The sequence below is a fragment of the Erythrolamprus reginae genome, chromosome 1 (genome assembly GCF_031021105.1).
Source record: "Erythrolamprus reginae isolate rEryReg1 chromosome 1, rEryReg1.hap1, whole genome shotgun sequence".
NCBI classification, from domain to species: Eukaryota; Metazoa; Chordata; class Lepidosauria; order Squamata; family Dipsadidae; genus Erythrolamprus; species Erythrolamprus reginae.
Genome location: NC_091950.1, coordinates 405,296,991 through 405,369,079, shown reverse-complemented (window position 1 = coordinate 405,369,079; position 72,089 = coordinate 405,296,991). Strand labels below are relative to the sequence as shown.

At 41.7% G+C, this 72,089-nt stretch overlaps 1 protein-coding gene across 1 annotated transcript; it reads right to left on the bottom strand.

Annotated features, from left to right (window-relative positions):
* Positions 1–20,418: 20,418 nt before the first annotated feature.
* Positions 20,419–64,914, bottom strand: SPNS3 (SPNS lysolipid transporter 3, sphingosine-1-phosphate (putative)). Its single transcript, XM_070735217.1, has 12 exons — positions 64,384–64,914; positions 56,697–56,762; positions 54,643–54,779; positions 51,860–52,011; positions 48,476–48,542; positions 47,098–47,234; positions 43,858–44,010; positions 40,799–40,988; positions 38,920–38,985; positions 36,405–36,503; positions 32,265–32,457; positions 20,419–20,903 (listed from the first exon to the last, which is right to left on the bottom strand). Exons 1-12 carry the CDS (start codon positions 64,568–64,570, stop codon positions 20,806–20,808), a joined length of 1,545 nt encoding a protein of 514 aa, XP_070591318.1. The 5' UTR covers positions 64,571–64,914; the 3' UTR covers positions 20,419–20,805.
* Positions 64,915–72,089: the final 7,175 nt, after the last annotated feature.

Below are 72,089 nucleotides of genomic sequence, written 5' to 3'. Positions count from 1 at the left end.
GTATACATGTGATTCTGGGCAGCTGACCACATGGAGTTGAGAATGGGGGTTGAGTTATACCTTCTCTCAGGCTTTGCACTTGAGCTTCCTGTTTCTGTGCAAGAACATTTATTTATTTATTTATTTATTTTGATTTGATTTGATTTGATTTGATTTGATTTGATTTGATTTGATTTGATTTGATTTGTATGCCGCCCCTCTCCGGACATGTATTTTATTGGCTGTTGCCCAACTCCCGTGGTGCCATGGAAGTGTTATGTAGGGGTCATAGCTGGCTCTATAGGCAAAGTACAAATCCCAGGTATCGGAGCTACGTTTGGTTGAAAATTCTGAGTAGGATGCAATAATTCCTGTTGTGGCTTTTGGCTCTTGAGTGAGGGCTAATCTGCCTCTGTTCAGACTTTGCTGAATAAAGTGCTTATCAAATCCATTACTTTGGGAGGAACTGATTACTAATTCTGCATTTGTAAAGTTGTCCCAGCTAAGTATCTGCTTGTGGAGCAGAGAGCTGGGGCCCTGGGGCCCTTAATATTTTTTTCTTTCTTTCTTAAGGGAAATATTTTAACCTGCCTTTTAAAAATATTCTTCAAAATATTTCATTATTCTAGGAGAGGGGTGGGTTTTAACTCTTTCCCCCTAGGCCTTTACAATTTTATTTATGGTGTGTCTGTATGTATGTTTGGTTTTACAATAGGGGTTTTTAACTGTTTATATTGGATTGTCATATGCTGTTTACTACTGTTGTTAGCCGCCCCGAGTCTGCGGTGAGGGGCAGCATACAAATCCAATAAAATAAAATAAAATAAAATAAACCACTCTTCCACAGGGCCTTCCCTATTATTCTCACAGCTTTATCTTTAGATTACAAAATAATTTCCTTCTTTCCATAGTCTACCTTTCTCATCACCAAACCCACAAATCACAGCTTCATTTCTTTTCTTTATCTAGCAAAAATCCCATCAGCGGTTTCCAATCACTAATAACATAATTATTGTTCTTTCTCTAATCAGACAAATCCATTTTGGCATCTCCACCAATTCTGTCATTTTCACAAGCCATTATTATTATTATTATTATTATTATTATTATTAATTAGATTTGTAATCCGCCCCTCTCCGTAGACTCGTAGAAGCCATCCTTCTATTGTGGGTATTTCAGTGTGTTTCCATTTTTTGTGTATACGGTATAATAGTGCAATTTTATAGCAATTGTATATATAAAAACACTCATCTATAACTTGTTATAATTGTCTATCCATTAGTTCCGAGAAAAGCTCCATTTCAACCACTGAACGGCCGCACTTACCTTTCCCTATTGAATCTGTCCTGGAGGCCGGCGCAGGCGACACACCCCCACGCGGGAATTTGTTTTTGTGCCTGCATGGAAACAAAGAAACTGCAGAAAATTGCCAAAATCACGCACGAGGACACTCTCACATGTGAGATTTTGGCGATTTTTGGCTATTCCTTTGCTTCTGCGCATGCGCAGAAGAATGGCCGAAAATCGGCAAAATCTGGCACGTGCAAGTGTCCTCGCGTGAGATTTTGGGAATTTTGGGCAATATCTTTGCTTCCGTGCATGCACAGAAGGAAATTATTTTTATTTATTTATTTATATTTATTTATTTATTTTTTATTTATTTATTCTTTGTCCAATATACAATACATATGGAAGAGAATAGACATTAAGTAATATATATGACGATAGAAAGTAAAAAGAAGAGAAGTAGATGGGAGGGAGAGAATATATATGATGTAACAGATAAGGAGAGAATATATATGATATATATATATAATATATATATAGAGAGAGAGAGCTAAGGAGAGAATATATATGATATATATAATATATACATATAGAGAGAGAGAGAGCTAAGGAGAGAATATATATGATATATGAGATAAGGGAAGACAATTGGACAGGAGACGATAGGGACATCAGTGCACTTATAATCTTGTGCGGGAGCACGCAGGGGCGTGGCAGGGGTGCACAGATATGCACACATTGCCATTTCCAATACCGGATCAGCAATTCTAGGCATACCGGATGCAGCCCAATACTGATTTCAACTGAATATAATCTTTAAAATCCTTGGTATCATTGTATATATTTTCTGCTGTTTTGCAAGTCCACCAGACATGATAAAATGACCTCGTCTTTTCCCCCCCACCAATGTTCTAAAATAATCTCATGGGGCCCATCTGCGGCTGACAGATATTCTTTTTAGTAAAAATGATGCTGCAGGCTGATAATTTGCTTTGAAACATGGCAGCTTCGTGTATTTTAAATTAATTTTAAAACAAAAGTTTAAAATGAGATGGAAAAAGGTGAGGGAACAACAGCACACTTAGGTATTGTGTTGGCTTTTGTATTTATTTTACTTAATAATGCAGGCATTTTGATATTTATGATGTATTATTACAAATATTTTATTCTAGTACAGTGTTTCTCAACCTAAGTGAGTTTAAAATATGCGGACTTCAAACTCCCAGAATTCCCCAGCCAGCTCTACTGCTTGAGGAATTCTGGGAGTTGAAGTCCATATATCTTAAAACGGCTAAGGTTGAGAAATAGTGCTCTAGAGGCTCCTTTCTTTATATTTTACAATATATTTCTTTATTCTTTATTTCTTTATATTTTACAATATGTTTTATAATGTATTGTATTGCAGTCTGCTGCAATATTATTTTTATCCTATACTTATGCAGTAGTTACAAACACATAATCTGTGATAAAACGAGATCAGAGTGGTATATTTGGCAATGGTATATTTAAATTCAGAGTCATATTCGTTATACAGTGGTACCTCTACCTAAGAACGCTTCTACTTACGAACCTTTCTAGATAAGAACCGGGTGTTCAAGATTTTTTTGCCTCTTCTTAAGAACCATTTTCTACTTAAGAACCCAAGCCTGGAAAAATTTCCCAGGAAATTTGAGAGCACCACGAAGGACCGGCCAGTTTCCTGCCATTCCCCCTTTAATCCCAGCTATCTCAGGCTTTTCTGGGCTGCCAGAGGAGCCTTTCAGTGGCGCTTAAGGAGGCTTTGGCATTTTCCTTTCTCTGGGCACTAGGAGAGGGAATAAACCTCTGTCAGCATCCAGAGAAAAGAAATGCTCCATTTGCTCTGGACAACCCAGAGTGAATGGAGCGTTTTCCTTTCTCTGGGCTCTTGGAGAGGGAATAAACCTCTTCCAGCATCCAGAGAAAAGAAATGCTCCATTTGCTCTGGACAGCCCAGAGAGAATGGAGTGTTTTCTTTTCTCTGGGCTCTTGGAGAGGGAATAAACCCCTGCCAGTGTCCAGAGAAAAGAAATGCTCCATTTGCTCTGGACAGCCCAGAGAGAATGGAGTGTTTTCTTTTCTCTGGGCTCTTGGAGAGGGAATAAACCCCTGCCAGTGTCCAGAGAAAAGAAATGCTCCATTTGCTCTGGGCAGCCCAGAGTGAATGGAGCGTTTTCTTTTCTCTGGGCTCTTGGAGAGGGAATAAACAACTTCACTGTGGTGACTCCCTCGCGTTGCCTCCCATACACCCAGCGTGAGGTTGCCTCCCGGAGCATCTGGGCAAAAGGCAAAAGGGGACACTCTGCCCCAGCCAGATCAACTCGGCTTCAGCCAAACCGAGGAGTCGAAGGAAGGAAGGAAAGGCACCGGCTACAAAGTGAGCGAGCGAGAGGAGAGGGGAGCACTTCAGCATGGGAAGGAAGAGGAAGCAGGTAGAAGCAGCAGCAGCAGCTGCCTTCCGGTCAAAGGAGCAGGAAGTTCCACCCTCTCACCCGCCTGGATTTCTCTCTCTGGTGCAATGTATGAGAGGCAGCCTTGCTCCAGGTGTATCGGAGGCACGTGCTCCTCCTCGCCGCCTCAGTCCCTCTTTTTTTTTTTTGAAGCCTTAAAGTTTTGGATTTTTTTGATTCCCCTCCCCTCCCCTTTTTCCTTCAGCAGCGACTGTCCTCCTCATCTTCTTCTTCCTCCTCCTCCCACCCATATTCTGAGCTTTTATTTCTTTCCTAATGGGTTTGCATGCATTATTTGCTTTAACATTGATTCCTATGGGAAAAATTGCTTCTACTTACAAACTTTTCTACTTAAGAACCTGGTCACAGAATGAATTATGTTCTTAAGTAGAGGTGCCACTGTATTACAGACCTCTATCCCTTTCTTGGATTTCAGATTTTATTAACTGTAAGCAAATTGGAGTTGTGCTCTGTCACTTCTCCAATGTGGATGCTACAAACGTCAACTTTTAGAATACTCTCTGCGACGAAAATGTGAAAAATAAACTCCAATCACTCTTTTAATAGTAAACAAATGCAAAGTAGAGCTAAGGAAATAAAAGAATATAAATTAGTAAATATTTGAACCCCCCGCAATTGGTGGTGGTGGTGGTGGGATTGTCAGTCGGGTGATGGGCACATGCACTGTGCACCGTTTTATGTTTGTTTTATGTTAATTTCAATGTGCAAAACCAATAAAAATATATTTTTTTAAAAACTTATAGAATTCTCAGCAATGACCATGCTGGGAACTGAAGTCTAGACCAGTATTGGGTTCCTACCTGGACGGGAGGGAGGGGGGGCAGGTGTTCCGGTAGGTGTGCAGCTCCAGGTGACCGGCAGGCAGGCGGGGTGACCAAGCGAGATTTGGCTTCTGACACAAGTGTGCGCGTCCCCTCATGAGATTTTGCTTCCTGTACATGTGCAGAACACTGGAGGTGTAGAGCAGCGCAGGGAGTGCACCAGTAGCATCAGGAGCCGGTAAACCTTCACTGCTCTAGACCAGTGTTTCCCAACCTTGGCAACTTGAAGATATTTGGACTTCAACTCCCAGAATTCCCCAGCCAGCAAATGCTGGCTGGGGAATTCTGGGAGCTGAAGTCCAAATATCTTCAAGTTGCCATAGAAACATAGAAACATAGAAGACTGATGGCAGAAAAAGACCTCATGGTCCATCTAGTCTGCCCTTACACTATTTCCTGTATTTTATCTTAGGATGGATATATGTTTATCCCAGGCATCTTTAAATTCAGTTACTGTGGATTTACCAACCACGTCTGCTGGAAGTTTGTTCCAAGGATCTACTACTCTTTCAGTAAAATAAGATTTTCTCATGTTGCTTTTGATCTTTCCCCCAACTAACTTCAGATTGTGTCCCCTTGTTCTTGTGTTCACTTTCCTATTAAAAACACTTCCCTCCTGAACCTTATTTAACCCTTTAACATATTTAAATGTTTCGATCATGTCCCCCCTTTTCCTTCTGTCTTCCAGACTATACAGATTGAGTTCATTAAGTCTTTCCTGATACGTTTTATACTTAAGACCTTCCACCATTCTTGTAGCCTGTCTTTGGACCCGTTCAATTTTGTCAATATCTTTTTGTAGGTGAGGTCTCCAGAACTGAACACAGTATTCCTAATGTGATCTCACCAGCACTCTATATAGCGGGATCACAATCTCCCTCTTCCTGCTTGTTATACCTCTAGCTATGCAGCCAAGCATCCTACTTGCTTTTCCTACCGCCCAACCACACTGCTCACCCATTTTGAGACTGTCAGAAATCACTACCCCTAAATCCTTCTCTTCTGAAGTTTTTGCTAACACAGAACTGCCAATGCAATACCCAGATTGAGGATTCCTTTTCCCCAAGTGCACTATTTTACATTTGGAAACATTAAACTGCAGTTTCCATTCCATCCAAGGTTGGGAAACACTGCTCTAGACGTCTGGAGTAGTCTCAGGTTTGTAAAAATGGCTATAAAATACCATCTTCAGATATGAAAATGTTGACATAGAAAAGAGATAAGAAAACCTTATTTTATTTGGAAAGGAGGAGAAGTGGAAAAAAACGTATTCACTTTGGAATCACAAAGTACCAGCAATCTGATGCAATGAATTAAATTGCTAATTAGGGGCTTTCAAAAGATGGAGAGAAATATTAAGAACTGCCAAAAATATTTATGGATTCAATTGTTCAGTTTACTCTCTAGGATTAAAAATGGTAAATTATAGATAATTATGCAGACATACAGACTTGTAACGTAGAAATGTTTAAAGATCTAAAGTCAGGCATGACCAATTCGTCCTAGCAACTTTTGCTAATGGAACGGGGTGACTTGCCACAGCCAACGTGTGGCCAACTCAATTCGCCACAGCCATGGCTAACTTGCCACAATTCAACTAGCAACAGGACAATTTCACATGCTCGGAATAGACAAATCCCTCTCTCGCCAAAGGTCAATGACCCATCGGCTACTCTCAACCTGGTTTGGCCAGCCTGTCGAAGCTGTTGTGGTTGGTGTGGTTGCTGCGCATGCTACAGCTACTAGGAGCCCCAGGTGAGAGCTGAGTGACAGATGGAAATCAAAGGTGAATGAGCTGCCATAAAAGCTGCCCTAAATGAGCTGCTGTAAAAGGGCACGATATGCCTCTACACCAGAGGTGCTACCCCTCTCTGAGCAACCCATATTAAATAAGTAAATAAGTAAATAAGTAAATAAGTAAATAAGTAAATAAGTAAATAAGTAAATAAGTAAATAAGTAAATAAGTAAATAAGTAAATAAGTAAATAAGTAAATAAGTAAATAAGTAAATAAGTAAATAAGTAAATAAGTAAATAAGTAAATAAGTAAATAAGTAAATAAGTAAATAAGTAAATAAGTAAATAAGTAAATAAGTAAATAAGTAAATAAGTAAATAAGTAAATACATACATACATACATACATACATACATACACAAACAAACAAATAAACAAACTAACAAACAAATAAATACATACATAATAAATTAAATAATAAAACAAACAAAAATATAAACATATAAACATATCTCAAGGACCGCCTTCTGCTGCACGAATCCCAGCAACCAGTTAGGTCCCACAGAGTGGGCCTTCTCCGGGTCCCGTCAACTAAACAATGTTGTTTGGCGGGACCCAGGGGAAGAGCCTTCTCTGTGGCGGCCCCGGCCCTTTGGAACCAACTCCCCCCAGAGATTAGAATTGCCCCCACCCTCCTCGCCTTTCGTAAACTTCTTAAAACCCACCTCTGCCGTCAGGCATGGGGGAACTGAGATATTCTTTCCCCCTAGGCCTTTACAATTTTATGCATGGTATGTCTGTATGTATGTTTGGTTTTTATAATAAGGTTTTTTTTTAGTTATTTTAGTATTGGATTGGATTGTTACATGCTGTTTTTATCGTTGTTGTTAGCCGCCCCGAGTCTACAGAGAGGGGCGGCATACAAATCCAATAAATAAATATAAACATATAAACATATAAACATATAAACATATAAACATATAAACATATAAACATATAAACATATAAACATATAAACATATAAACATATAAACATATAAACATATAAACATATAAACATATAAACATATAAACATATAAACATATAAACATATAAACATATAAACATATAAACATATAAACATATAAACATATAAACAAACATATAAACATATAAACAAACATATAAACATATAAACATATAAACAAACATATAAACAAACATATAAACATATAAACATAATAATATAAAAATATAAAAATAATATAAAAATATAAAAATAAAACACAACGTATGTTTTATGGTAGCAAACTAATTCAGAATCCACTACTGCTCTGCCCATTAAGCCCACTATCGGGGCTCCTGCCCCTCTTATCAGATTGTTTCCTAAGCAGCAACTCTTCCCTTCTTTTCCCCAAAGTCAGCCAGGTATACCATGTTACAACCCTGCTGTTCCCTCCCTTTATCTCTGGCATCACCTGGTTTACCAAGGGCTTGGATAAATTAGTTTTTCCAACGAATTAGTTCCCAGGCTCTTTTCGTCTACGGCGGATTTAAGATACCGCACAGTGGCCCTGAGGACCATGCAACATAAGAAGGGGAAATGAAGAGAAGGAGATCTAGGCCACAATAATTTAAGAGTCGCTTTTTAAACCAAGAACCCGAGGCAAGTCAGGAATTAACTAAGTGCCAGGGGCGCTGGGCTATATTGTTATGGTTAGCTTCCACATGGAGAGGGCAAAATGATAACGTGTCAGAGGGCTTACTCGTTCTCTTGGATAGATGCGTTCTGCCAAGCTCACATATTGCTGAATGGGAGAATATAGCTGTGCTTTGTGTTGAATGGGAAATGGACTCAGGATTGTTACCATGAGACCAATTCATCAACATGCCTTCATTATAGGTCGGCCTGCAAAATAATCTGTACTGTCCTCGATTTAGACCCTAATTAGAGCTGGAAATTCCATTGCTAAGCAAGACAGTGGTTAAATGAGTTCTCCCTGGTTTTCAATGTTTTGCCACGGCAGTGACCGTATTTTTCGGAGTATAATGGGTGAACAATGCAGTCAGGCAGTAGGGAAAGCAAGTAGGATGCTTGCCTGCATAGCTAGAGGTATAACAAGCAGAAAGAGGGAGATTATGATCCCGCTATATAGAGTGCTGGTGGGACCACATTTGGAATACTGTGTTCAGTTCTGGAGACCTCACCTACAAAAAGATATTGACAAAATTGAACGGGTCCAAAGACGGCTATAAGAATGGTGGAAGGTCTTAAGCATAAAACGTATCAGGAAAGACTTAATGAACTCAATCTGTATAGTCTGGAGGACAAAAGGAAAAGGGGGGACACGATCGAAACATTTAAATATGTTAAAGGGTTAAATAATGTCCAGGAGGGAAGTGTTTTTAATAGGAAAGTGAACACAAGAACAAGGGGACACAATCTGAAGTTAGTTGGGGGAAAGATCAAAAGCAACATGAGAAAATATTATTTTACTGAAAGAGTAGTAGATCCTTGGAACAAACTTCCAGCAGACGTGGTTGATAAATCCACAGTAACTGAATTTAAACATGCCTGGGATAAACATAGATCCATCCTAAGATAAAATACAGAAAATAGTATAAGCGGAGACTAGATGGACCATGAGGTCTTTTTCCGCCGTCAGTCTTCTATGTTTCTATAAGACTCACAGGAGTATAAATCGCAATAACTGAGTTTACAATACAAACCAGATAGGAATGTGTGAGGCTGGACTCCTATTACCCTAAGCCCATGATGGCGATCTATAGTATGTGTGCCACAGGTGGTGCATGAAGCCATATCTGAGGCCATGCGAGGCTTTGCCCCATGTTAGCTGCAGTGCGCATGGCCAGATGATTTTTGGCCTTCCAGAGGGCGGGGGAGGTGGTTTCCTCTCTCCGCAGGCTTCAGGAAAGCCTCCAGAGCCTGTAGATGTTGAAAAATGGACCCAACAGGCCAGGAGTGTGTTCAAACTTACCTCGCTGCTAATTCGCTCTCTCCCACACTGCGTGGGCACACTGCCCATATGCATGTATGCACAGTAACAAAAAAAAAATTAAACCCCAAAGCTGAAAAAAAAAGATGACGACCGCAATCACAGTGCTGGAATTCATGCTGAAAAGGGGTGGGGGAAATTCAATAAAAATATTTTTTTAATAAATTGAATTTTTTTTTACAAAATGATAGAGGCGCCCATGGACCAGCAATGACCAATCCAGTTCGGTGATGTCATTGTTATGTCACCAGCGGGTCATTACTGTTTGGATGGATGGGTGGGATGGATGGATGGATGGATATTATTATTGTTGTTGTTGTTGTTGTTATTATTATTATTATTATTTATTAGATTTGTATGCCGCCCCTCTCCGCAGACTCGGGACGGCTCACAAAAGTGATAAAAACAATACATAATGACAAAACTAATAATTAGAATCTAAAATAGCAATTATACTTATAAAAAATCTAAAAGAGAAACCCCAGTAAATAAAAGCATACATACAATCATATTGTGCACAGAAACTACATAGGCAAGGGGAAAGTGTCTCAGTTCCCCCAAGCTTGACGACAGAGATGGGTTTTCAAGAGTTTACGAAAGGCCAGGAGGGTGGGGGCAGACCTAATCTCCGGGGGGAGCTGATTCCAGAAGGTCGGAGCCACCACAGAGAAGGCTCTCCCCCTGGGTCCCGCCAGACGGCATTGTTTAGTCGACGGGACCCGGAGAAGACCAACTCTGTGGGACCTAACTGGTCGCTGGGATTTGTGCGGCAGAAGGCGGTCTGGTAGATAGATAGATAGATAGATAGATAGATAGATAGATAGATAGATAGATAGATAGATAGACAGACAGACAGACAGATAGATAGATAGATAGATAGATAGATGATGTAGGTAGGTAGGTAGGTAGGTAGATAGATAGATAGATAGATATAGATGGATAGATAGATGGATGGATAGATAGATAGATAGATAGATAGATAGATAGATAGATAGATATTAGATACCATGGTTTAACACAGTTTGTAAACTCTGCCTTTACGATCCTACTGAAAATTGGAACTCAGCACAGTTCTCTTTAGAATAGGCCTTGTTGTCTAAGGCCGGTGCACAAACAGTTTACCATTTTTCTTCTTTTTTTTCTTTTTCATCTCATTTCTCAGTATACATTTTTCTTCTCACCCCCCAAAAAACCCGTACAGCCATTTGAATCGGCAAAGGCTCTCTGTTTCCGCTGAAGTGACCTGTTTGGGTTATTTGGGGAAAAGGAACACTTGTGTAATTGAAATCTTCACTGTTCCGGCACAACTATTAACCAATTCCGCAGGGAGCTCCCTTAATTAACCCTTCTGTAGTATTTAATTCACTGGAGACTTCTCAAAGGCTTCTTAATTAGGTCTTTAAAAATAAGGCAGAGATGTGGAGGCTGTTCTTGGAGAGTAAGTGCCAGGTTTGTTCTGCAGAGGAGCGTGGGCCTCCTTCCTCCGTCCCCAGATTCTTTGTGCCCTATTGCTCCTGCGGTCTTTTCCCATTTCACTTCTGCAAAAGAAGAACAACAACAACGCTGGGGAACTTTGAAACGCAGAGCAGTTTGACTAGGAAAGGGCAGCTGGGTGAGTCAGAATTTTAATAAAACTAGCGACAACAAATTAGAACTGGCATATCCAGAGCGCCGGATGCACCTATGGGTCGAAATAGAAAGGTTAATTTAATGCAATGGTTCTGAAATTACAATCTGAACAGAAAAGGTATCAGAGGGTCATGCACACTTATGGGGGTGCAGCATCCTTCCCCCCCCCCCCACTATGGGAGGGTGGATTTTAAACCCCCCAGAACTGTAACCTGGAGGTCCTCCTAGATCCACAGCTGAGACTAGAACAACATATTACACCAACACTCCGCAGTCTGCATTGGTTGCCGATCAGTTTCCGGTCACAATTCAAAGTGTTGGTTATGACCTATAAAGCCCTTCATGGCATCGGACCAGAATATCTACGAGACCGCCTTCTGCCGCACGAATCCCAGTGGCCGGTTAGGTCCCACAGAGTTGGCCTTCTCCAGGTCCCGTCGACTTAACAATGTCGGCTGGCGGGACCCAGGGAAAGAGCCTTCTCTGTGGCGGCCCCGACCCTCTGGAACCAGCTCCCCCCAGAGATTAGGACTGCCCCCAGCCTCCTTGCCTTTCGTAAACTTCTTAAAACCCACCTCTGCCATCAGGCATGGGGGAACTGGGACATCTCCCCTTGCCTGTGCAGTTTTATGTATGGTATGTTTGTGTGTATGCTTTTTATATAATGGGGGTTTTAGGCTTTTAATGTAAAATTGTTATTTTAGACTTTAATGTTAGATTTGCCATTATATATTGTTTTATCACTGCTGTGAGCTGCCCCGAGTCTGTGGAGAGGGGTGGAATACAAATCTAATAAATAATAATAATAATAATAATAATAATAATAATAATAATAGCAACAACAATAACAACAACAACAGCAACAACATCCCTTGGCAGTGGCTAGGGGGACCTTTGCACAAGTCTGCCTAATGCACTAATTATGGCCCTATTTGGATAGAGAGTTCCTTCTCACAGTCAATCATGCCCTTGTCATCTCATGGCTCAATTATTGCAAAGCTATCCTAGTAATGGGCAGCCAAATTTTTTACTGCCACACTGTGGGTGGGTGTCTTATTTTGTGGGTGTGGCTTGATGGTCATGTGAGTAGGAGTGGCTTGCTGGTCATGTGGGTAGGAGTGGCTTGCGGGGCATGTGACCAGGTGGGAGTGGCTTGAATGATCATCATCGTTCAAGTGAACTATTAAGTCCTTGACTTACAACCTCACTAGCGCCGCTCGCTGGGGTGACAATTTGCTTCACGTTTCCAACACTCTATTTCCTGAGTCGCCCCCCCCCCCCCACCTCAGGCTGGGTAACTAGGCGAACAGGTGCCGATCAGCTGTTGAGAAAAGATGGGGGAGGAAAAGGACCTCCCGCAACTCCTGCCCGCGCTGGTCTCCCTGCCGCTCTCCGAGGAGGAGGAGGAGGATGGGAAGGGGGGATTTTAAAATATCGGAAAGCCGAGGGAGAGTCACAAGGTTATTATTGCTGCATGATGCCTTTTCATCTCAGTTGCAGGCGGAGTGAGGGCTTTGCAAGGGGAAAAATAGGAGGGGGGAAAAAAGAGAGACTGGTAATCCAGGAAGTGACTGCCACCGGTCAGCTGGAGCTGCGCACGCAGCTTCATTTCTGCCAGTGGAACTGTGTTCCACCCCGTCCTGCCTGCTGCCCACCCCTGGGCTATCCTTAAAGAATGTTCGAAGTAGAAGTCATCTTTATATTTATAATAAGTAAAAAAATTTAAAAAATAAACTAACTTTATCATTATCTATAAAATACTTAGACATATCAATTGTAAGATAATAAGAAAAAACACATCTAAAACATTTAAAAATATATAGAAAATTTAAAATTTTGACTTGAAATAGTTTATTTATTTTTATTTTTTTACTTATTATAAATAGAAAGATGACTTCTACATTGAGAGGAGCAATTGTTGCTCCACTAAATGTTACATGTAATGTATGTTTTGTCTGTCTTTGCAATTTAATAATATATATATATACCGTATATACTCGAGTATAAGTCGGGGGTTTTTAGCCCAAAAATGGGCTGAAAAACCCGACCTCGACTTATACTCGGGTGACTGACGGGTCACCACAAGAGGGCGCAAGCGGCTTAGGGAAAGACAGCCATCTTTCAGCTTGAAAGAAGCGGCAACTGCCTGGTTAAGAAAGGAGAATCCACCCCCTAGCCAAACGGCTTTTTTACTGTTTAGCGCAGCGTTCGAGCGCTAAACAGTAAAAAAGCCGTTTGGCTAGGGGGTGGATTCTCCCTTCTTAACCAGGCAGTTGCCGCTTCTTTCTGTTTAGCGCAGCGTTCGAGCGCTAAACAGAAAGAAGCGGCAACTGCCCGGTTAAGAAGGGAGAATCCACCCACTAGCCAAACGGCTTTTTTCCTGTTTAGCGCTCGAACGCTACGCTAAACAGTAAAAAAGCCGTTTGGCTAGTGGGTGGATTCTCCCTTCTTAACCGGGCAGTTGCAGCTTCTTTCTGTTTAGCGCAGCGTTCGAGCGCTAAACAGAAAGAAGCTTGCTGGTTAAGAAGGGAGAATCCGCCGCTTCTTTCTGTTTAGCGTAGCGTTCGAGCGCTAAACAGAAAGAAGATGCAACTGCCCGGTTAAGAAGGGAGAATCCACCCACTAGCCAAACGACTTTTTTCCTGTTTAGCGTTCGAACGCTGCGCTAAACAGTAAATAAGCCGTTTGGCTAGTGGGTGGATTCTCCCTTCTTAACCGGGCAGTTGCAGCTTCTTTCTGTTTAGCGCGGCATTCGAGTGGTTGGCTCTTGCGTGCAAGCAAAGGAACCTGCCAACCACTCGAACGCCGCGCTAAACAAGAAAAAAGCCGTTTCGCTGGGGGGGGATTCTTGCTTCTTAAACCGGGAGCAGTTGCCCCCTCTCCCAAAGCGATGTCCCAAAGCGGTCTCCGGGAAGCGACCGAGGGAAAGGCAATCGTCTGCCTTTCCTTCAGCCCGAAAGAGGAGGCAAATGCCCCGCCTTCCCCCAGCCGGTTAACTTGAAGCGCTCGGTTAACCGGCTGGGGGAAGGCAGGGCATTTGCCTCCTCTTTTGAGCTGAAGGAAAGGCAGACGACTGCCTTTCCCTCGGTCGCTTCCCGGAGACCGCTTTGGAACGTTGCTTTGCTTGCGCCTGCCCCTTCTACAGCGGAGAGAGGCGGCAAATGGCCAGCCCTTCCCCCACCCGCTTAGTTGAGCCCTTCGGGAAGGTGCCGCCTGTCTTCGCTGTAGGAAAGGCAGGCACATCCGAAGCGCGTGGGGAAGTGGCTGTGGGAGGCAACGACATTTCTAAGCCGGTGAGGTGTGGTGGAGGGGTGGCGAGAAGATAGAAGCAAGAATCCACCTCCCCCCCAGCTTTTTCCCCCTCTCCCCGCAAGAAAAGGAGCCAGCCAAACACTCCAATGCCGCGCTAGAGGGGGGGAAAGCCGATGAGGTGTGTGGGGGGGGTGGGGTGGATTCTTGCTTCTGTCTTCTCAACACCCCCTCACCCCACCTCTCGGGAAGAGAGCAACAGGAAAGGACGTGGTTTTCTTCTGCCGGGTCGAGGACAAAGCGGGTGTTGAGGGCGGCGGGCGAGCAACATTTCAGCGGGGAGAAAACCCCAAGCTGAGAGTGCCTTTTAAAATCACTCTCCTCTCAGCCTCGGCAAGCTGCCGAGAAGTGGGGTTTTCGGAGTGGGGAGGCAAAAACGCTCAGAATGTCACCACCGAGGCATTTCTCCAAGGGGCAGGGGTCCCTAAACTTTCCTTTAACCCCAGCGGACACAAAGATGGGAATGTGTGGTCCTCGCCAGCCACCCATCTGCGGGGGCTGCCTCACGCCAAGGCAGAATTAAATTCAACAACCAAAATATTATATTTTTAAAAAATATACTTTTTTGACAGTTTGTTTGCCTTTTAAGACATCTCTCTGGCTGTGCCTAATGTCAACAATAAAAAGTTTTGCCAGGTGAATTTTTTTTTTTGCCAGATTAGCTATGGATCTCACTGAAGAAATTTTAAAGAATACTCAAAATGATTCTTCATTTGCTTTGTAACCTTAAATAAAAAAACAATACAGTATTGACTCTGTAATTTACCCGGGGAGGGGACAGGAGGGGGGCGCAGACAGACAGGAAAGGAAGACAGACAGACAGACAGAGACCTATGACCACAATTGAGCTCAAAATTTGTTGTTAAGCAAAAGCATTGTTAAGTGAAAATCACCACATTTTACTCAATCCATGACATTTCCTAGCTCTAACAGTGATGTGCAAGCTAGGGAAGTACCGGTACATCTGAAGACATGTGTAATGTTCTAGTTATGGTTAACTGTGTGGCAGAAAGTGGACTCTGGGTTTGTTTTCCTATTACAGTAAGTGAGGTTGAATGTACCATATATAATTTTACAAGAGCTCTCTCTCTTTCTCTCTCTGTATATACACATACAGTTTATATAGTAGATAATGTACAGTATATTTTTGTGTGCCTGTGTGTAATATTTATTTACACATATGGCATATATACATAGAATTAAGTATATTTTGGCTGTTCAGTAATTGTAAATATAGAGGGAAATTGTATCTCTTTGAGGCAAGGAGAGGTCAAGTATCCTAACCCTAACCCAAACCAGCAGGAGCAGGGGATTGAGGTAAGTACCTAGGTACTTGCATTTTTTTTGCCTATACCTGCCTTGGGGGATATATACCTGTTTACCCTCTTTTAAACTTACAGAGCTAGTTTACTGGCTTTCTTTGAAATAAATATTCTAAAATATTTAATCTACTGATGCCTCAATTGATGTAATTTTATTGGTTTCCATTTTTATAAGTTACCAGTAGCCGCTGCAATTTCCACCCTCGACTTATACGGGGGTTTATAAATTTTCCCAGTTTTTGTGGCAAAAGTAGGCACCTCGACTTATAGTCGGAACGACTTATACTCGAGTATATACGGTATATAAAAAAAGAATGTTCGGAGACTTCAACTAATCCAGAATGCAGCCGCGTACACACTCTGTGAGCTGCGCTGGCTTCCAATTGGTCTCCAAAGGCAATTTAAGGTGTTGGTTTATCACCTATAAAGCCCTAGATGGCTTAGGACCAGATTACTTACGGGACGTCTTCTGCCTCACACTTCCCAGCGACCATTAGATCCCATAGAGTCCCATCAGTCAGGTCTCGTCAGCCAGTGTCAGCTGGCAGGACCATGGGGAAAAGCCTTCTCTGTAGGGGTTCTGGCCCTCTGGAACCAACTTCCCCAGAGATCCACACTGCCCCCACCCTCCTGGCCTTCCGAAAGGTCTTAAAAACATGGCTTTGCCACCAGGCTTTGCCACGACAATATACAGCTCCAGCCTGAAGGGATGAATGACTGATGGATGAATGTATTTAATTTGGGGATTTTACTGATTGTACATTATTTTTTAACCGCCCTGAGTTCATTTTGGAGAAGAGCGGCTTATAAATGCAATAAATAAATCCTTATAAATCCCACCAGGCTTGGGGCCATTAGACCCTAGCCCCCTGGCCAACGAGTATAGTATGTCATGGTGTGTGAATTATATGAACTATTATATGAACTTTTCAATAGGAGATTGTTTCATGGCTCTTCAGTGTAAAGATGTTTCAGGATAACTTAGCACTGGACATATACTGTCAATAGTAAGAATCCCCATAAGAAGACCAAAGTCCTTCACCATTGCATGTCAAAAGCATCTTCTATCCATCTTCATGGAGTGCAACAATAATGCATCTGGATGGCTCTTGTTTTTCAGTATTGCCTTATGGACCACAAGATATAAAACAGATTTATGGAGCCCTAAGTCTGAACATAAAACCTGTGAGTCATCAGTCTGCAAACGCTGGAAAGATAAAACCGTAGTCTGTTCTATGGCTAGATTTCTAGTGCACCATTTTCCCGTTGATTTATTTATCGTAAATATTTTTATCCTACCATTCTTCTAGAGTAAGTCTGGATGATATAAATAGTTCTGTGCATCGCCGTTGTTCCTAGATTCCAAGATGCAAAAATGGTGTTCAAAAATAAATTTTAAAACTGAATACAATATAATTAAAAGGATAAGTCTACGAGACCGCCTTCTGCCGCACGAATCCCAGCGACCGGTTAGGTCCCACAGAGTGGGCCTTCTCCAGGTCCCGTCAACAAAACAATGTCGTTTGGTGGGCCCCAGGGGAAGAGCCTTCTCTGTGGCGGCCCCGGCCCTCTGAAACCAACTCCCCCTGGAGATTAGAATTGCCCCCACCCTCCTCGCCTTTCGTAAGCTCCTTAAAACCCGTCAGGCATGGGGGGACTGAGATATTCTTTCCCCCTAGGCCTTTACAATTTATGCATGGTATGTTTGTTTGTATGTATGTTTGGTTTTATAAATAAGGGTTTTAAAATTGTTTTAGTATTAGTTTTAGTATTGGATTTACATGATGTTTTGTACTATTGTTGTTAGCTGCCCCGAGTCTACGGAGAGGGGCGGCATACAAATCCAATAAATAAATTAATAAATAAGTCGTCAGCCATTAAAATATTTTCATTCAGAATAACAAACATTAGTGAACTTGCTTCTACAGACCTAAAGAAACATTAGATAATGATGTGATTCTGAAGAGAGTTTGAGATGAAAAATAATCCTTACCTGTAGTATCAAGGATGAAAGTCTACAGGTAAGTCCCCTGCATCCTGGACATAAACTGTTTCACCATCTACCCTCAAAATGTCGCTATAGAGCTCTATACACTGTTGTGATTCAGCCTGAGGCTCCTCAGGGACCAGCTGGATCTCTGCCGGATCCATGCCCAGAGGAGGAGGACAGTGAACAGGAGGGGGAGGACTAGGCAGACGGGGGAGAGGAACGTCAGGAAGAGGAGGAGGGAGATCAGCCTGAGACCCCCCGGGGGGGGGGCTCTCCCCAGCTAGTAGCCTGGAGTCATTGGATGAAGACGCACAGGCTATAATAGACATGAGGCAGCGACGAGCAGCTCAAAGACGGGGCCAATTAGAAAGGTATTTCCATCCCTGAATTGGCAACACCTGGGTTTGGGTGTGGTTCTCCTCAGCAGGGTTGAAAAGGCAGGCCCGCCCTTACAGTCTTGTGGAGAGTTATCAATTGGGAGTCCTGTGACCTTGCTTCGATCCTCGGCGTCTCTGATCTTGGCTTGTGGCCTAGAAGTCTGGAAGAATTGGGGGAGGCGTGGGTTTTATTATCTCCAGCGTTGTTTTTGCCAGCAAGAATCCTGTTTTATTGCTTGGCCTTCGTGAAACCTCTGTGAAGCTTCATAGTGTTCCTGTCTGTAAGAACAGTTTTTGTTACCTGTGTTTGCTTTGAATTATATAAACTGCCTTTGCTTTTTACCAGTGTATCTGGCTACTCTTTTTGGTTGGTGTTGGCGTCTGGGGGGACCCAGACAGAACACTATAGAGCTCTACACACCAAGACAACTGGACACAAGAACAGTTTTTTCCTGAATGCCATCACTATGAAGACTGCACCACTATTACTACTAGTTTTTTCCTCATCATTCCTATCACCCATCTCCTCCCACTTATGACTGTACGACTGTAGCTTGTTGCTTGTATCCTTAAGATTTTTATTAATATTGTTTCCTGATTGCTTATTTGACCCCTATGACAATCATTAAGTGTTGTACCCCATGATTGTTGACCAATGCATATTTTCTTTTATGTACACTGAGAGCATATGCACCAAAGACAAGTTTCATGTGTGTCCAATCACACTTGGCCAATAAATAATTCTATTTTATTCTATTTTACTTGATATGCAGCCATTTGTCTAGCCACTGTTCAAAGTCACAGTGGCACATTTGTGGCTGTTGCAGCATCATGTGGTCAAAATTTGGGCACTTGGCAACCAGCATGTATTTATGACAATTGCAGCCTCCCGGGGTCATGTCATCACCATTCGTCACCTTCCCAGCCAGCTTGCAACAAAGTCATTGGCAAAGTCAATGTGGGAAGCTAGATCTGCTTAATGATCACATTATCCATTGAACAGATGTAGTGATCAACAATCATGGCCCCAAACCCCCCTTGCTTTCCATTGAGGACCTGTATACTGCACAAGAGGGCTGTGAAAATATTCACCGACCCCTCACATCCTGGACATAAATTGTTTCAACTCCTACCCTCAAAATGACGCTACAGAGCACCCCACACCAAGACAACTAGACTCAAGAACAGTTTTTCCCCAGAACACTATCACTCTGCTAAACAAATAATGCTCTCACTACTGTCAAACTATTCAGTAAGGCTGCATTACTACTACTATTAGTTTTCTCATCGTTCCTATCATCCATCTCCTCCCACTTATGACTGTATGACTGTAACATGTTGCTTGCATCCTTAAGATTTTTATTAATATTGATTGTTTCCTGATTGCTTATTTGTACTCTATGACAATCATTAAGTGTTGTACCTCATGAATCTTGACAAATGTATCTTTTCTTTTATGTACACTGTTGTGGTTAGCTCTGGCCCAGCTCCTGCCCCAAGGACTGTGGATGTGGGGGAGACATCCACATGCTGCAGGCCTGTTTTGCCCCCCCGATGGAATCTGCTGATGAAGGCTCCTCTGACCAAGAAGACATGAGTGACAGGGAGGAGGAAAGTGTGGCAGACAGCTCAGAAGGAGATCAATTATCTAGCTCCTCCTTGGATTCAGAACAAGAGTTAATGATACAGCCACGTATGCGGAGAGCGATGCATAGGCAACAACAACTGAGAGATTATTATCAAAGAAAATGAGGCCACATGTGGTTGGGTGGGGCTGTGGTAATTAGTGAGGCTGCTATAAATAGCAGCCTGTGGGTTTGGCCATTGTGGAGGATTATCTGATCGTTGTGTTTCGTGACTGCTTTACTGACTTTGACTTTTTGTGTGCTGATTTTTCCCCGCTTTGAAACTAAACCAGAGCAAAGTGTTTCACTTTGTGAAAGAAGGACTGTGAATTGCGTCACAGCTGCAAGCTAAGCATCACAGAACTGATAAGGGACTTGTACAAATTACCAGTTTGGTTGGAGACGAGTGCTCTTTGCTATACCAAAAGAGGGCTTAGTTTAAGTGAATTTTCATTATAAAGAACATTGTTTTGAATTTTCAAACGTATGTGTGTCTGAAATTTGTACCTGTGAATTTTTGGGAGGAGTCTACCAGAGAGCCCGACAGAACATACATTGAGGGCATATGCACTAAAGACAAATTCCTTGTGTGTCCAATCACACGGCCAATAAAGAATTCTATTCTATTCTATTCTATTCTATGAAATTGAGCATGACTCACTTAATAAAACCCTTGTTTAGTAATGGAAATTCTGGTCCCAGTTATAGTCAAGGTGATAAATAAAGGACCACCTGAGTGTATTACATTTCTTTCCCTTTTTTTGGTGCAATAAGGAGGAAACATTTTGTTTGCAAAGATTGGGGGTGGGCCTGAGATGTAAGCCCAAAGGATCCATCAAAAAATACACAAACATGTTCTCCACAGAGCTACAGTCCCAGCAGGAGGAACAACCATTTTACTATATTCCAAATTTAAACAGAGGACAAACCGCATCTCATTGTTTCTGTTGAATCCCACCTTCGTTGCCAAATGGCCCTGATAGCTTGAACTTAATCAGGCAGAAGCCAGGGTGGTTAAGCCAGGATTCAACAGTTTCAACTGGTTCACAATGATTATGCTGCATATGCAGAAAGAGCCTTTGCTAGACAGATTTGCCTTCTGCCCTGACTAGATTCCATGGCAGGCTCTTACGGCGATTTTGACACCAGGAAAATGGAGTACATTTTCAATGCCAACTTAAGACGTTCAATCCTGGATGCGTTGCTGCTGTCGCCATCCATGTAACATGGGGGAATGTGTTGATTTTAGGACTTTTCTTGCTTTGCAAAAACGGAAAAGGGACTAGAGGTAGAAATGTCAGGTTGCGATTCTCCTTGAAAGTCGTAGCTTTTGTTCTCAATGCCTGAAACAAGAGTTTCCAAGAAGAGTCAAAAATAAGCGAAAAACAAATAAAAGACTTAAGCTGGTTGGTAAATCCACAGTAACCGAATTTAAATATGCTTGGGATAAATATATATCCATCCTAAGATAAAATACAGGAAATAGTATAAGGGCAGACTAGATGGACCATGAGGTCTTTTTCTGCCGTCAATCTTCTATGTTTCTTTTTTTAATTTTTTAAAAAAATAATTTTATTGAATACATAAATATTAAAAAAGACATCAAATATTTTATCATGTGAATACATCTAAAATTGCATTTATGTCTTATAGTACAAAACAACACATATCATATCACCTAACATATTTCTTCTATGTTTCTATGTTTCTAAGTTGCCATTTCTTTACATGTCCGATTGTCTCAAAAGTAGTCCAAATTTCATGGGGCCCAAAACCTCTTTATAAATGAATTTCTGTTGACTGCCATTGGAGCATGCCCAATATACAAAATGGTTGCCACAGTAGAAGTGGCTGGTTACAGAAGCCAACATACCAAAGAACAAAGGAGGAAAGGTGTTTATTATCACTGCTCAAGAACCAGTTTGGTCTAGTGCAGTGGTTCTCAACATTTCTAATGCCACGACCCCTTAATACAATTCCTCATGTTGTGGTGACTCCCAACCATAAATCTAGTGCCAATTCTCCCAACAGAACTTTAAGCTGATTGGCAGGAAGGTCAGAGGGACACCCCCACTGTAAACGCCCGATTGGTTGGATTGTAAAAATATGTTCCAAGGCGCCAAAATAGAAGCTTTAGTTCCTAACACCATGGGAAATTTGTTTTTTCCCATGGTCTTAGGTGAGCCCTGTGAAATGGTCGTTTGACCCCCAAAGGGGTCCCAACCCCCAGGTTGAGAACCACTGGTACAGTGATTAGACTAGAAAGCAGGCAGTTGTGAGTTCAAGTCTCGCCTTAGCCATGAAAGCCAGCTGGGTGATTTAGGGCCCGCCCCCCTCTCTCTTAACCCAACTTATCTCACAGTGTTGTTGTGGGGAAAATAGGAGGAAGGAAGGTGCATGGGATATGTTTGTGCCTTGAGTTTTTTGAAAAAAATAATAAAGATGGAATACTGCAGCTGCGAGAGCAATCATGGGCTTTCCCAAATATGCCCATGTTACACCAACACTCCGAGTCTGCATTGGTTGCCGATCAGTTTCCGGTCACAATTCAAAGTGTCGGTCATCACCTATAAAGCCCTTCATGGCACCGGGCCAGATTATCTCAGGGACCGCCTTCTGCTGCACGAATCCCAGCTCTTCTCCAGGTCCCGTCAACTAAACAATGTCGCTTGGCGGGACCCAGGGGAAGAGCCTTCTCTGTGGTGGCCCTGGCCCTCTGGAACCAACTCCCCCCAGAGATTAGAATTGCCCCCACCCTCCTTGCCTTTTGTAAGCTACTTGAAACCCACCTCTGCCGTCAGGCATGGGGGAATTGAGATCCTCTTTCCCCCTAGGTCTTTACAATTCTATGCATGGTATGTATGTATGTCCGGTTTTTATATTAATGGGTTTTTAATCGTTTTTAGTATTAGATTACTATTGTATACTGTTTTATTGTTGCTGTTAGCCTCTCCGAGTCTCCGGAGAGGGGCGGCATACAAATCCAATAAATAAGTAAGTAAGTAAGTAAGTAAGTAAGTAAGTAAGTAAGTAAGTAAGCAAGCAAGCAAATAAATAAATACAAACAAACAAACAAACAAACAAACAAACAAACAAACAAACAAATAGCCCACAACCTACTTTGGTTGTGTATCTTTGTGGGAAGGTGGCAAATAACCTCACACATTTAATAACATCTCACAAAAGATATGGGTTATATTTTCTGGGTGACGTCACCATGATTTATAACAGATGTCTATAAGTTCACTTTAGTCTTTTCCTTAAGTCAAGTACACACATTGACAAAAATAACTGGACAGTATCCACTCACCATATTTATTTTCTAACAATACTTACAGTAGTTATGTAAACTCCAAGGCCATTCTGAGACATTTAAGATGGTTTAGGGAAGGTGGTGGCCTGCAGCTTGCCATGTAATTTGATTTAATAGTGTTGGTTATGACCTATAAAGCCCTTCATGGCACCGGACCAGAATATCTCCGGGACTGCCTTCTGCCGCACGAATCCCAGCGACCGGTTCGGTCCCACAGAGTTGCCCTTCTCCGGGTCCCGTCGACTAAACAATGTCGTCTGGCGGGACCCAGGGGAAGAGCCTTCTCTGTGGCGGCCCCGACCCTCTGGAACCAGCTCCCCCCTGAGATTAGGATTGCCCCCACCCTCCTTGCCTTTCGCAAACTCCTTAAAACCCACCTCTGCCGTCAGGCATGGTGGAACTGAAACATCTCCCCCTTGCCCATGTTGTTTTGGTGTTAGATTGATTGTATGCATGTTTTAATATTCTGGGGTTGTTTTTATGAATTTTTAGCTTAAAATTGTAATTGGATTGGTGGGTATTGGATTTGTTATTATGTATTGTTTTTATCTTGTTGTGAGCCGCCCCGAGTTTTCGGAGAGGGGCGGCATATAAATCCAATAAATCTAATCTAATCTAATCTAATTTAAAGTTAAAATAGGCTTTAATTTATTATATTTTTAAAACAGAAGCAAAGTGGAAAGAGGCAGGCAGGGGGATAGTATGTACCAATATAGACATGTGTGAGCACATGGCTGCCTCGTGGGTGTCACAATAGAGATCCCGGGGGTTATTTATTTTTAAACTGTTTCTGGTTCTAATATTGTGCTAAACTAACGTTCTCTATCATTTCCATTTAATAAAAGATTTGCACTCCCTCAAAATGGGGAGGGTTGGGTTTTTTTGCAGCTAATTTCTTTGAAGTGGTGTTGGAGGGCAGATTGACTTTTCCTTCTTTTAAACGAGGCAAGCAAAGATTTTGAAATGAATGGGATTTAATACTTTCCTACTGGAAATACCGACAATTACGGCCCTTGGCAGGTCCTCCTGCCCTGTTTCCTGAGTGACAAGGCCCATGGGAAACTATATAGCCTTAGACTCAGGGGTCTCGTTGTCTGGGAAACCTGCTGAATTGCCGCACGAAGGAAGGCTTAAGACTCCTTGCCCATTTCATAAAAATAAAAAGAGCTGTAAGAAAATAAGTCTCCATCCACAGCCTATTTATTTATCTATTTATTTGTTTGTTTGTCTGTTTGTCTGTTTGTTTTGTCACGTACGTATTGGTAGTATACAAGTAGGCTATGCTTGGCTGCATAGCTAGAGGTATAACAAGCAGGAAAAGGGAGATTTTGATCCCCTTATATAGAGCGCTAGTGAGACCACATTTGGAATACTGTGTTCAGTTCTGGAGACCTCCCCTACAAAAAGATATTGACAAAATTGAACGGGTCCAAAGACGGGCTACAAGAATGGTGGAAGATCTTAAGCATAAAACGTATCAGGAAAGACTTCATGAACTCAATCTGTATAGTCTGGAGGACAGAAGGAAAAGGGGGGACATGATCGAAACATTTAAATATCTTAAAGGGTTAAATAAGGTCCAGGAGGGAAGTGTTTTTAATAGGAAAGTGAACACAAGAACAAGGGGACACAATCTGAAGTTAGTTGGGGGAAAGATCAAAAGCAACATGAGAAAATATTATTTTACTGAAAGAGTAGTAGATCCTTGGAACAAACTTCCAGCAGATGTGGTTGGTAAATCCACAGTAACTGAATTTAAACATGCCTGGGATACACATATATCCATCCTAAGATAAAATACAGGAAGTAGTATAAGGGCAGACTAGATGGACCATGAGGTCTTTTTCTGCCGTCAGTCTTCTATGTTTCTATGCTTCTATACAAAGCTATAATAATATTTATATACATGATACTAGTAAGAAAGAAACATTAGGACAGGGGACGGAAGGCACACTGGTGCCCTTATGCACGCCCCTTAATGACCTCTTAGAAATTGGGAGAGATCAACAGTGGGTAATAGTAAGGGTAAAGTTTTGGGGGTTAGGTGATGATGCTACAGAGTCTGGTAGTGAGTTCCATGCATCAACTACTCGGTTACTAAAGTTGTATTTCCTGCAGTCGAGTTTAGAGCGGTTTACTTTAAGTTTGTATCTGTTGGGTGCTCGTGTGTTGTTGTGGTTGAAGCTGAAGTTGTCATTGACAGGAAGAACATTGTAACAGATGATTTTATGGGCTATGCTTAGGTCATATATATAAACACACACATATATAAATGTAGCCTCCGGTACATTTGCTTGTTTGTGATGTATGGTTTTTAAATGATGGGTTTTTAGATACTTTCTTTTAAATATTAGATTTGTTACATTTCAGATTGTTATTATTGTTGTTGTGAGCCGCCCCGAGTCGGTGGAGAGGGGTGGCATACAAATCTAATAAATTATTATTATTATTATTATTATTATTATTATTATTATTGTTGTTGTTGTTGTTGTTGTTGCACAGAAAAATCGGAACTGGAAAATTGGGTCTCTCTTTTGCCAGAAGACACAATGCTGTTTATTGCTTGGACGAAAGACCATTTCAGACAAACAAAATTGTTTTTCAACAATAGATTGCAAACAGAAGGGATTCCCTAAGCCAGTGTTGGTGAACGTTTTCAGCACCGAGTGCTGAAATGAGAGCATGCATGCACAGGGGGGTAGGAAATCACAAAAATCAGACTGGAAATAAAAGTATAAAAGGAGCAAACCAAGGATATATGTTCATGATATTTTGGATAGAAATATATAACTATGGATGTCTTTGTAATATATGTATGGATGTTTGTGTAAGTTTGGTGAAAAAAATAAAAATTATATATACAGTAGTACCTCTGCTTACGAACTTAATTCGTTCCGTGACCAGGTTCTTAAGTAGAAAAGTTTGTAAGAAGAATCAATTTTTCCCAAAGGAATCAATGTAAAAGCAAATAATGTGTGCGATTGGAGAAACCACAGGGAGGGTGGAGGCCCTGTTTCCTCCCAGGAGATTCCTAGAGAGGCCCTACAGAGGCTTCTCCCTGCCCTTTCCAGCACTGTTTCCTCTCAGGAGATTCCTAGAGAGGCCCCACAGATGCTTCTCCCCATCTTTTCCAGCCCTGTTTCCTCCGAGGAGATTCTTAGAGAGGCCCCACAGAGGTTTCTCCCTGCAATTTCTGGCCCTGTTTCCTCCCAGGAGAATCCGAGAGAGGCCCCACGGAGGCTTCTTCACGCTTTTCCCGGCCCTGTTTCCTCCCAGGAGATTCTTAGAGAGGCCCCATGGAGGCTTCTCCCTGCCTTTTCCAGTTACAATTTCAGAGGCTCAGGTTTGTAAGTGGATAATGGTTCTTGAGAAGAGGCAAAAAAATCTTGAACATCTGGTTCCTATCCAGAAAAGTTTGTAAGTAGAGGCGTTCTTAGGTAGAGGTACCACTGTATAATAAAAGATTTCAGTTCCCCAAAATAATCTGGAAGGTATCGAGATCACGGCTAAGATAAAATCCATGGAATAGTAAAATGTTAAGTCTATGGTTCCCAGCACTTTTATCCCTCTTCCAGTATCTCAGACTTTATGATAGCCTTATAGTGTTTTATGAGAACTGGTTCTCAAGTTGATAAGAAGTCTAATATCTGCTTCCAAAGCAATTAGCATGTAGTTTTTTTTCTCTGCTCCAAAAAAAGAGGCAACCCTTCTGTTTTTTACTTGGAAAATTGAAAGAAAATCAGAAGGCTCCCTTAATTTACCTCCCTTCTCAACTGAAATTAGAGTGCGCATCTTTCTCAGTTTTACCCAGGGATGCTGAGAAGTGAATTATAATCAACCTTCTGTGCAACAGAGTTATAATATGATCTTTCTCGGCCCAGATTTTAGGACAGAAATCTTGGAACGTAGGATAAAAGTCTTTGGAGTACAAGAGGTTCTGATTGTAGCCTTTCTCTGAAAAGCTCTGCGGATAATGTCATCGACCCTACGAGCTCCAATCCACCACATCAACAACATTTTAAATGCCACAAGATAATTTATTGCATTCACTGCAGCAGCTGAATGCAGTCAGCCCTCCAGGAAAAAAAAAACTGTGTTCAGAAAAGACAGAATCAGGTTATTGAGCTGACCTGTTTTCTGGACTCCCACAATACATTAAACAATAACTCAGCCATAATGGCAGTTTGCACAGTGCACTGAGCTCCCAGCCCAGCTCAAAATTAAATGCATCTTGTAAAAATTGTGTCCGTTGTGTCTATATCTATCTTGATTTAATTGTTGGTGAAAACAACCTAATAACGAGAAGTTTTGATGCTGCCTCTCCTTCTGAATGCCCAATAAGAGAGCAACTTAGAGCATCAAATTATTTTGCAACTTGATTTATATGTTGTTTTAATTACCCTGATTTTACTCCTGCAAACTGCAAAGTAGCTAAACCACCTCATTATTAATTGGATTTATATGCCGCCCCTCTCCGAGAAGGCGGAGCGGTTTACAACATATAAAAGGAAAACAATACAATACAAGTGTCCTAAATCCAATTAATTTCAGCTAACTAATCTAATCTAAAAGCTCCAGTTACATTAAATGTCAGCCATTCCCACTCAAACAACAAACATACACAGCATTCATCGGCCAGGGGGCTAGGGTCAAATTATCCCAAGCCTGGAAGCACAGATAGATCTTTAAACTTTTACGGAAGGCAAGGAGGATGGAGGCATTGCGAATCTCTGGGGGAAGCTGATTCCAGAGGGCTGGAGCCCCCATAGAGAACGCTCTTCTCCTAGGTCCCACCAGACGACATTGTCTAGCTGACGGGACCTGGAGAAGGCTGCCGCTGTGGGACCTAACCAGTCGCTAGAGACAATTTGATATAGACAGACACATAGATGAGAGAGAGAGAGAGACATAGATATACACACAGATGATAGATAGATAGATAGATAGATAGAGAGAGAGAGAGAGAGAGAGAGGTACAGTATGTAGGTTGGAATGTAGGTAGGTAGGTAGATGGAGACATATAGATGATAGAGACAGATATAGACTATAGTTAATTGTTTCCATAGATGATACAGACACATAGATAGACACATAGATGATAGAAAGATAATAGATAGATAGATAGATAGATAGATAGATAGATAGATAGATAGAAAGATAATAGATAGATAGATAGATAGATAGATAGATAGATAGATAGATAGATAGATAGATTGATTGATTAGATGGATAGATAGATAGATAGATAGATAGATAGATAGATAGATAATAGATAGATTAGATAGATAGATAGATAGATAGATAGGATAGATAGATAGATAGATAGATAGATGATAGATAGATAGATAGATAGATAGATAGATAGAAAGAAAGATAATAGATAGATAGATAGATAGATAGATAGATAGATAGATAGATAGATAGATAGATTAGATGGATAGATAGATAGATAGATAGATAGATAGATAGATAGATAGATAGATAGATAGATAGATAATAGATAGATTAGATAGATAGATAGATAGATAGATAGATAGATAATAGATAGATAAATAGATAGATAAATAAATAGATAATAGATAGATAGATAGATAGATAGATAGATAGATAGATAGATAGATAGATAGATAGATAGATGATAGTTGCTGATGATAAGGGGCAAACTAATAATGAAAATAATGTTCTTCGGGTAATGTACACAAATGCTCGAAGCTTGAGCAACAAGCTCTGTGAGTTAATGGCCATAATATCTAGAGATAATTTGGATCTGGTTGCCATAACTGAGACATGGTTTAGGGATTCTAATGAATGGGAAATATCCATACCAGGATATACACTGTATAGGAAGGATAGAATAGAGAGAAGGGGAGGTGGAGTAGCCATTTATGTTAAAGAAAGTCTAAAAACAATACTAATTCAAAATACATGTAAAGATCTGGAGACCCTCTGGATTTGCATGCAAAATAAAGACGGTTCTGTCATTAGAATTGGGGTGATCTATAGGCCTCCAGGGCAATCTGAGGAACATGACAACAAGATGGTGGATGAGATTACCCTAATGGCAGTAAAGGGAGATATTGTGGTTATGGGTGATTTCAACATGCCTGATGTTGACTGGAATATCCCCAGTGCCCTTACATGCAAAAGTAAGAATATAGTAGAGGCCTTTACAGGAGCAGCTATGGCACAGCTAGTTAAGACACCAACTAGAGGGGAGAATATTCTAGATTTAGTTTTTACCAATGGGAATCGGGTTTCAGAGGTCAAGGTGGGAGAAAATTTAGGTTGCAGTGACCATCTATGTTTGTGGTTTGATGTAAAAACTGATGGTGAGCAATCCTATACTGCAACCAAAGTATTGGATTTCAGAAAAACAAATTTTAATGCAATGGGGGAATATTTAAATAATGAATTAAAGGGGAGGGATAAAATGGCAGGAGCAAGCACCCAGTGGACTGTATTAAAAAAGGCCATCTTAAAAGCCACAAGACTTTATGTAAAGCAAGTAACTAAAGGTAAAAGGAAGAAGAAACCGCTATGGTTTAGCAATGATGTAAGGGCTATAGTCAATGAAAAAAAGGCTGCCTATAGGAGGTATAAAGAGTCTGGAAGTATAGCTGATAGAGAGGTGTATAAAATGAGACAGAAGGAGGCGAAACAGATAATATATGCTGCTAAAGCCTCAAAAGAGGAAGAAATAGCAAAATCTGTAAAGAAGGGGGATAAAACCTTCTTCAGATATATTAGTGATAGGAAGAAGAAAAACTGCAGCATCACAAAGCTTAGTACCGGGAATAATACATACATTGATGGGAATAAGGAGATCGCTGACCATTTCAATAGCTACTTCTGTTCAGTTTTCTCAAAAGACACCTTACAAAATAATAATAATACTATAGAGGGATATAGCATTGCTTCCAGCTGTACGGATTCAGCTCCAGTGATCTTAGAAGCCGATGTCTTAGAAGAACTTGAAAGATTAAAGATAAATAAGGCAATGGGTCCAGATGGCATCCACCCCAGAGTTCTTAAAGAACTCAGATCTATCATTGCTACCCCCCTGACTGATTTGTTTAACAAATCACTGTTAACAGGAGATGTTCCTGAGGATTGGAGAATGGCCAGTGTTGTGCCTATCCACAAGAAGGGCAGTAGAGAAGAAGCTGGTAACTACAGGCCAGTTAGCTTGACATCAGTTGTAGTTAAAATGATGGAGACTCTACTCAAAAAGAGGATAAATCAGCATCTAAAAAACAATAACTTATTGGACCCAAATCAGCATGGCTTTACTGAAGGCAAATCGTGTCAGACTAATCTCATTGAGTTCTTTGACTATGTCACAAAGGTGTTGGATCAAGGTGGTGCCGTGGATATTGCCTATCTGGACTTCAGCAAAGCCTTTGATACGGTTCCACATAAAGAGCTGATAGATAAATTAGTGAAGATTGGACTTAATCCCTGGATAGTTCAGTGGATTTCAAGCTGGCTGAAGCATAGACATCAGAGAGTTATTGTTAATGGCGAGTATTCTGAGCAGAGTCAGGTTACAAGCGGTGTGCCACAAGGGTCTGTTCTGGGTCCTATTCTTTTTAATATGTTTGTGAGTGACATAGGGGAAGGTTTGCCTATTTGCCGATGACTCTAAAGTGTGCAATAGGGTTGATATTCCTGGAGGGGTCTGTAATATGGTAAATGATTTAGCGTTACTAGATAAATGGTCAAAGCAATGGAAACTGCAGTTTAATGTTTCCAAATGTAAAATAATGCACTTGGGGAAAAGGAATCCTAAATCTGAGTATTGCATTGGCAGTTCTGTGTTAGCAAAAACTTCAGAAGAGAAGGATTTAGGGGTAGTGATTTCTGACAGTCTCAAAATGGGTGAACAGTGTGGTCGGGCGGTAGGAAAGGCAAGTAGGATGCTTGGCTGCATAGCTAGGGGTATAACAAGCAGGAAGAGGGAGATTGTGATCCCCTTATATAGAGCGCTGGTGAGACCACATTTGGAGTACTGTGTTCAGTTCTGGAGACCTCACCTACAAAAAGATATTGACAAAATTGAACGGGTCCAAAGACGGGCTACAAGAATGGTGGAAGGTCTTAAGCATAAAACGTATCAGGAAAGACTTAATGAACTCAATCTGTATAGTCTGGAAGACAGAAGGAAAAGGGGGGACATGATCGAAACATTTAAATATGTTAAAGGGTTAAATAGGGTTCAGGAGGGAAGTGTTTTTAACAGGAAAGTGAACACAAGAACAAGGGGACACAATCTGAAGTTAGTTGGGGGAAAGATCAAAGGCAACATGAGAAAATATTATTTTACTGAAAGAGTAGTAGATCCTTGGAACAAACTTCCAGCAGACGTGGTTGGGAAATCCACAGTAACTGAATTTAAACATGCCTGGGATAAACATATATCCATCCTAAGATAAAATACAGGAAATAGTAAAAGGGCAGACTAGATGGACCAAGAGGTCTTTTTCTGCCGTCAGTCTTCTATGTTTCTATGTTTCTAGATAGATTAGATGGATAGATAGATAGATAGATAGATAGATAGATAGATAGATAGATAGATAGATAGATAATAGATAGATAATAGATAGATAAATAGATAGATAGATAGGATAGATAGATAGATAGAAAGATAATAGATAGATAGATAGGCAGGCAGGCAGGCAGGCAGGCAGATAAATAAATAGAGTGAGTGAGTGAGTGAGGGAGTGAGTGAGTGAGTGAGTGAGTGAGTGAAGGGCTACCAAACTTTTTACTTCCACACTGTGGGTGTGGCTTATGCAGGATGCCCTACAGTTTATTTCAACATCTTTCAGTGGGTGCTCTAGGGTGGAGCTTCATTTTCGCTATCCCACTGTGTGTGTCCCCACATCCGGGCAGCAGCCCACCCCTGGATGGATGGATAGATAGATAGTGTTGTGGATAGATAGATAGATAGATAGATAGATAGATAGATAGATAGATAGATAGATAGATAGATAGACAGACAGACAGACAGACAGACAGACAGACAGACAGACAGACAGACAGAGACAGTTAAATATAGATAGACACATATATGAGAGAGAGAGAGAGAGAAATTGAGATTATATAGACAGATACATGATAGAGACAAATATAGGCAGACACATAGATGACAGAGACATACAGAGAGAGATAGACACATAGATGATAGACAGACAGACAGGTAGGTAAGTAGGGAGAGAGAGAGAGAGAGATGAGAGGGAGAGAGGGATGGAGGAGGTAGGGGGGAGAGAGAGAGAGATGGATGATATCAGTCTTGGTGCAAAGTAGTGTTTAAGTTATTTTTCTGTGGTATTCCTGGGGAGCCCCATTTATATCATGTTCTCATTCTAAGAATTAAAAGAAGAACACTGACCTTGCCCTGGGGTGGTTGGTGGTGTTGGTGTGGCAGCTTTCCTCGTATCTTCTTCAATATAAACAGCAGTCAGGAGGAAACAGCCTCCTCCAAGGACACCAACGAAAACGCAAACCACAAAACTGTATTTCAGACTGTGGAAATTCCAGAGAGTGGAATTATCTCTTTGTTGCACCTTGATTGTGTTTGCAATCTGTAGGTTGAAAGGATTTATGTCACCATCAGGTACAAGCTGCAAGCAGTCTTATTCCAGGTCAGATCTCTGAAATATCTAACACAGGCAAATCATCTGCACCGGGAGTCACACTGACAATATTTGGGAAAGTAAGGACTATATGCGACAGGAAACACAGAGTTGGGTTATGAAAAAAGACAGAAGCAGAATTGGAGTAGGAATCGCACCAGGTCAGGAGTCAGCAACCTTAAACATTCCAAGAGCCACTTGGAACCATTTCCCACAGGAAAAAAAACACACTGGGAGCCACAAAACCTGGGTGAGCATGGCCAACTTGATGCCGCTCACTCCCACCCCATCACATGACTCTCTAGCCACGCCTACCCGGCCACAAAACCATTCTCTATGTCTCTCTCCCCTCTCCCTCTCTCACCCCTCTCTTTCACTCTTTCTGTATCTCCTCCGTGTCTGTCCCCCTCCCTATCTTTCCCTCACTCCCCCCCTCTCTCACCCCTCTCTGTGTATCACACTATATGTGTCTCTATGTCTCTCTCTCATCCCCTCTCTGTGTATCACACTGTGTCTCTATGTCTCTCTCTCATCCCCTCTCTGTGTATCACACTGTATGTGTCTCTCTATGTCTCTCTCTCACCCCTCTCTGTGTATCACACTGTATGTGTCTCTATGTCTCTCTCTCATCCCCTCTCTGTGTATCACACTGTATGTGTCTCTCTATGTCTCTCTCTCACCCCTCTCTGTGTATCACACTGTATGTGTCTCTCTATGTCTCTCTCTCATCCACTCTCTGTGTATCACACTGTATGTGCCTCTATGTCTCTCTCTCATCCCCTCTCTGTGTATCACACTGTATGTATGTCTCTCTCTCATCCCCTCTCTGTGTATCACACTGTATGTGTCTCTCTATGTCTCTCTCTCATCCCCTCTCTGTGTATCACACTGTATGTGTCTCTCTATGTCTCTCTCTCATCCCCTCTCTGTGTATCACACTGTATGTGTCTCTATGTCTCTCTCTCATCCCCTCTCTGTGTATCACTGTATGTGTCTCTCTATGTCTCTCTCTCATCCCCTCTCTGTGTATCACACTGTATGTGTCTCTATGTCTCTCTCTCATCCCCTCTCTGTGTATCACTGTATGTGTCTCTATGTCTCTCTCTCATCCCCTCTCTGTGTATCACACTGTATGTGTCTCTCTATGTCTCTCTCTCACCCCTCTCTGTGTATCACACTGTATGTGTCTCTATGTCTCTCTCTCATCCCCTCTCTGTGTATCACACTGTATGTGTCTCTCTATGTCTCTCTCTCACCCCTCTCTGTGTATCACACTGTATGTGTCTCTCTATGTCTCTCTCTCATCCACTCTCTGTGTATCACACTGTATGTGCCTCTATGTCTCTCTTTCATCCCCTCTCTGTGTATCACACTGTATGTATGTCTCTCTCTCATCCCCTCTCTGTGTATCACACTGTATGTGTCTCTCTATGTCTCTCTCTCATCCCCTCTCTGTGTATCACACTGTATGTGTCTCTCTATGTCTCTCTCTCATCCCCTCTCTGTGTATCACACTGTATGTGTCTCTATGTCTCTCTCTCATCCCCTCTCTGTGTATCACTGTATGTGTCTCTCTATGTCTCTCTCTCATCCCCTCTCTGTGTATCACACTGTATGTGTCTCTATGTCTCTCTCTCATCCCCTCTCTGTGTATCACTGTATGTGTCTCTATGTCTCTCTCTCATCCCCTCTCTGTGTATCACACTGTATGTGCCTCTATGTCTCTCTCTCATCCCCTCTCGGTGTATCACACTGCATGTGTCTCTATGTCTCTCTCTCATCCCCTCTCTGTGTATCACACTGTATGTGTCTTTATGTCTCTCTCTCATCCCCTCTCTGTGTATCACACTGTATGTGCCTCTATGTCTCTCTCTCATTCCCTCTGTGTATCACACTGTATGTGTCTCTATGTCTCTCTCTCATCCCCTCTCTGTGTATCACACTGTATGTGTCTCTATGTCTCTCTCTCATCCCCTCTCTGTGTATCACACTGTATGTGTCTCTATGTCTCTCTCTCATCCCCTCTCTGTGTATCACACTGTATGTGTCTCTATGTCTCTCTCTCATCCCCTCTCTGTGTATCACACTGTATGTGTCTCTGTCTCTCTCTCATCCCCTCTCTGTGTATCACACTGTATGTGTCTCTATGTCTCTCTCTCATCCCCTCTCTGTGTATCACACTGTATGTGTCTCTATGTCTCTCTCTCATCCCCTCTCTGTGTATCACACTGTATGTGTCTCTATGTCTCTCTCTCATCCCCTCTCTGTGTATCACACTGTATGTGTCTCTATGTCTCTCTCTCATCCCCTCTCTGTGTATCACACTGTATGTGTCTCTATGTCTCTCTCTCATCCACTCTCTGTGTATCACACTGTATGTGTCTCTATGTTTCTCTCTCATCCCCTCTCTGTGTATCACACTGTTTGTGTCTCTATGTCTCTCTCTCTCATCTCCTCTCTGTGTATCACACTGTATGTGTCTCTATCTCTCTCATCCACTCTCTGTGTATCACACTGTATGTGTCTCTATGTCTCTCTCTCATCCCCTCTCTGTGTATCACACTGTATGTGTCTCTCTATGTCTCCCTCTCATCCCCTCTCTGTGTATCACACTGTACGTGTCTCTCAACCTAGAATCTGGTTAGAATCGAATTGCCAAACTGTTGGTAGCCAATAGTCAGCAGAATTAGCCTGCAGTACTGCATTTTATCCACTGCGCCACCATGGCTCAATGGCGCAATGAGACCAGTATTGGGCTATAGCTAGAACGGTCAGGTACGCAGTCCTGGTTGGAAAAATGGAACTGCGTATGCAGCTCCAGCTGCTGGTAGGCAGGCACTGGCATCAGCGTGAGATTTGGATTTTGTGCATGCACAGGAAGCCAAATCTCATGTGCGGATGCTCTTTCACATGAGATTTTGCCGATTTTTGGTGGTGGTTTCAATTTTCAGCAAAATCTTTCATGCACGAGCTTCTTTGTGTGAGATTCGGCTTCTGCGCATACCCTCCTGCTCCTGGGGGCACAGCGGGAGCACTGGCGACAGGCAGCCCTTCCCTGAATGAGATGAATGGCCCTCAGAGCTCTTGAAGCCAGGATTGTCAGAGCTGCACTTTCAGAAACTAGTCAGCCCAATCAGCTAACCAGCTAACCAGCCCAGCCAGCCAGCCACAGACCAATAGATATGGAGTTGAAGTCTTCAATGAAACACAGCAGCAGTAGGAAGTCTTCCAAAAATATATTTACTTTTTATTTACACTATTCTCTGTATTCTACCTTGCTATACATACACCACACTAGTATCTCACTAGTATCACTACAACTTATTAAGGGTTTTTAGTTGTTTTAGTATTGGATTGTTACATGCTGTTTTTATCATTGTTGTTAGCCGCCCCGAGACTATGGAGAGGGGTGGCATACAAATCCAATAAATATTAATAAATAATAATAATAATAATAATAACTATCTCAATTACAGTAACTCACAGGAACCAACAGACCAATACAACAATACAGCAACAGGAACAGCAGAGAACAGCAGAGAGCAGAGAGAGCAATGCAAAAGCTCTTACATATTTATATATTTATCACCCAGTCAGGTTGCTGCGTGCTTAATTAACTCAGAATGACTCAGCATTCTTTTTGTAGTCCTTCCTTCTGCATTGAGATATTGCCTCAAAATAGTGCTTAATCCTGACAAGGATTGCTACTTTTCCAAAGAAAAATCCAACTCTAGTTTATTGTAAAGCTAATCCATCAATAGGAAGGGCCTCTAAAGTCCAAATAAAATGAGGTTACGTTGCACCTTTTCCAATTCATCCACCAAAGGACATGCTTTCTTGTCACCCACCCATCCTGCCTTGCCCCATCTACGCCACAAATCCTTCCCATAACTTACAATACCAATGAAGGAGGGACTGCCAGCATCACCCAGCAAATGGCTCATAAAAATTTGAAGAGAAAATGCAGTTGACTGGCATGCGGGTTTCACTACATACTGAAAAAAATAAAAATAAAGGAATCATGTCAATTTATTCATTCATTCATTCATTCACTCACTCACTCACTCACTCACTCACTCACTCACTCATTCATTCATTCATTCATTCATTCATTCAATTTCTAGGCCGCCCTTCTCCAAGGACTCAGGGTGGCTTACAACATAAATAATACATACAGGGTACGTTCCAAAAGTAATGCAATTATTTTTTTTTAAGTAACTTATTGAACAGATTTGCACAAACACTTAAAATTCTTCAAAGACCTCTCGCAAGGTCTTTGTCACGGCTGATTGGATCTCTTCTATGGATGAAAAACGCGCCTTGCCACAATGCTCTACGAGTCCACGAGTTCCTGGCCAAACACCAGGTGCCAACGCTGCCCCACGCCCCACCCCCATAGTCCTGACGTCGCCCCAGCAGACTTCTTTTTGTTCCCAGCCCTGAAAGAAACCTGTTTTTCATCCATAGAAGAGATCCAATTAGCCAAGACAAAGACCTTGTGAGAGGTCCCCGAAGACGCCTTCCAAGGCGCATACCAGTCATGGCAGAGTCGCTGGAAAAAATGTGTAGAGGCCCAAGGACAGTATTTTGAAGAATTTTAAGTGTTTGTGCAAATCTGTTCAATAAATTACTTTAAAAAAAATAATTGCATTAGTTTTGGAACACACCCTGTATCACAAGTAGACTTGCTTGGCATTGCTATAAGCTGAATGGCTATGGGTGTGCACATTGATGCTTAAACTTTGTAAATAACAAAGTTTGTACCATATTTTTGGAGTATAAGACGCACCTTTTTCCTTCCCTAAAAGAGGCTGAAAATTTGGGTGTGTCTTATACTCCAAATGTAGCTTTTTCAAAGCTTCTTTTTCTAGCCCTAACAAAGTGCTAACAATCGTTCTGGCTTGCAGGATTTTTTCGTTGCTACTCCGAAGAAGGTTTTTTTTCAGCCTTGAGTCTTTGCAGGCTTGTTTTCATTGCTACTCCCTCTGAGAAAGAATTTTTTTCAGCCCTAACCAGGGGATAAAATAATGTGCTGAAGCTGACCAGCCTAAGGATGCTATCCAGATGAATACCTGGTAGGTAGATTCCGCCCCCCCCCCCCTATTTTCCTCCCCCAAAACTAAAGTGTGTCTTATATTCCGGTGCAAATAAAAGCAAAGGATTATTTTCATTATACCTGTAACCACCGGCATGATTAAGAGGTTGTATTTATGCAGCCATGTCCCCAGATCAGCAGATTTTATGAACTCTTCTTTAGAGAAGAAAATGATACTCTCTGAAGGATTCCATCCTGATCATGTGGTTATATACTGCAATTTTGGACTTTTGCACCCATCAAACTCTATTGGTACCCCTGAACTTAAAGCCAGCTTAGCAAAACACAACAAGCTAAGATTATGCTTGTGTCCCTGTGATACAGTGAACTACAAATCACCCAACGTCTTAAATAGCCCAAGGCTATTATATTTAAACCCAGGAAGCTGGGCTACTTCCACTAATCCTGATTCCGTTAACTGTAGAGCAGGGACATCTGTGGCAGGAATAGAGGAGTCGTGAAGAATATATTATGCCACTACAGATGTGTTCATATGGTTTTATAGCTCTCCTGTTTCAAATTTAACATCAAGGGACATTGAATGGGTTATTCATATGTCAATCTTTGTGTGTCTGGTACACACCAGGTTGGTAAGTTCCTTCCGTAACAGAATTTCGGCAGATGGCTTAGTTTTATGATGCAAATCATAGAAACATAGAAACATAGAAGATTGACAGCAGAAAAAGACCTCATGGTCCATCTAGTCTGCCCTTATACTATTTCCTGTATTTTATCTTAGGACGGATATATGTTTATCCCAGGCATGTTTAAATTCAGTTACAGTGGATTTACCAACCACGTCTGCTGGAAGTTTGTTCCAAGCATCTACTACTCTTTCAGTAAAATAATATTTTCTCATGTTGCTTCTGATCTTTCCCCCAACTAACCTCAGATTGTGTCCCCTTGTTCTTGTGTTCACTTTCCTATTAAAAACACTTCCCTCCTGAAGCTTATTTAGCCCTTTAACATATTTAAATGTGTTGATCATGTCCCCCCTTTTCCTTCTGTCCTCCAGACTATGCAGATTTAGTTCATTAAGTCTTTCCTGATAATTGGTCCATGTTTTCCTAGGATGTCCTGAGAGATACATCAAGACTGGCTTTTCAGGGAATGTGTATCAAAGTGCATGTCAGGCCATTCCACGGTCCTTCACCATGCGTCCCCTCCCCTCTCCCCTGCCCTCCCCTCCTCCCCGAGTTCTTGCTGACGTAGAGCCTGACGGGAGGTGAAAACCGAGAGCACGGAGAACTAAGAATAGAAGTATTGGATTATCAACAAAATCAATATGACAGTAATGACAGTTGAACTGAACTCACCAGGAGGATGTCAGCCACAATGGCCCAGTTTAAAGATAAAAAAAATACCGCAAGGGCAATAAAAATCTGAAATATTAAAGAAGACAGAGAGAGAGACTCAGAACAGTCATGAGTTGATGCGAAGGGCAATCCAATGCCCTGCTAGAAATATAAGCTGAAACTACAGACAAATAATTGATGCCATATTTATCCGTTCCAAGCTGCCATATCCCCTGGCTATACTTTCGGTAAATGTAATACCGAATGCTGAAATCATAACATTTCATTTGTTTCTAGCAATCTTCCTGTGCTTTCCCTCACAATTGCGAGGACTCAAATTGTTAAATCCTAATTACAGTGGTACCTCTACTTACGAACTTAATTCGTTCCGTGACCAGGTTCTTAAGTGGAAACGTTTGTAAGAAGAAGCCATTTTTCCCATAGGAATCAATGTAAAAGCAAATAATGCGTGCGATTGGGGAAACCACAGGGAGGGTGGAGGCCCTGTTTCCTCCCAGGAGATTCCTAGAGAGGCCCCATGGAGGCTTCTCCCTGCCTTTTCTGGCTCTGTTTCCTCCCAGGAGATTCCTAGAGAGGCCCCACAGAGGCTTCTCCCCACCTTTTCCTGCCCTGTTTCCTTCCAGGAGATTTCTAGGGAGACCCCATGGAGGCTTCTTCCTGCCTTTTCGGGTTACAATTTTGGAGGCTCGGGTTTGTAAGTGGAAAACGGTTGTTGAGAAGAGGCAAAAAAAATCTTGAACATCCGGTTCTTATCTAGAAAGGTTTGTAAGCAGAGGCGTTTGTAGGTAGAGGTACCACTATATATCGAAGCATTAAATTCTCTGTGGTCAATGACTGAACTTTAACATGGTTTGTCATCTAGCTGACATACCCTAGAAGCGCGGGACTCTTGGTTCCATAATTCCCAGCGTTTATTGAGGAGTAACAAAAGGGGTAAATACAGGGGTGGGTTCTAACTTACCTTGTTGCCGGTTCGCTTCCTCCCACACTGTGGGGCCATGCGGATATTCAAATACCCACATGCATAGGCACAATGCTGAAATTTTGCAAACAAATCCCCCCCAAAAGCTGAAAACAAACTGGTGGTACAGGCAAAGTGCCAAAAATTCAGCTTCTGCACATGCACAGAATGAAAAAAAAACCAAAAAAGTCCCACCCCTCAAAATCATAATAATATCATACATTAGACAAATTCCATTTATACTTGTTAAAATCAACTACTACTCTACCAAGAGTTAATAAAACCGAAGGGAAGTTTACTCCATCTACACCAGTGTTTCCCAACCTTGGCAACTTGAAGATATTTGGACTTCAACTCCCAGAATTCCCCAGTCAGCATTTGCTGGCTGGGGAATTCTGGGAGTTGAAGTCCAAATATCTTCAAGTTGCCAAGGTTGGGAAACACTGATCTACACATTCAAATCAGAGGTCATATATTATTGATGTGCCAGATATCAGCTGCCCCCCTATTCTTATCTTATCTTTATGATCTTCTCTTTCTATCTAAACCCTTCTTTTTTCCTTTTTCTCTTTTTTTCTATTTTCTTTCTCATTTTGTCTTTCAATATAATATTTATGATTGTATCAATAATTGATATGTGTTATTTTCCATTCTACCCTTTCTTCTGTTAATGTACTATATATGTTTAATAAAGATTATTTTTTTAAAAAAAATCCCCCACCCCAAAATGGGGGTGTCCATGGATCAGCACTGACAGACCCAGCTCCCTAATGTCACCGGCAGTTTGCTACTGGTTCTATAGAACCGAGGTGATCCAGGAGGAACCCACCTCTGCATAAATACAGTATATCAACTGTGGCTTCTTTAAAGTGAAAACAAAACTCATCCATTAAATATAAGAATTCTTTGGTCACTTACGTAGGCAGCGACAATACTCTTCTCAGCCAGCATAATAGCCAAATACATACACGGAGATGAACTGAGCAAACCCATCGCACAGATAAGAGGGTCAGCCCTGTTGTTAACCTTCTTGTATCTTCGGGCAGCTTCTGCTCCAAGGACGACCCCCAAAATGCCGGTTGCTATGGTGATCCCTCCAAATATCTCACTAAGGACCAAGCAAAAGCACAACATTTTTATCAACGGCATTCATTAAATAGGCCCTTTTGGTGTAGAAATCTATATATTCCCCATATTTATATATTTATTTTCCAGACGAACTATCCAATCTCTTCTAAAAGGCTGTGAGCAAAGGTAATAATGTTGATGTGGTGGTGAGTATTGCATTGGCAGTTCTGTGTTAGCAAAAACTTCAGAAGAGAAGGATTTAGGGGTAGTGATTTCTGACAGTCTCAAAATGGGTGAGCAGTGTGGTCGGGCGGTAGGAAAAGCAAGTAGGATGCTTGGCTGCATAGCTAGAGGTATAACAAGCAGGAAGAGGGAGATTGTGATCCCCTTCTATAGAGTGCTGGTGAGACCACATTTGGAATACTGTGTTCAGTTCTGGAGACCTCACCTACAAAAAGATATTGACAAAATTGAATGGGTCCAAAGACGGGCTACAAGAATGGTGGAAGGTCTTAAGCATAAAACGTATCAGGAAAGACTTAATGAACTCAATCTGTATAGTCTGGAGGACAGAAGGAAAAGGGGGGACATGATCAAAACATTTAAATATGTTAAAGGGTTAAATAAGGTTCAGGAGGGAAGTGTTTTTAATAGGAAAGTGAACACAAGAACAAGGGGACACAATCTGAAGTTAGTTGGGGGAAAGATCAAAAGCAACATGAGAAAATATTATTTCACTGAAAGAGTAGTAGATCCTTGGAACAAACTTCCAGCAGACATGGTTGGTAAATCCACAGTAACTGAATTTAAACATGCCTGGGATAAACATATATCCATTGTAAGATAAAATACAGGAAATAGTATAAGGGCAGACTAGATGGACCATGAGGTCTTTTTCTGCCGTCAATCTTCTATGTTTCTATGTTTCTAAAAAGCTCTCAATGATGGAGCACCCACAACATCTGAAGGCAAGTCATTCCGTTAGTTAGTTAGTTAGTTAGTTAGTTAGTTAGTTAGTTAGTTAGTTAGTTAGTTAGTTAGTTAGTTATTAGATTTGTATGCCCCCTTTCTCCGAAAACTCGGAGCGGCTCACAAGATACAGTGTAAAAAACAAATGTAATACAGTACATTAAAAAATTACAGCTAAAAACCCAATATTAATCAATCAACCAATTCAATCACACCATGCATCACATTTATCGGTTAGGGGGTCTAGATCTAATTGTTCTCATTTAAATCAGCTCACTTAAAATATTCTAATCTAGTAATCATTTTAGACTTGAACAATATGCTAAAGTTGTAATTTCATTTAAATACTGAAATTGATGGTGATAAAGGCTCGATTTGTATTGCAATGTCCAATCAAGATTTCTGGATAATCTTGCTCAGCAAACCCAGCTAATAATTTCAACAGAAAAATCTCAGCTGCCAAAATGTATCCGGAGCTATCCAAGGTCCTGTTTCTTGCCTTGTCGTATTCTCCTCACTTGGACCTTTGCCACCAAGTCTGCTTTCTTTTGACGTCCTTGCTATGCTTAGGACTTTTTCTATCAGTCCAAAGAGCGAGCAGAACTAAAGAAATCTCACAGATCTTTTCAGGAATCTCCTATAATCTCCATTTGCTTTTCAAGGTTTTTCCAAGATGTGGTGTGGTGGCTAAAGGCTGGGCTGGAAACTGAGAGACTGTGAATTCTAGGGTATCCTTTCCCAACCCAGCCCTGCTTAGGCATAACAACCATCTGTGTAACTTTGAGCTACTCCTCCTCTTCCAACCCAACTCACCTCACCTCACCTCACAAGGTGCTGTTATGGGGGAACAAGAAGAGGGGACATCATATTTATTTTATTTATTTATTTATTGGATTTGTATGCCGCCCCTCTCCATAGACTCGGGGCGGTTAACAACAGTGATAAAAAACAGCATGTAACAATCCAATACTAAAACAACTAAAAAACCCTTATTATAAAACCAAACATACATACAAACATACCATGCATAAATTGTAAAGGCCTAGGGGGAAATCTCAGTTCCCCCATGCCTGACGGCAGAGGTGGGTTTTAAGAAGCTTACGAAAGGCGAGGAGGGTGGGGGCAATTCTAATCTCTGGGGAGAGTTGGTTCCAGAGGGCTGGGGCCGCTACATAGAAGGCTCTTTCCCTGGGTCTCACCAGACGACATTGTTTAATCGACGGGACCCGGAGAAGGCCAACTCTGTGAGACCTGACCGGTCCGTGGGATTTGTGCAGCAGAAGGCCATCCCTGCGATAATCTGATCCGGTGCCATGAAGGGCTTTATAGGTCATAACCAACACTTTGAATTGTGACCGGAAACTGATCGGCAACCAATGCAGACTGCGGAGTGTTGGTGTAACATGGGCATATTTGGGGAAGCCCATGATTGCTCTCGCAGCTGCATTCTGCATGATCTGAAGTTTCCGAACACTTTTCAAAGGTAGCCCCATGTAGAGAGAGTTACAGTAGTCGAGCCTCGAGGTGATGAGGGCATGAGTGACTGTGAGCAGTGACTCCCAGTCCAAATAGGGCCACAACTGGTGCACCAGGCGAACCTGTGCAAATGCCCCCCTCGCCACAGCTGAAAGGTGTTTCTCTAATGTGAGCTGTGGATCGAGGACGATGCCCAAGTTGCGGACCCTCTCTGAGGGGGCCAATGACTCCCCCCCCCCCAGGGTGATGGATGGACAGATGGAATTGTCCTTGGGAGGCAAAGCCCACAGCCACTCCATCTTATCAGGGTTGAGTTTGAGTCTGTTGACACCCATCCAGGCCCCAACAGCCTCCAGGCACCGGTACATCACTTACACACATATATGTGTGCCATCTTGTTGGCCCCAAATAAAAACAGGATAACAATCAAATAAGTAAGCGTTTTACACAAGTCTTTGCCTTACCTATTGTGGCTGTCACATGGTTCTTTGCTGCATGGTTGTATAATACCCAAAACAACTTCAGCTCTGTAAAGGAACACAGGAATCCAGAAACCCAGAGCGCCAGTGATGAAACCCATGCAAGTTACACCCAGCGAGGATCCTATAAAGCTCCAGCTGTGAGACAAAGAAAGGTTGGCATGACTCAAGAAGTGATGGAGAAAGAAGAGGTACCAAGTTCTGTGGTCAAGATGTAGGAGGATTATGACCCAGAAAATTGTGAAATATATTACTATTTAAATACAGTGGTACCTCTACCTAAGAACGCCTCTACTTAAGAGATTTTCTAGATAAGAACCGGGTGTTCAAGATTTTTTTTGCCTCTTCTCAAGAACCATTTTTCAATACAAACCCGAGCCTCTGAAACTGTAACCGGAAAATGCAGGGGGAAGCCTCCGTAGGGCCTCTCTAGGAATCTCCTGGGAGGAAATAGGGCTGGAAAAGGTGGGGAGAAGCCTTTGTGGGGCCTCTCTAGGAATCTCCTGGGAGGAAACAGAGCCAAAAAAGGCAGGGAGAAGCCTTTGTGGGGCATCTCTAGGAATCTCCTGGGAGGAAACAGGTCCTCCACACTCCCTGTGGTTTCCCCAATCGCACACATTATTTGCTTTTATATTGATTCCTATGGGAAAAATTGGTTCTTCTTACAAACTTTTCTACCTACGAATCTGGTCATAGAATGAATTAAGTTTTTAAGTAGAGGTACCACTGTATTTAAATATAGGACCTGCGTTTGCAAATATATTTTAGCAGAGACAATTTTTATCCCAATATGTCTGCTAGCCACCTTTTGATGGGGGGGGGGGGTTTAGAAGCAGATGATATAGCTTTTATAAAAGAGTAAATTGTAGAATATGGCTGTGTTCACAGAACACATTTTGTTCAGTCACTTAAAGCACCCTTTATGTTAGGCTTGGTTAGATTCAATCTTGCTTGGCTTCTGTAGGGTAATGTGTGCTGTGTAAACTCAGCCTATTATGAGGCTAGGAAAGACATAGGGAAACAACTGATGCGTCACAACGTCGTGATGTGACTTACATACATATTTGTGCAACACATTGGGACACAAGTACCAAATTGTGTACTTTGCATAATGGCATCGTGATGGACATGACATTTTGAAGTCCCTGAAGCTGCTGCATTAAATTATCATCTGATAAATAGTGCAAGGTCAGAAAAATTAGTTAAATTAACCATCATCTGAAGCGTGCTCCATGGATAGATTCAGTAAGAGCATTTTGAATACAGACTTACTGATGATACGAATTTCAGACATTAAATATTTGCGAAGCTGCAGAACAAACACTGTAAATTTAAAGCACTATAACAGAATTATGACAATAGGTTTACCTTTTCCAGAGTATTGGGTTGCTTTTTTTTCAGATTGAACTATTGCCTTGCTGGTTAAGAACCCAGAGATTTGCAACCCTAACAAACCTGGAAGACCCCAATTGAAAAAAAGGGGTCTAAAGATTTACTTGCAGGATAAAGCATGCTTACAAGGAAAAATAAAAAAGATTTCTACAAGCCAACATCCCCCTCTAGTGTCTGCAAATGTTTACTGGCCCTACTGTTGAAATGACAGATTTGTGGTGCTTTAATCAAGAGTTGTTAACTTAATCCTACGTAACTTCTGCTCCAGTAATCTCATACTATTAACCAAAGCATACAAAACTTTCACCAGACCAATCCTTGAATACAGCTCATCTGTCTGGAACCCATATCGCATTTCGGACATAAATACTCTAGAAAATATCCAGAGATACTTTACCAGAAGAGCCCTCCAATTCTCCACTCGCAACAGAACACCCTACACAACTAGATTTACAACCCTAGGTTTAGAAAGCTTAGAACTACATTACCTTAAACATGACCTAAGCAGAGCCCATAAAATCATCTGCTACAATGTCCTTCCTGTCAATGACTATTTCAGCTTCAACCCCAACAACACCCAAGCACACAACAGATACAAGCTTAATGTAAATCACTGTAAACTCGACTGCAGGAAATACGACTTTAGTAACCGAGTAGTTGATGCATGGAACTCACTATCAGACTCTGTATTGTCATGACCTAACCTCCAAAACTTTACCCTTTGTCTATCTACAGTTGACCTCTCCTGATTCCTAAGACGTCAGTAAGGGGTGTGCATAAGTGTACTAGAGTGCCTTCCATCTCCTGTTTTAATATTTCTTTTTTACTAGTATCATGTATATGAATATTATTATATCTTTGTATACCACCAATGCATACTTGACAAAACAAACAAATTTCTAGGTTCTATCATATCTCAAGACCTAAAATGGTCACCTAACATCAAAAACATCATCAAAAAAGCACAACAAAGAATGTTCTTTCTGCGCCAGCTCAGGAAGCTCAAACTGCCCAAGGAGCTGCTGATACAGTTCTACAGAGGAATCATTGAGTCTGTCATCTGCACCTCTATAACTGTCTGGTTTGGTGCTGCAACCCAACAGGATCGGCACAGACTTCAGAGGATAATCAGAACTGCAGAAAAAACAGTTGCTGCCAACCTGCCTTCCATTGAGGACCTGTATACTGCATGAGTCAAAAAGAGGGTGGGGAAAATATTTACTGACCCCTCACATCCTGGACACAAATTGTTTCAACTCCTACCCTCAAAACATCGCTACAGAGCACTGCACACCAAGACAACTAGACACAAGAACAGTTTTTTCCCGAACGCCATCACTCTACTAAACAAATAATTCTCTCAACACTGTCAGACTTTCTACTAAATCTGCACTTCTATTCTACTAGTTTTTCTCATCATTCCTTTCACCCATTTCCTCCCATGTTGACTGTATGACTGTAACTTGTTGCTTGTATCCTAAGATTTTTATTAATATTGCTTCTTCATTGCTTATTTGACCCCTATGACAATCATTAAGTGTTGTATCACATGATTCTTGACAAATGTATATTTTATTTTATGTACGCTGAGAGCATATGCATCAAGACAAATTCCTTGTGTGTCCAATCACACTTGGCCAATAAAAATTCTATTCTATTCTATTCTATAAATAAAAATAAATAAATTTAGTGATTCCCATACATGCATGTTCTACTATATAGGAGGAAACAAAACTGTAAGCAATGGGGCCATGAGAACTGCAATGAACAATAATATAATGGCTAGAAATCTTAAGGGCTATTATGCAAGAACAGGAAAAGAAATACCCTTACTTTTTGCATAGAGAAGAAATGTCTTTGAACCAGGTTGACTTTCTGGTACCCTTGCCAGTGGTGAGTGTCTTGTTCTTTGGTTTAGGGACTAAAATAATTAGGAGAATCATGCCTGCAATTCCTATAAAAGGAGTAACCTACGGAGACACAAGCAACAGGAATATTAACGAGGACGATTACAAGAAACTGAAGGAGTAGTATTTCTTGTTTTTCACTTAAAAAAAAAATATTTTTAAATTAATTTTCCACTTTTAAAAAGAAAACACAATAAAAAACTAGTTTTTTAAAAATATAACATAACAGTTGGAAGGGACCTTGGAGGTCTTCCAATACAGGAAACCCTACACCGGTTCAGACAAATGGCTATCTAACATCTTCTTAAAAACTTCCAGTGTTGGAGCAATCACAACTTCGCAGACAAGCTGTTCCACTGATTAATTGTTCTAACTGTCATGAAATTTCTCCTTAGTTTTAAGTTGCTTTTCTCCTTGATTAGTTTCCACCCATAGCTTCTTGTCCTGCCCTCAGGTGCTTTGGAGAATAGGTTGACTCCCTCTTCTTTGTGACAGCCCCGAGATGGATAGATAGATAGATGGATGGATGAATAATAGATGGATGGATGGATAGTTAGATAGATAGATAGATAGATAGAAAGAAAGAAAGAAAGAAAGAAAGAGAGAGAGAAAGATGGATTATAGATAGACAATACATACATACAGACACACAGACAGATAGAGACATGTAGATGATAGAGACAGATATAGACAGACACATAGGTACACATAGATGAATGACAGAGAGACAGAGATAGGTAGGTAGGTAGATAGATAGATAGATAGATAGATAGATAGATAGATAGATAGAGTAGGCAGGCAGGTAAGCAGGTAGGTAGATAGGTAGATAGGTAGATAGGTAGATAGGTAGATAGGTAGATAGATAGATAGATAGATAGATAGATAGATAGATAGATAGATAGATAGATAGATAGATAGAGTAGGTAGGTAAGCAGGTAGGTAGGCAGGCAGGCAGATAGACAGACAGACAGACACACAGACACACAGATAGACATAGATGATAGATGATAGATGATGGATGGATGGATGGGTGACAGATAAATAGATAAATAGATACATGAGAGATGAGAGATGAGCGAGAGAAGGAGGAAGAACTCACACGCATAGACAAAAATCTAACATTGTAGAACTCATAGAACACATTTTTTATATTATAATATTTTTTATATTATTTCTTTTTCAATGTTTTCTTAAAACCAGCTGAAAGAGAAGGTAGAAGTTACACAACTAACAGATTATCGTAACCCCACCATTTTAATCCAGGAGGATTCTCTTAAAGATTGACCTGAACAGCCAAGACTCACCCTGAAGCCCCAGCCCCAAAAACCACTTGCACGTGTCACTCCAGATGACAAGATATAACCGAGTCCGCTGCAAGAGAGTAAAAAATCCAAGTTGAAAGAGGTCCTTAAAGCCACAGAGTTCAACCTCCTGCATTGCGCAGGCACCCTCCTTCCCATTATTTCAACCCTTTATTCGACATGCTACGTTTTGGAGGGAGCTAGAAATTATTTTAACTCCAAACTGATATGAATGGGTAAGTTCTTGCCTTATAGTCACAATTGAGCCCAATATTTCTGCTGTTAAGTAAGATAGAGTTGCTCTCTACATGGGACTACCTCTGAAGAGTGTTCGGGAACTTCAAATCATCCAAAATGCAGCCGCGTAAACAGTTATGAGCCTTCCAAGGCATACCCATAGTTCACCATCACTCCACGGACTGCACTGGCTGCCGATTAGTTTCCGGACACAATTCAAAATGTTGGTTATGACCTACAAAGCCCTACATGGCATCGGGCCAGATTACCTCTGAGACCGCCTTCTGCCACACGAATCCCAGCACCTGGTCAGGTCCCACAGAGTCGGCCTCCTCAGGGTCCCGTCAACCAGACAATGTCATTTGGCAGGGCCCAGGGGAAGAGCCTTCTCTGTGGGGACCCCGGCCCTCTCGAATTGATTTATTTTATTTATTAAATTTGTATGCCGCCCCTCTCCGTAGACTCGGGGCAGCTCACAACAGTAATAGAAAAACAATGTGCAATACAAATCTAATAATTAAGACTAAAAACCCATAATTTAAGAAAACATACACACAACATACCATACATAAACAGTACAGTATAGTATAATGATAGGGTTTTATATGTTTTTAATATTAGATTTGTTCTACTATAATATTGTTTTTATTATTGTTGTGAGCCGCCCCGAGTCTTCGGAGAGGGGCGGCATACAAATCTAATAAATAATAATAATAATAGGCCTGAGAAAGTTATCTCAGTTCCCCCATGCCTGATGGCAGAGGTGGGTTTTAAGGAGCTTACGAAAGGCCAGGAGGGTGGAGGCACTTCTAATCTCAGGGGAGAGCTGGTTCCAGAGGGTCAGGGCCGCCACAGAGAAGGCTCTTCCCCTGGGCCCCGCCAAATGACATTGTTTAGTTGATGGGACCCGGAGAAGGCCGACTCTGTGGGACCTAATCGGTCGCTGGGTTTTGGGCGGCAGAAGGTGGTCCCGGAGATATTCTGGTCTGATGCCATGAAGAGCTTTATAGGTCATAACCAACTTCCCCCTGGCGATTCACACTGCCCCAACCCTCCTCGCCTTCCAAAAAAGTTTAAAGACCTATTTATGCCGCCAGACTTGGGGCAATTAAACCCTAGCCCCCTGACCAATGAGTGTTTTGGTGTATTTATGGAGTGAATGGTGATTAATGTTTTTTAAAAACTATATTGGAGTTTTTAAGTTCTTTTAGTCACATTGATTGGATTTTTTGAGATGCATACTGTTTTGTACATTTTGATATGTTGTGAGCCGCCACGAGTCGTCAGAGAGGGGTGGCATACAAATCCAATAAGTACACAAGTGAATTTTGCCCCACGTTATCACAGTTGAATCACTGCAATGGTTCAGTTAGTAACATGGCCATTAAGTGACCCTGGCTGCCCCACTTTTCCCCCCACTTTGTCAGACAGACACAAAATGTGATCACATGATAGCACAACCATCATCAAATACGAACTAGCTGCAAGCATCCAAATTTTGATTCCATGACCATGGAGATGCTGCAATGGTTGTAAAGTATGGGGGGGGGGGGATTCAGTGCTATTGTAACTTTGAATGGTCAATAAAGAAATGGTTAGACCAGGGATGGCGCACCTATGGTACAGGTGTCACAGGTGACACACAGAGCTATATCTGCTGGCACATGAGCCATTGCCCTAGCTCAGCTCCAACGTGCATGCATGTTTTGGCCAGCTGATTTTTGGCTCACACAGAGGCTCTGGGAGGGCATTTTTGTCTTCTAGAGCAGTGTTTTTCAACCAGTGTGCCGCAGCACACTAGTGTGCCATGAGACATGGTCAGGTGTGCCATGGGGAAATTAAACATGGGTCCCCAAACTATGGCCCGCGTGCCGGATACAGCCCGCGGACGCCATTTATCCGGCCCGCCGCCAGCCTCCTGCATTTGAACATAAACATTCCCTTCACAATCCCTCCAGCTATCAGCGACAGGAAGAGTGGAGGCACAGGGAATGCTCACTGACCAATCACCTTCTAGGATTTATCCCGACCACTAGCAATGAACCAATAGCAGGCTGCCTCTCATCCACACCCAGGAAGGTCCCAACTTGGGCTGCCACACACTTATTATTGTGTGGCCATGGCAAGTAGTTGAAGCTGCTATTCCTCCCCATAGTCCCAATTTCTAATCCTGGTCAGGACTGGAGGTAAATATTGCCACCACTAGATGAAGCCTCAGCCTCGGCTGGTTATGTCTATCCTGATGGTGTATATTATTCACTATATGCATATAATGTACTGTGTTAGTGTCATTTTGGGTCATTTTGGTTGGTGGAGTGCCCCAGGATTTTGTAAATATAAGAAATGGGCCGCGGCTCAAAAAAGGTTGAAAATCACTGTTCTAGAGAGCCTCCAGGGGGAGGGAAGCCTTTGGAGCCTGGGGAGGGCAAAACACAAGCCTACTGGGCCCACCAGAAATTGGGAAACAGGCCATTTCCGGCCTCCAGAGAGCCTCTGGGGGGCAGGGGAAGCGGGGAAATCAGAGCTTGAATTTGCTGAAACTAGCCTGTTTGTGCCCAAGCAGCAAACCAGTCCAGCCAGTCCACCAACCCAACCAGCCACCCAGCCACAGACCAGTAGAAATAGAGTTGAAGTCTTCAATGAAACACAGCAGCAGTAGGAAGTTGTGCAAAAATATATTTACTTGTTTATACTACTACTACTACTACTACTACTGTCTATACTATACATACAATAAGCTAGTATCTTACTGGTACCTTGCTACAACTATCTTAATTCAATAACTCACAGGAACCAACTTTTTACAGTGTTACATCTTCTTCAAAGCATACTTCCATGTACAGCGACAGCACACAGCTAACAGCGAACAGACAGAGAGAAAGAACAGGGAGCTCTTGCCTAGTTAAATACTTTTCACATAATTGCTAGGTTGCTGCATGCTCAACTGCCTCTGAATGACTCAGCATTCTTACCTGAGGCCTACTTTCTGCATTTTATGATATTACCTAGGGATTTTTAATTTCTGACAGTTTTCACCCTCCCTAGGCATTGAATTATGGGTGTGGGCACTCATGCATGCACTATAGCAGGCACATACACTCTTTTGGCACCCAAGGGAAAAAAGGTTCGCCATCACTGGGTTAGACCTACCTTCCAACAGGTATGAAGATGTAGAAGACTGACAACATCCATGTCCGATAGTCTTTCTCAAACAAGTCAGCAACGATGGTGGGTGCTATGGTGGAGAAACTGGAGGTACCAGCACCCACCAGTCCCCGTGAAATAAAAAACAGCCAGGGCATCTAGATGAGGATTTGGAAAGGACACATTCAGTCACGCCCACCAATATTATTATTATTATTATTATTATTATTATTATTATTATTATTATTATTTTATTGGATTTGTATGCCGCCCCTCTCCGTAGACTCGGGGCAGCTAACAACAGTGGTAAAAACAACATGTGACAATCCAATACTAAAACAGCTAAAAACCCTTATTATAAAAACCAGTCATACATACAAACATACCATGCATAAATTGTAGCAGCCTAGGGGGAAAGAGTATCTCAGTTCCCCCATGCCTGATGGCAGAGGTGGGTTTTAAGGAGCTTACGAAAGGCAAGCAGGGTGGGGGCTATTCTAATCTCTGGGGGGAGTTGCTTCCAGAGGGCCGGGGCCACCACAGAGAAGGCTCTTACCCCGGGTCCCGCCATAGTTAATTAGTTAATTTTTAAAAAACTTTAATTGCAATCATTTTCTTATGGACACTGATTGGTATCTATTCTCTATATATTCCTTCCCTATTCCATTCAAGCATGGTTCTATATTAACCTCTGGTTAATAGGCGTGAGGAAGATTCCACAAAAATCCATATAATTTTGCATCTATTAGACTAACTTTTCCTGGGAAAAAGGGGAGAGGTTAAGTAGTAAAATTTGGCTTTCAATTCTTGTATCCTTGGAAAATTGAGCCAAAAATGTTGGCCGATCACTTAGAAATTACGGTCCCCAGGCTGAAAAATAATTGGTTGTTTCTAAAAAGTTGGGGGGGGGAGAGAAGAGATTAAAATTAGGCAATATTTTGAATAATGAGCATGAATTATTGTTCTGCAGCTTTTTGTTGTGAAATTATTAATCATAAAGTATGGTCAGTATAAAAAGAAATACATTTATATATGTCGGACACTTTGGAAAACATTTACTAAAAGCTTATTATCACTACCATGTTGCTTTAAAAAGCTATTGAAAAGGTGGAACACTAAATACAGTGTTCCCTCGATTTTCGCGGCGGATGCGTTCCGAGACCACCCGCGAAAGTCGAATTTCCGCGAAGTAGAGATGCGGAAGTAAATACACTATTTTTGGCTATGACCAGTATCCCAAGCCTTCCCTTAACACTTTAAATCCCTAAATTACAATTTCCCGTTCCCTTAGCAACCATTTAGATTATTACTCACCATGTTTATTTATTAAAGTTTATTAAAAAATGTTTTTTAAAGGCAGACAAAAGTTTGGCAATGACATATGACATCATCGGGTGGGAAAAACCATGGTGCAGAGGGAAAAACCGCAAAGTATTTTTTAATTAATATTTTTGAAAAACCGTGGTATAGACGTTCCGCGAAGTTCGAACCAGCGAAAATCAAGGGAACACTGTACTCATATAATTTGGGCTTGTCCTACTATTTTGATCTAAAACTGAGGTTGTTAACATGATTTGAAACAGTTGCTGTTTGTTAGAAATGCATAAGTCCCTTCCTACTTCTAATCTGAATATTTTAAACCAGAAATATGTTTTATTTCTAGCGACACATGCAATAATGCATTATTTAAAAAACACAATGTAAAATTATTAGCAAATTAACATCAGAATATAAAAGAGATTTAGATATTAAATACACAAACCATTCCTAGCACCACTAGATGTTATGAAAACTTAAAGCAGTACTTAAGATCCAGCTATTATATCTGATACAATCAATGGCCTAATGCAGTGGTTCACAACCCGGGGGTCGGGACCTCTTTGGGAGTCAAATGACCATTTCACAGGGGTCACTTAAGACCATGAGAAAAGACAAACTTCCCATGGTGTTAGGAACTAAAACTTCTACTCCGGCACCTTGGAACATATTTTTACAATCCGACCAATCAGATGTTTACAGTGGGGGTGTCCCTCTGACCTTCCTGCCAATCAGCTTAAAACACTGCTGGGAGAATTGGTGCTAGACTTATGGTTGGGGGTCACCACAACATGAGGAACAGTATTCAGGGGTCGCGGCATTAGAAAAGTTGATGCAATGTGAGAATCCAATCTATATTTATAAATAAATGGAAAGATTATACCTTTGAAAATTCAAAACAAGAAAATATCCTTAGAAATGCAGCCTTTAAGACCCAACAGTTTTTAGAATATACATTATATACTATTTACATGGCTAATTCCATTATATAATTAATGGATTTGTGTGTAAATAAAAGAAAATGGACTTATGGATAAACATATGCAAAAGTGACAGGACCGAGAAACAAGGACAAGGAAGGACTGGATTTATTTTGCTACTTGAATGCTTCTTCCAATAAAGTCACTGTGTATTTCAAATCCCATTTTAATTACTTAATTAAATTGGGGGGGGCATGATGCATGGCATCTTGATTTCTGCAGGGAAGACAGAATAGAAATTTAACAAATGATTATCATCAATACACCTCGCAAGATATTGGAAATCTTAGGTGAAGACATTGAAAACTTCAATGGGGTGTTGTGTTCCTACATAGAATTTGGCAGTGTGGTAAGAGTTTTCAGCCATCGTATTGCTGACCTTGAAACATGCCCGCTATGCTCTCTAAATATTTAAACAGATTGGCCCTAGGACAAAGAGTTGATCCAGAATGGAGCAGAGAAAAATACCCCAAAGCAAATAATCTCTCTTACCGAAGCAGGGATGAAGGAGCTACAAAAGGTAACCGTTGACCAGAAGCATATGCCAATGCTGAGGATTATTTTCTGATTGTATCGGTCCCCAAGGTACCCAAAAACAGGAGACGAGAATAAGAAACAGAGAATGAAAACTGCCATGAAAATAAAGGAGAGTCATTGTTAGCATGCTAAGGAATTATTTGTAATATTCCTAAAACAAACCTATACAGAGTAGATGTGGTAGTGGCAGATATCCTTCTTATTTATTTATTTAGAGTTTCAACTTCTTTTTCATATCGTGGTGATCAAAACGTATCTTACAAATGGGTTGAAAATTTAACTCCCAGAAGTCCAATGCAGAAAAGCCATGAATTCTGGGCTTTATCATTCTAATACCTCTAGAACAGTGATTTTCAACCTTTTTTGACCCATGGCACATTTTTTACATTTACAAAATCCTGGGGCACACTACCAACCAAAATGACACAAAATGACACCCTAAGACACTCTCCTCTCTTTTTCCATCCCTGTCTCCTCCCCCCTTGTGTGTGTGTATATATACACACTCTTGAACCATTTCCATAAACAGGTTAGGGCTGGGGGGGTTTTCTCTCTTATTCTTTGGGTGCTTTTTACCATATGCTTTAAATCAAGAGTCACTTCTCTCTCTCTCTTTTGTTTCTCTCTCTTTCCTCTCATTCTCTGTCTCAATCATTTTCTCATTTCTCTTTTTTCCTCCCTTTTGCTCATTTCTCTCTCTCCCTTCCTCTCTTTTTTTCTCTCTTGCTTTCTTTCTCTCTTGCTTTCTTTCTCGCTCTTTCTCTCTGTCTCTCTTGCTTTCTTTCTTTCTCTCTCACTCTTGTTTTCTCTCTCTTTCTCTCTTTTCTTTCTCTCTCTTGCTTTCTCTCTCTCTCTCTCACTCTTTCTCTCTCTCTTGCTTTCTTGCTCTCTCTTTCTCTCTCTTGCTTTCTTTCTTTCTCTCTCTCTCTCTCAGCAAAAAGTTGTGAGACCGGAACCTGAGCTTCCTTCTTCGCGGCACACCTGACCATGTCTCGCGGCACACTGGTTGAAAAACACTGCTCTAGAAGACCAGCTAGCAAAATCTGTTCTAACTATTGTGTTATATTGGCTTCCATTGCCCCTACATTTAAGTGTCCCTGTTTCAGGGGTGGGTTCTGGTTTTCTTAACTGTCAGTTTAGTCAGTGAAATGATGCACAGGTGCGCATGCACTTTGCGCATGTACAATTCTGAAACAAAGCTTCTCTGCACGCACAGAGCAAAAAAACAAGATGGCGGCACCGGTGGAAGGCTGCAAAAAATATTTGACTACCACATTGTGGGCGTGGCTTATTTTGTGGTGTGGATTGCCAGCCATGTGACCAGGTGGGAGTGCCTTGACAATCATGTGACGGGGTGGCTTAAAGATCATGTGACTGGCTTAAAGGTGGCCAACTTGACATCAGTCACATGGTTAGGGTGCCTGGCCTCTCCTCGCCTCAAAGAGATACAATTTCCCCATCTATTTACTATTACTGAACATCCTAAATATACTATTTAATTCTATGTATATATATGCCATATGTGTACATACATATTACAACAGGCACACAAAAATATACATTATCTACTATATAAACTGTATGTGTATGTACACACACACACACGCATGCACAGCTCTTCTAAAATTACACATATACAACCTCATTTACTGCAATAGGAAAAACATACCCAGAGCTCAGAAGGGAAAAAAAGAAAAAAAATCTACGCGTTCTGCGTACCTAACTGTACGCCCATCACTGGGTGGCACCTATGGCACTGCCAAAAGAACCAGTTTGGAGGCATGGCAGGCCTGAGGCACCACCAGTTCCAGTGACCCAGGCCGCCATGCTATTACCGGTTCTATAGAACCGGTCCAAACCAGGAGGAACCCACATCTGCCCTGTTCGTTTTCTCCATTATTTTGCAAATTAAAAGCACAATAGTAAGTAATTTACTTTCAGAATATATGTACCGACTTAAGTAAAAAATTAAGAAAGGTTGTCAATTTTGGAAGAGAGAATTGTTTTACCAGTGTGTAACACGCCCGCTGTCTGGTCTGTAAGATTGAAGAATTTCTGTATATCCAGAAGCACTCCTGAAACAAAATGATATGGAATAGATTAGTTCATGATATTATTATTAATTGGATTTCTATGCCACTCCTCTACGAGGACTCGGGACGGTTCACAACATATAAAATATACAATGCACAATATCTTAATCCAATTAACTAATTAAAAATCTAGAAACCCCCCCAGATACCATAAAAAACAATCGTTCCATTCACTCTACATTCTTTCAACACATGATGTTGTTGTCCTGTCCTGACCACAGGATTTTCACAGCAAAAAACCCCCAGCAAGCATTTGATTATTTTCCTAGAAAATAGTGGTGAACATATTTGAAAGGAAGAAAAATGAGATAAGGAGAGACAATTGGACAGGGGACGGAAGGCACACTGGTGCACTTACGCACACCCCTTACTGACCTCTAAGGAACCTGGAGAAGTCAATCGTGGATAGTCTAAGGGAAAAATGTTGGGGGTTAGGGGTTGACACTACTGAGTCAGGTAATGAGTTCCACGCTTCGACAACTCGGTTGCTGAAGTCATATTTTTTACAGTCAAGCTTGGAGCGGTTAATATTAATTTTGAATCTGTTGCGTGCTCTTGTGTTGTTGCGATTGAAGCTGAAGTAGTCATTGACAGGTAGAACGTGGCAGCATATGATCTTGTGGGCAATACTTAGATCGTGCTTTAGGCGACGTAGTTCTAAGCTTTCTAGACCTAGGATTGATAATCTGCTTTCGTAGGGTATTCTGTTTCGAGTGGAGGAGTGAAGGGCTCTTCTGGTGAAGTATCTTTGGACATGCATGCGCGATTGCCCACACCCATAATTCAATGCCTGGGGAGGGTGAAAACAGCCTCCCCCGCTCCCGTGGAGGCCAGAAACAGCTGGTTCCCCAACTTCTGGTGGGCCCAGTAGGCCCGTTTTTCACCCTCCCCAGGCTCCAGTAGCTTCCCTAGAGCTGGAGGAGGGTAAAAAAAGCCCTCCCCCGTCCCTCTGGAGACCCTCCGGAAGCTGAAAACGGTCTCCCAGAGCCTCTGTGTGAGCTGAAAATCAGCTGACCGACACACACATGCACATTGGAACTGAGCTAGAGCAACAGCTCGCGTGCCAGCAGATATGGTTCCACTTGCCACCTTTGGCACGCATGCCATAAGTTTGCCATCTCTGTCCTAGACTCTGGGAAATAATAATGCGGTGCAGGAGGGAGGGAACTGGCAGCGAGGTAAGTTGGAGCCCACCCTCATCTGGAGGCTCTGGAGTCAGCACGACCTCCCAGGTGGCCTGAGAACCATCTCTGCTTCTGACATAGAGCTTTCTCAAGATTCCAGGCCTGGCCCATGTTCCTCCACAGACTCCTCACTGGCCGACTCCGCAAGCCATTGGTGGACCAAAACAGGCGTCTCCTGGTGCAGCAATAGCAATATATTTGCATTGCATCGGGACAGTCTTCTGCCTCCTGTATCCCAGCAGCCGGTCAGGTCCCACAGGGTTGGTGTTTTCCAGGTCCCGTCGGCCAGGCAATGTCATCTGGCAGGACCTCGAGGAAGAGCCTTCTATGTGGTGGCCCCGGTCCTTTAGAATGAACTCCCTCCAGAGGTACATGCTGCCCCCTCCCTCCTGGCCTTTTGCAAGGCATGGGGGGCCGTGAGTGTTGAGAGCGAACTCCGGCTGATGTTAAGAGTGGCTAAACCCAAGTGGATGAATGTGGATAATTGTGTTTAGGCAGTGATGGGTTACCAAAAATTTTACTACCACATTGTGGGCGTGGCTTATGCATTTTGTTTCAACATCTTTCAGTGCAAATTGGGTGCTCTGGGCTGGAGCTCCATTTTCGTTACCCCACTGTGCTTCCGCCCCCCCCCCCGTCTGGGCAGTAGCCCACCCCTGATTATCTACTATATAAAGTGCATATACACACTCACACGCACAGCTCTTCTAAAATTACACACATTCAACCTCATTTACTGCGATAGGAAAAAGATACCCAGAGCCCAGAAAGGGAAAAAAGAAAAAAAAATTCAAAATTTTGCTACCGGTACTGCTTACTTGACCGTACCCATAGGAGCCTATCACTGTGTTTAGGTAAACTAAATTAATATTTTTTAGTTTTTTAATATTAGATTTCTTATACACTTTGCATTGTATTCATTATTTTGTATGCAGCCCTGAGCCGGTGGAGTAGAGTGGCATAGAAGAATAAATAAATAAATAAATAAATAAATAAATAAATAAATAAATAAATAAATAAATAAATAAATAACAAACAAACGAATGAATGAACGAATGAACGAATGAACAAATGAACAAATGAACAAATGAACAAATGAACAAATAAACAAAAAAGAAAGAAAGAAAGAAAGAAAGAAAGAAAGAAAGAAAGAAAGAAAGAAAGAACACTTTTTTTTGACACCTGTGATATCTGGCATGTTGTCAGTGGTGGAATTCAAAATTTTGGGCATGGCTTGATGGACATGGCTGGGTGGCCATGTGACTGAGTAGTCATGTGACTGGGTAGTCATGGGTGGGTGGGCATGTGACTGGGTGGGCATGGCCAACTCGCCATCACTCATGTCAAGCACCTCAGCTGGCCCCTCCCCTTCCAGCCACCCTTTGTCGCTCCTAGCCTCAACGTATCCATAATTCCATAAAAATGTTGTTCACATTCTTTTGAGTTTATAATCTGAATCTGCAGTATATACTATAGACGTACTTTCATGGACCACTGAAAGGAGGAAATGGCTCACATGCTTTGCCCAAGAGTGTGATAGGCAGATCACAAGACAGGCTTTTGAAAGGCAGCCACAAAGAAGTGGGGGACAATATATTTTCCAAAGAAGCAGAAGGAAAAACAAGAAGCAATACATGGAAATTGAGCAAAGCATTAAATATGTTAAATGTTTGAGCAAAACATTAAATATGTTTTCAATATTATATCCGACTTCTTTTTATTGTTTGTATCTTTTTGTATTGTTTTATATTATCATGCCCTCATCACCTCGAGATTCGACTACTGTAATGCTCTCTACATGGGGCTACCTTTGAAAAGTGTTCGGAAACTTCAGATCGTGCAGAATGCAGCTGCGAGAGCAGTCATGGGATTCTCTAGGTATGCCCATGTTACACCAACACTCCGCAGTCTGCATTGGCTGCCGATCAATTTCCGGTCACAATTCAAAGTGTTGGTTATGACCTATAAAACTCTTCATGGCATTGGACCAGAATATCTCCGAGACCGCCTTCTGCTGCACGAATCCCAGCGACCGATTAGGTCCCATAGAGTGGACCTTCTCCGGGACCCATCAACTAAACAATGTCATTTGGCAGGCCCCAGGGGAAGAGCCTTCTCTGTGGCGGCCCCGACTCTCTGGAACCAGCTCTCCCCAGAGATTAGAACTGCCCCCACCCTCCTTGCCTTTCGTAAACTCCTCAAAACCCACCTTTGTCGTCAGGCATGGGGGAACTGAGATATCTCCCCCGGGCCTATACAATTTATGTATGGTATATTTGTACGTATGCCTGCTTAATAATGGGGTTTTTTAAATATTTTAAATTGCAAATTATTAGATTTGTTATGAACTGTTTTATTGTGTTGTGAGCCGCCCCGAGTCTATGGAGAGGGGTGGCATACAAATCTAATAAATAATAATAATAATAATTATTATTATTTTGTAAGCCGCCCTGAGTCCTTCGGGATTGGGCGGCATAAAAGTCAAATAAACAATAACAACCTAAAACTAAGGAGAAACTTCCAAACAATGGGAACAATTAACCAGTGGAACTACTTGTCTCCAGACTTTCTGAGTGCTTGATCACTGGAAGTTTTTAAGAAAAGACTGGACAGCCATTTCTCTGAAATGATACACACACACAAAGTCCCTTCTAAGCATTATTCTCTTGTTCTGACATCTTTCCCAGGCCCTTCACTCAGATTTTGGCATCCTCGGTTTCCCTCCAGAGCAGAGGGTTGGACTAGAAGACCTCTAAAGTCCCTTTCAACTCTGTTATTCCATTATTCCTGAGCTAAATATCTGGTCTGAACTGACCGAATACCACCTCTGCTTGTGTTCCAAATGACAATTCATCTGTATTCAAAAGATCTTCACTTTCTCATTTTAGACAACTTTTTGCTCTTTATGTTCCCATGACTTTTCTGATACAGGTAACTTGTATATATTTTTTACATCATTATCATCATTATTATTATTATGCTGTTTTATTATTGTTGTTAGCCGCCCCAAGTCTATGGAGAGGGGTGGCATACAAATCTAATAAATAAATAAAATAAATTAAATAAATAAATATCACAAAAAAACAGTAACACACAGCAAATTAGATTTATGTTCTGTCGAGCTCTCTGGTAGAATCCTCCCGAAAATGCACAGATACAATTTCAGACACACACACGTTTGAAAATTCAAAACAATGTTCTTTATACCGAAAATTCAAATAAACTAAGCGATCTTTTTGTATAGCAAACAGCACTTGTCTCCAAGCAAACTGGTAATTTGTACAAGTCCCTTATCAGTTCTGTGATACTTAGCTTGCAGCTGTGAGGCAATTCACAGTCCTTCTTCTTTCACAAAGTGAAACACACTTTGCTCTGGTTTAGTTTCAAAGCGGGGAAAAATCAGCACACAAAGGTCAAAGTCAGCAAAGCAGTCCCGAAACACAACGATCAGATAATCCTCCACAATGGCCAAACCCACAGGCTACTATTTATAGCAGCCTCACTAATTACCACAGCCCCACCCAACCACAGGTGGCCTCATTTTCTTTGCTAATAATCTCTCAGTTGTTGTTGCCTATGCATCGCTCTCCGCATGCGTGGCTGTATCATTAACTCTTGTTCTGAATCCAAGGAGGAGCTAGATAATTGATCTCCTTCTGAGCTGCCTGCCACACTCTCCTCCTCCCTGTCACTCATGTCTTCTTGGTCAGAGGAGCCTTAATCAGCAGATTCCACCGGGAGCAAAACAGGCCTGCGGCATGTGGATGTCTCCCCCACATCCACAGTCCTTGGGGCAGGAGCTGGGCCAGAGCTAACCACAACAGATTTATATGCTGGATTTCGTATCACAATAGCACAGGTCGAACACTTCCCAAGCATCTAGGACTGTGTGATGTATTTTCATATGATGCGCGCAGATCCAAGTATGATGGTCTTTTACAACTGACAGATCATGACAGCTCTTTCTGCCATCAACAGGCAGTTAGCCTGCTCCCCCCACCTTCCTTATCCTACCTCCTGCCATCAACTATATTAGGAGAAGTATTGTGAGAGGACAAGCTGTTGTTACACCATCATGCTGGAGGAGTAATATCTCATTTAAAAAAACCTTGGTCCAGCTGGTCCAGCTGGTAGCACCTCGTAAGGGTCCTTTTCTAGGGTTACAAGAAGAGAATTATGGACTAATAATTGGCAGATGACAAAATCGACTGCGTTCAAGCAAAACCAATTAAAAATGTTTTACAGGTGGCACCTACCACCGGAAAGACTTTCAAAAATGTTCCCCAAAACCTCCCCATTATGCTGGAAGTGCAAAAAAGAAAGAGGCACGTTCTATCATCAATGGTGGACATGTGTACAAGCAAAAAAATTCTGGAATAAAATAACAGATTGGTTAAAAGAAATAATAAAAGAAGAATTTGAAAAAAAAACCCAGAATTGTATTTATTGGGTATTTTTAATTTAAAAAATGGAAAAAGAGGTAAGATACTTAGTTATACACATATTAACAGCTGCCAGGATAGCATATGCCCAACAATGGAAAATGGATAAAGCACCGGAAGAAAATATGGTAATTAAAAAAATTTGGACTGCGCGGAGATGGACAGGTTATCCAAAAAATTAGAGGGAAAGGAAGATTCAGATTATTATATAATATGGGCAAAATTTTAGGACTGGTTAAAGGAAAGAGCAGCAAAGAAATAAATAAAAATTCAAGCAAAGCATCACGTCAAATAATAGAATTAAAGAATTAATACTATGTGAAAGAAGTAAAATTCTCTGATCGAACATTCAAAAAAAAAGTGGGGAAACTTTTGTTTCCCAAATGTTGTATGTATATGTTTTGTGTATGTCTTTTTTGTTATATTTGAAAAAAAACAAATAAATTTTATTTAAAAAAGAAGAAGAAGAGAAGAGCACCTAACCCATTAGCAATATGGAGAAACAAACTAAAACAAAGTCTATACTGGCTTGGTCATTGCTTAGGATAAAAAGGCTCATGGTGGATGTTGTTGATTCTGGGCATTTGCCAATAAGTGAGCCACAGAATCAAAACTCAAATGAACAATCACATAACCAGCAGAAATACACCATGCCAGAGAATTGTACAGTGATGAATCTAAACAAATCTAAATAATAATAATAATAATAATAATAATAATAATAATAATAATAATAATAATAAACATTGCATGGCCAGTTCTTGGAGAAGATTGAAGTTAAAGTGGATAAAGAAAAGACCTGGTCATGGCTTACAAGTGGAACAGAATTGAAAAGTCCACAGACGATCCTAAGTGCAGACTCTGTGAATCGATCACATACTCAGCTGCTGCAAAAAGATCACACAGACTGACTACAAGCATAGACACGATGCTGTGGCACAGATGATCCACTGGAACTTGCGCCAGAACTACCATCTACCACTTGCAAAGAACTGGTGGGATCATAAGCCCGAAAAAGTGTTCAAAAACGAGCAAGCAAAACTACTGTGGGACTTCCGACTTCAGACTGACCGGATTCTGAAGCATGCCACGCCAGACATCCTGATTGTGGGGAAAAAAGCAAGTATGGATCATCGACATCACAATCCCAGGAGACAGCAGAATTGAGGAGAAGCAGCTAGAGAAATTAGTGAAATACAAAGATCTAAAAATCGAGCTGCAACGACTCTGGCATAAGCCAGTGAAAGTGGTCCCAGTGGTACTTAGCACTCTGGGCGCAGTGCCAAAGGATCTCAGCGCACATTTGAAAGCCATCAGAATTGACAAAATCTCCACCTGTCAATTGCAAAAGGCCGCTTTGCTGGGATCGGCACACATAATTTGCTGCTACACCACGCAGTCCTAGGTGCTTGGGAAGCGCCCGACTGGTGATGAAATACGAAATCCAGCATATTGATCCCGTTTGCTGTGTTGCATTGAAATAATAATAATAATAATAATAATAATAATAATAATAATAATAGTAGTAGTAGTAGTAGTAGTAGTAGTAGTAGTAGTAGTAGAAACATAGAAGACTGACGGCAGAAAAAGACCTCATGGTCCATCTAGTCTGCCCTTATACTATTTTCTGTATTTTATCTTAGGATGGATATATGTTTATCCCAGGCATGTTTAAATTCAGTTACTGTGGATTTATCAACCACGTCTGCTGGAAGTTTGTTCCAAGGATCTACTACTCTTTCAGTACAATAATATTTTCTCATGTTGCTTTTGATCTTTCCCCCAACTAACTTCAGATTGTGTCCCCTTGTTCTTGTGTTCACTTTCCTATTAAAAACACTTCCCTCCTGGACCTAGTAGTAGTAGTAGTAGTAATAATTTATTTTTGCCAAACTGCAAGGACATTTTTAGTCCATCATTAAACCCAGATTCTGGGTGCTGTTGCCATGGAGTAACTGCAAACGGGACCCACCCTACCTGCTACAAGAAACCAGTCCATGTAATTCACCAGGTTCAGAAGGCAAAGCGTAGCAATAGCGATGTAAGCCCTTGGCGTGGGTGGCTGCGATGACCCTTGAGGTTGCTCAGCTGATTCCATGGTTCCGTAAGCCTTGATGGAGGTAGGGGATTGAGGCGGCAGGTCTGGGATAGCTCCTTCCGCCATCTTCCTGGAAAAAGCTGCCGGATCAGTTGCAGAAGCCCATACCTTGGACCTGCACTTGCCTGTAGCTCTGCAAGGAGCGTCAGCTTTGCTCTTGCCTCCAGCAGGAGGAACTTAGCTTTGCTCAGTCATTTCCTGTAAAAAGCCGCATATGTCCTGGCCACAGAATTTCAAAGGTTCCCCTCCATCCAACACGTTCACACGCCAGTGGGAAAAGCAGTCGGCTTCTCTCCAATAGCTGAGAAGACAAGGGCATCTTAGCTTAGCTGAGATATTGGGAGTATAAACCTCTGGAGACAAGCAGAAGGGCCCATCTTTAGATGCTGAGCAGATTTGGGTGGAAAAAAGAGAGAGCCACATTGAGAGAGGAACTGCTAATCTGAGCAAACTGGATCTTCACCTCGTGACTCCGGATGGAAGCTGTGTCCTCACACAGCCCACTAAACCCACAAACCAGTTGGTCATATATTAACATCTTGTGCAAACCCGAACCATCTGTTAGCTGATGATTTGTTGGGTTTTGAGAACCTTGAAACGTAGTTAATTGAATGGGCGATCGGTCAGTTAGCCAGGACAAAGTGTATTTATGTGAATTCAGTCACCGTCATGCAATAGTGCAGTGATGGTGAACCTTTTTTTTCCTCAGGTGCTGAAAGAGCCCAAGTGCCCACACCTATAATTCGATGCCTGGGGAGGGCAAAAACAGCTTCCCCTGCCCCCAGGAGGCCCTCTGGAGGCCAGAAATGGCCTGTTTCCCAACTTCTGGTGGGCCCAGTAGGCTCGCGTTTCACCCTCCCTAGGCTCCAAAGACTCCCTGGAGCCAGTGGGGTAAAAACACCCTCCCCCATCCTCCCAGAGGCTCTCTGGAAGCTGAAAATGCCCTTCCAGAGCCTCTGTGAGAGCCAAAGATCAGTTGGCTGGCACACACATGCACTTTGGAGCTGAGCTAGGGGAACAGCTTGCATGCCAGCTCCTTGTGCCACCTGTGGAGCTCCTGCCATAGGTTCACCATAACTGCATTATTTATCTATCTATCTATCTATCTATCTATCTATCTATCTATCTATCTATCTATCTATCTATCTATTTTGTCCAATACATAATACACATTGAAGAGAATAGATATGTAATAATATAAATAAAGAAAAGAATAGAAGAAAAGATATAAAAGTATAGGTGAACATATTTGAAAGGAATAAAAGATAAATGAGATATAGAGTGCTGGTGAGACCCCATTTGGAATACTGTGTTCAGTTCTGGAGACCTCACCTACAAAAAGATATTGACAAAATTGAACGGGTCCAAAGACGGGCTACAAGAATGGTGGAAGGTCTTAACTTCATAAAATGTATCAGGAAAGAGTTAATGAACTCATTCTGTATAGTCTGGAGGACAGAAGGAAAAGGGGGGACATGATCGAAACATTTAAATATGTTAAAGGGTTAAATAAGGTCCAGGAGGGAAGTGTTTTTAATAGGAAAGTGAACACAAGAACAAGGGGGCACAATCTGAAGTTAGTTGGGGGAAAGATCAAAGGCAACATGAGAAAATATTATTTTACTGAAAGAGTAGTAGACCCTTGGAACAAACTTCCAGCAGACGTGGTTGGTAAATCCACAGTAACTGAATTTAAACATGCCTGGGATAAACATATATCCATTGTAAGATAAAATACAGGAAATAGTATAAGGGCAGTCTAGATGGACCATGAGGTCTTTTTCTGCCGTCAGTGTTCTATGTTTCTATGAGATAAGGAGAGACAATTGGACAGGGGACAGAAGGCACACTGGTGCATTTATGCATTATGTGACCTATTACAACGCTCATGCAGTGGAATAGTAGGTAAGATTAATTCAAAGCTTGAGCACAGGAGAACCAGTTTGGTTTAGTGATTAAAGCACCCAGCCGATCAGTTCCTGTCCTACCTTAGCCATTAAAGCCAGTTGGATGTGTAGATTGGCATCTTCGTTTACTGTTCATGACAAAGAAAACTGGTAAGACGACTTTGTAATATGATATTCTTTGGAATGTTATTCTGACTATTACATGTATGACCTGGACTCTTTATCAGATTGTGCTACTTCTTAAAGTAAACTTTAACTCAAGTTAGTGTATCTGTGAAAAAAAGGGTGTCACTTTGTTCTGCCGGGCTCTCTGATAGGAGCCTCCCAAAAATTCAAGGGTACAAATTTCAGACACATGCACGTTTGAAAATTTTTAAAAAAAGTTCTTTATCACAAAATTTAAAATAAACAAGGCACTCTTTTTGTATTGCAAAGAGCACTCTTCCCAAAACAACCAGGTAGTCTGTACAATTTCCCTTAAGCAGTCATTAAGTACTTAGCTAGCAGTTGTGAAGAAACATCACACCCTTTCTTCTTCCAACGAAGTGAAACACACACACACACATGCCGCTCTGCTTTGGTTTCAAAGGCTTGAAAAAGCAACAAAGTCCAGCAACACAAGATTCCTGACGAACTCCGATCAGATATTCTTCCACAACGGCCAAACCCACATGCTGCTATTTATAGCAGCACCCAAACACAGGTGTCCTCCCTTATTTCCTGTAATACCCTGTTTCCCCGATAGTAAGACACCCCCGATTGTAAGACGTATCGGGGGTTTCAGGGGGGTCGGCTAATATAAGCCGTACCCCGAAAGTAAGACATATGTCTTACTTTCGGGGAAACACGGGGGTATTGCCGGGGGGGAGCCCGATGATGTCGCTTCCAAGCTCCCCGCACGCTCCTCGCCTTCGCCTCGCCGCGGCGCCACCACCTCTTCCCCGGTTTGGCAAAGCGAAGGACGGCGCTGGTCCGAAGCGAGCCGAGCGGGCGGCGGCTTGCAGTGAAGGCGCTCATCCCAGCAACCGAGTCCTGCCGAGGCTCGGCTGCAAGCGGCCAGCGAGGCCGACCAGCTCCGAGGCGAGCGGCCAGAGCTGCGCCCTCCTTCGCCCGCCTCCTTTCCAGCAGGCAGGTGGGGCTGCCTAACTGCGCAGAGCGGCTCCTCCCCTCCAGACACACACTTCCCCGACACGCGTCTGTGGCTCCACGCGTGCACGCCGCTTGGAGCCCTGAAGTTGAACTTGGAAAAGGGCTCACGAGGCTCCTGTCCCGCGGCTGCCCTTCTGGACTCTGGGGAGATGCCTTCGGGAACGCGACCCTTTCAATTTTTTTCCAATGTAAGACATACCCCGAAAGTAAGACGTAGTGGGGCTTTTGGGGGTAAAAAGAAAGTAAGACACTGTCTTACTTTCGGGGAAACACGGTATGTTCTTATTTGGTCTCTTCTACGCATAATTCTGCACTTGCGTGGGTCCAAAATGTCATCATCTGAAGCTATAGAAGATAAGGAAGATTGACTGCCTTGACTGTGTGCCAAGCTCTCCTCTGCCGAGTCACTCCCACCTTCTTCTTCGTCCGAGGAAACTAAACTCTGAACTGATTCTGTCGGCAATAACACAGGCCTGTGACATGTTGAATTTTCCCCTGCATCCACCTCCCCATTCCCTGGGGCAGGAGCTGGGCCAGAGTTAACCACAACACCCTTACAATAAATGTCAGTGAAATTTACATAGAGATATATAGCCCTTTGGATGCAACAAAATAGATGTTACGAAATTGGTATCGGTACATGGTGGAATATATTCAATTTGAAATTATGGAAATTAAAATGAATATGATTGATGAAAATAAAGTGGAAAAACTGATGGGAACAGGGTCAGAGGTTTTATGGCTAGTGGAATTCGAGACTGAGTCACAAAGAATAAATTGGAATCACTCTACACCAGTGTTTCCCAACCTTTTTGGAGCCGCGGCACATTTTTCATATTTTCAAAATCCTGGGGAACATGGGGGGGGGGGGGCGCTAAAAAAAGTTTGGACAAAAAAAATCTCTCTTCCTCCCTTTCGCTCTATTTCTCTCTCCCTCCCTCTTTCTCTCTCTTCCTTCCTTTCTTTCTCTCTTTCTGTCTCCTCCTTCCTCTCTCATCTCTTTCCTTCCTTCTTTGGGGCCCAGCAGGAGAGCGCCAGAAACCGCGGCATCGGGCAGGAGCGGAGAGGTCAGAGGCACCGCAGCGCCCCGCCCAGGCGGCACACCTGGCGGTGTCTCGCGGCACACCAGTGTGCCGCGGCACACCGGTTGGGAAACGCTGCTCTACACTTTGCAAACACGTTGATGTTCCTGGTTGTAAAAAATTATAAATTAGGACACCCTCATTTGGTGGAGGGACTGAATGTATGTATGTTGTCGGGTGGCGGGAGCACAATTCACCGTGCACTGTTTTGTGTTGTGTGTTTTTATATTATAAAAACCAATAAAAATTAGATATATTGTATATTGTTCTGCCGGCTCCTAGCATGAGCCTTCAATTAAATGTAAAAGTAGCAAAAACAGACACACACACAGGAAAAGGCAACAATAGTTTCATTATTCAAAGAAAAATAGAAGAAAAACCATCTTTTGAATTCAAAGGGCTCACTTGTAAAAACAAACAAACTTGAATGCAGTGAAATAACCAAAACAACAAACTCAAGTCCATTAACCAGTAGCTATGAATTCGTCACAGCTACTCCTCTTCAGATGTTGTAAACTCACTATGACTTATATGTCATAGTGACACAAGGTCCTGGGAAAATCCGGAATGGTAATGCAAACTCCACAAGCACGATCAGACAATCTTCCACATTGCGAGGCCGGCACACTGCCCATTTAACAGTAGCCCTGATTTCAAAGCGATACTTAGTTATACACATATTAACAGCTGCCAGGATAGCATATGCCCAACAATGGAAAATGGATAAAGCACCTGAAAAAAATATAGTAATTAAAAAAAATTTGGACTATGCAGAGATGGACAGGTTATCCAAAAAATTAGAGGGAAAGGAAGATTCAGATTATTATAAAATATGTGCAAAATTTTATGACTGGTTAAAGGAAAGAGCAGCAAAGAAATAAATAAAAATTCAAGCAAAGCATCACGTCAAATAAAAGAATTGAAGAATTAATACTATGTGAAAGAAGTAAAATTCTCTGATCGAACATTCAAAAAAAAAGTGGGGAAACTTTTGTTTCCCAAATGTTGTATGTATATGATTTGTGTATGTCCTTTTTGTTATATTTGAAAAAAATAAAATAAATTTTATATAAAGTAAAAAAAAAAAACCCAGCAGCCCTAATTACTTGAACCCCACCCAACCACAGGTGGACTCTATTATCTCCTGTAATGCCTCTCAAGCTGTTCTCTTCTATGCATAGCTCTACGCATGCGTGGGTCTATCACAGCTTCCTCATCAGAGTCTATCGAAGATAAGGAAGATGATGACTGGCTTCTTCCTGGGCTGCCTGCCGGGCCCCCCTCTGAAAGTCCCATCTCACAGTCACTCCCTTCTTCAGAGGATAATTTGCTGCCCAAAGTTGTCGGTAGCAAAACAGGCCTGTGACATTTGGATGTTTCACCCATATCCACCCCCACAGTCCTTGGGGCAGGAGCTGGGCCAGAGCTAACCACAACATATATAGCCCCTTACTTTGTCAAGTCTATCCACACCAAGTCCAACCCACAGAACCGGTAGTAAAAAATTTGAATCCCACCACTGCGATATCCAAGAAAAATGGGAAAATGCTGACAGAATTGACAAATGATGGATGTACTATTTTTGTATTTCTCAGTCTTGGCTGCTTGAAGATGTGTGGACCTCAACTCCCAGAATTCCCCCGCTCCCCACTCCCCCCAGATATCAGAGTTGCCCCCACCCTCCTTGCCTTTCGTAAGCTCCTTAAAACCCGCCTCTGTCGTCAGACATGGGGGAATTGAGATATTCCCTTCCCCTAGGCTTATAAAAAATTTATGCATGGTATGTCTGTATGTATGATTGGTCTCTTAAATTGGGGTTTCTTTTTAAAATTAACTTAAATATCAGATTTGTTTATATTGTTTTATTACTGTTGTTAGCCACCCTGAGTCTGCGGAGAGGGGAGGCATAAATAAATAAATAAATAAATAAATAAATAAATAAATAAATAAATAAAAATAAGTAAGTAAGTAAGTAAGTAAGTAAATAAATAAATAAATAAATAAATAAATAAATAAATATGCTTTCTAGGGAATTCTGGGAATTGAGGTCCAAACATCTTCAAGTAGCCAAGGCTGAGAAACATTGCTCTGTCTTTTGCACATGGAGATAATTTTGTGCTGTTGGAGAAGCAAGAACTAATTTTTATTCTTCTTTCTTTATTTGTCAAACACGTATAAGATAACAGATATAGGAATAAACATGTTTACAAATACAGGATAAGGATACAAATAAATGGGGAATTTAATTGGATTTGTATGCCGCCCCTCTCCGAGGACAATAGGACATGTTGTTGGTCTTATGCATGCCATTTACTGACCTCTTAGGAATGGGGAACTTCCAACTTCCCCGGCACACATCTTCAAGTAGCCAAGTTTGAGAAATACTATACTAATGTGCGTCTTTTGCCTACGTTCTCTTCTGACTTCCTGTTTGGAGCCTTCGCACCAGGGGAACCAGGGTTTAGGGATAAGCACCATTAGCTAACTTTTTGGTCTTCATTTCAGGAAGTTTGCAAGTGGATTCCCCTCACTTGCCTTTTTTCCCACCTGAAGAAGGAACCGTTTTGATCAACAGCTAAACTCAAGCAAGAACCCAACTATATTTCGCAGGCAATTCTCATTTCTCTCCAGATACTGGCTCAAAGAAGGCCACTAACTATCTTTTAGCATTATCTTTTAACAGAGTGAGAAATCTGCCTCAAATACAGATGCTGGGAGGTAGGCAGCTAAGAGGAAACTCTATGAGCCCTACCCTGCACTTCCTGAATTAATGATCTGCTTTTGTGTATAGTGAAGGATAGATCCCCTCACTGACAGAAGACTCAGTTAGCAACAGCAATTTCTGTTGTTTTGTTTATTTATTGGACTTTTATGCCGCCCCTTTCTGAGGACTCGGGGCGGCCTCACAACATGTAATAAACAATATACAATATCTTAGATCCAATTAATTAATTTAAAAGTCTAAAAACTGAAAGAGAGCATTAAAAAATAGTCATTCCATTCACTCAACATTCTCTCAGTACATTCATTGGCCAGGGGGCAGGAATTTAATAGCCCCAAGCCAAGATATGAATAGTGTTTTTCCTTTTCTTATTATTTTCTGCTCTTCTTTTCCTTTCCTTTTTTCTTTTATTCTTTCTTTTATTTTTTATTTTTTTCTTTCCTTCCTGGGCTTTTAAAGAGACGTCAATTTGGATATTTTCTATTGTTAAGGGCAGTTATGATAAAATGAGGGTGTTTTTTTTTCTTAAGTGAAAGTAGGGATGTGTTTTCTAAGAACGCTAGAAAGGGACTGAAGTTAGGAAAAACAGCAAATAGCCAAGAGAAATTTAGATAGCTATAGCACTTTAAATATAAATGAAAGCGAAGAACCTTTATCTAAAATCCAGATGATAGCATTTGGAAAGGAGGTAGCACAGGATGAATGATATATACCAGAAATAATTG

Bases quoted from the DNA above. Each gene is read 5' to 3' on its own strand.
- SPNS3 (XM_070735217.1), bottom strand. From the start codon at position 64,570: ATGGCGGAAGGAGCTATCCCAGACCTGCCGCCTCAATCCCCTACCTCC. The intron at 56,763-64,383 runs GTAGGGTGGGTC...ATTTTGTTTCAG, and splicing joins GGACTGGTTTCTTGTAGCAG to GAGTGCTTCTGGATATACAG. The intron at 38,986-40,798 runs GTAAGTGACCAA...TTAATATTTCAG, and splicing joins AGAGTATTGTCGCTGCCTAC to ATTTTTATTGCCCTTGCGGT.